Raw genomic sequence first — 72,089 nt, 5'->3', positions numbered from 1 at the left:
TTTTTTTAATTTCTTTTTCTCTCCAAGCATATAAATTTTGATAGGCAAGCTTGAGGATAACCTGAGTTGGGATCCGGGGATCGTGCATCTTTTTTTTTTTCTTCGGTAGGCAAGCTGGGGTTTGGCAAATGCCTACCATTTTTTTTCATGAAGAATGGAAAACCACCCTAGGAATCAAAGACCTAGTCATGCTGGCTAAGCCTGCTGTACTTATGATAATATTTCTGATGGTGTACTGATGGTATAAACCCATGACACACTCCTTGCCCTCAAGGAGTCGGCACGAGCAAGCCTTGCCCATTCTTACAAGGAGCTGACGTCCATGAAAATGGAACCCTGACCACCCGCTTAGTAGCCAAGCCCCTCTCCCATTAGAACAAACCTCCTTGGGGCTCCCCACCGGTTTATTGAATCACCGTAAAATTACAAAAGAATACTATAAAAGAGGGATGGTCCTTCCAGGACTTCCTCATCCTCACTCTAGCCATTTTAGCTAGATTGGGCCCAAGCCCATAGAATTGCAGACTATCGTAAAGGACACACAAGATGGAATTGAAGCCAACATCGTACAGTGGGATCATGGGGAATCCTCCAAGATATATCCCTTTTTCCTTTTGGTGGTGGATGGTTCTATCAGGCTCGAAATGGTGAAGCCCCAATGGGGGTTAGTGTAGTGGGGTGGGGCCTTAGCTGCTAGACGGGCAGTCAAGGATTGATTTTCATGAGTGTCGCCCCTCAGCGCAAGCCAACGCATAGCATCTGACCCAGGGGTAGGCAGGGGCGTAGCTAGGATTCATGTGAGGGGGGGCAAACAGGGGTGTAGAAAAAAAAATTATGTGTGATAGTCGGGGGTTCGGGGGCAGTGCCCCCGAATTTTTTTTTTTGAGATAAAAAAAAATGGCTACAATTATTAATAAAAATCTATTTCATATGGACAAATCAAACTATTTGCTGCAGTAAGGGCTGGGCTAGGACTGGGCTTTTAAATTTTTTTTTTTTTTAACTGTTTGGGGAGGCAGGACTGGGCTACAGCCCAGTCCTGCCCCCCCTAGCTACGCCCCTGGGGGTAGGGGTTGTAGCCTTAGAGTTTTATGCTACCGGCATGGCGACCATAGGTATGGCAGGCTGAGCCAGCACCACCAACTCTTTGTGCCGAATGTGGTTTCTTTGGGTTATAAAAAAAAAAAAAAAGTCGAATTGGTGCCCACAATAAAAATCTTAGACAAATATGACGGAAAAAAAACACAAATATCATTCAACTTTTTGAGTGCATCTACCACATGCATGAGTAGGTGCACTCGGTACATTAACCATCTAAAGTGACACTTGAACCAATCCGGTAAGGCATTACATCTAAATGACTGTAATTAACTGATACAAAACCCTAAAAAGATGGAGCAATATGGGTCCGAAAATACAATACAAAATCATCCAAGTTGGAAGCTTAAAGGCATCAATTGACATAGCCAAAAAGATGGAGTGCAAAAAATAAGGACAAGGAAAAGAAGTCGAGATTGTACATACATACACAAAATGCATATCTCAAGTATATTACACTCGTAGAATGATGGGTTAGATGGCCTCACTCACGCAAACCAAGTTCCAGCTCAAGCTCATCATCCTCTTCAAATAATCTCAAAAGGCGGGCATGCTGCTCCTCTCTCTTCTTCTTCTGCCATTTCTTGAAGAGCAACACGCACAACGCCACAAAGGCTACCAACCCAAAGCATATAAGCAAGACCTTAAGACCGACCCCACCACTGGAAGCATCATGGCCCTTTGGTTTTACCTCATTTTTGGAAGTTGAAGGTTCACCAGCCAGACCTGTACGCAACAAAAATTGCAAGTCTGAAACTAATGTTCATGCTAAATGCAGGTTGCAAATCAAAACTGAATATTAGTCCTCCCCCCCCCCCCCCCACCCACCTACACACAGAGAGAGATCTAAATCTAAATTATATGGCCTGTATGCATAAAAAAAGAAGAAAAAAACACTAAAAACACTGTCCAACAGTGAAGAAAACACAAATGTTACCTGTTCCCTTTTTATCAAAGTAACATGAAGAATGATGAAAGAAAAAGAAAAAACATGTGATTAGTTTTTAACTTAACATGGTTTTTCTCAATCTGATATTTTTTTTTAAGTTACCACCTTTTGGCATGGGTTTTGTGCAAAGGTTTAGGCAAACAAGTGATGAGCAATCCCCAGATCTGAGAAGGGACACAGATCCAAGGAAATTTGCACTGATCTCTCACTCCAACAATTTTTTTTTAAACGATTGTCCCCCTTTCCCATCGTACTGCACAATGCTCCCTTGCCCCTTTTCCCTGCTTCCTTTCCCCTCACAACAGAGGATCTCAGATCCCTGAGCATCTGTATAACATTGTCATGGAGAATCTGACACATGAAAGTGTTTCTAAACACACATTGCTTGTATACCCACACCACACACATGAAAGCAGTGTTGTGAGAGGCGTACGCCTCAGTACCTGAAGCGTACGCCTCAGAGGCGAGGCGCACGCTCAAGGTACTGAGGCATTGCTGTGATGCGCCCCTCATCAACCTCCGACCAGTTGTGACCACCGACCACCGGAGTTGCTGTGCTGCAGCTGCTGCTCAGTCTTCTCCGACCACCGGACGACCGGCATATCCCTCGCTTCCGTACCAGCTGGGCGGGTGGTCCTTCTCTTACTGCCTCCCCTCCCACCGCTTCACTTCCATTCCAGTTGTGAGAGGCGTACGCCTCAGTACCTGAGGCGTACGCCTCAGAGGCGAAGCGCAGGCTCAACGCCTCGCTTCGCCTCATCGCATTTAACAACCTTGCATGAAAGAAGTAAAAGGTGAAGGTGAAAATACTAAAAGAAGAGAAATAGAGAACCACTGAGTGCACAACAGGTAAATGATACATAGACCCATGAAAAATGAGCATCTTAAGTCATCTCATATTCCCTTTTATGGGTAATCTTTGAGCACCAATGTAAGCTAAAAGTTTGAGGCATTGGTCCAGAGACGATTAGTCATTCTAGCTCTTCTTGGACAACTATAATGTGTTTCCAGACATACGAGATCGTGTGACAATTGACAACCCAACCCCGGGGAACTGAAACAAATAACAGAATTTTTGAAGAAACTACTACCACAAAGCAGATTTTGCACAACTAATCAGAGAAACCTGTATACAAAATGCACAAGGACCCAGATTTCACTCTAAGGAACAAAAGGCCTTTCTCCAACCATCCTGATTAAAAAATATGATATCACAACAGTTGCATTTAATAATATAATGAAGGATGCACCTGTTCGTACCTCAAAATTCAAATTATTAGCAAAGTTATGATGAAATATGGCCCATCCAGATAAGTGTGAATCTGAATAGGTGATACAGTGATACTTACCAACACATATCCCATCCAATGCTTGATGAAGAACAGGGAGATTAGATGACTGGACGTTCAAAGGAGACATTACTCATACAGAGCAATCAAAATGAGTTCACGGCAATGAGTGATAGAATTTTTACAGATTAGTAATCGCTGCTGTGACCTGTAACGGTTCCTGCTAGGCTTAGTAGAGGCTTTTGTAAGTTTAGACGTCCATCATGGAAATAAAACTTTCTATGTATTGTTTTGCATGGATCAATTTTGAAAAACGAAACATGCTCTGTTCTAGTTGTTGAGGCTCTCAGAGGCCAAGATGGTATGAGCAAAGCGTGATAACTAATTTAGGCCATTTGAGTACTAGATCAATTGAGATAGAGGCCAATAAATGTATAGATTATGTGCATTTAAGGGCCATTTCAACTAAACTTGATGGTTCTAAAGTAGACTTAGATCATGAACTGATGCACATATCGCTTGTAAAATATATAACATTATTTAACCCTCAAGTTATCAATATCTGAAAATGTTGTCTGACCCAATCTGCTTTGGTTGAGAGTAATACCAGCGCCCCTTGTAATGAAATGGGAAATAAAATGCAAGATAATACCTCTTATGGGCTTAGAAGAACACTATATCAAATAGCACCAAGACCACTTATGGGTCAACACTCAATCACGTACACAGGCCACACAAGGGTCAAGAGCACACAAAAAATATAGGAATTTGTATTACAAAATGCTTGAAAAAACATTAAATTTACAAGAGGGGGAATACCTCCATTTATCCGTAACAAGGGGCCATAGAGCCATTGGGATCCCCCCCAATGGCTAGAAATAGAGCCATTGGGGAGATCCCAACAACTCTATGGACACTTTACACTAATGCCCTTAATGAAAAATAAAATCCCAAGTTTGTAAAAAAATAAATAAAAAGACTGTTGTGCCCCTAATGGTCACAACCTATTGACTTGTAAAAGGACAAAAATACCTCTAATGAGTATTTGTCTATTACAATGAATAAAGCATATATATATATATATATATATACATATCAAACTCACGGTGCCACAACCAAGAGTCCGCTAAGGAGACATTGAAATCTTGGTGATGAAAGTGCTTTGGTGAAGAAGTCCACCAATTGATATTTGGATGGTCCATATGACAATATAATGTTCTTCTTCAAGAATTCTTATCAGACATAATGGCAATCCATTTCGATGTGTTTGGCTTGCTCATAAAAAGTATGATTGTCAAACTGTACTTTTGTTGTCACAACATAATCTTGAGGGTTCTGCTAAGTGAATTTCAAGTCTTTTAGTAATTGCTTCAGCCAAACCAATGCTATAGCTCGGTACTATGCTTATGTAGAGGACAATGACAAATTTTGTTGTTTCTTACATTTTCACGAAATCAACGAATCTCCAACAAAAACATAAAAACCCATAGTTGAGCGATGATCATTCACATCTCCCCCCAATCAGAGTCTCAACATGCAATGACTTCTAATGAGAAAAAAGATGACAAAAATATACCATAACTAATAGTATTTCTAATATATCTAATAATCCTCATTACAACACTCATATGCATTGTATTAGGAGCATGCTAAAATTGACTAGCATAGTGGATAGCATGAACAACATCAGGACGAGTAATAGAAAGAGAAGATAAATCTCCAATCATTTGTCTGTAAGGAGTTGAATCCTTTAGAGGTTCACCATCATCCTTCTTCATCTTGACATTAATGACTTCTAATTATCAACTCGTTTTTCATCTGAAAGTCTCGATCGTTCTATGATCTATGTTGCATACTTAGTTAGTGACAAATAATAACCACGAGGTAAATAAGCTACTTCAATTTCAAGAAAGTATCATAAAAAACCAATATATATCGTATCAAAGTTAGCTTTGAGAACATTTTTGATATGACTAACTCTCTGCTTATCACATCTTGTGATAATCATATCATAATATAGAGAAGTAATATTACTATGTCGGCATTAGAAGACTTAACAAACAATACAATATTAGTATAACAAGATTTAAAGTCAAGTTGTGTCATCGCACTACTGAATCGATCATACCAAACCTTAGGAGCTTGTTTTAGACCATACAAAACCTTGCGTAACCGAAAAACATTTCCATGTGCTATTCCTAATGTTGGTAGGGGTTTCACGTAAACTTCCTCATTAAGGTTACCATTCAAAAAGACATTTTTAACATCCATTTGACAGATAAACCATTTTTTAATCGAGGCTATAGAGATAAGGGTTCTATCAATGGTCATTCGAGCAATATAAGCAAATGTTTCATCATAGTCTATTGCATAATCTTGACTATATCCTTTGGCTACAAGTTTGACTTTATATCTCTTTAATGTCTTGTAACACCCCGATCGGGGAGCTCGAGAGTCCAAGTCCGGTTGGTATTACTTCCCAGAGGGAAAGCATACAGACTTCACACAGATAAAACATGGTTAATTTTTTTTTTTTCTAATAACTCAATTTCTTTCACAAAGTTCATCATTTATAACATGCGAAAATAATGATTATATAAATATTCAATGACGAAAAAGTAAACTAACAAGTACTCTACTGTAAAGTCGGAGTACCCAATCACGTCCTGCCTGCGCTAGTGTGCCTGAAACCTAAAGTTGTAATTATAAAGAAGGTGAGTTTACAACTTAGTAAAGAATATTCATAAGCAATAAATGACTTTAACTTATAATTGTAGTGGGCTCTAAGCCCTTAATCTGAGTTTAATTTTCAACACACCACGTAAGGTTTGTATGTTTTAATTTTCCCCTTTAACTCTCTCAATCAAACACTTACTCACACCACACTATAACACTAAGTCGGCTATATCGGTCGTACTCGTCTATGGGCGTAACAACCTGCGTCCAACACCCTAATTTTACAATGTTGGCCAGACTATAAACCATACACTCGCAATAATCTCCGGATCACCAGGCACTGCAGTGAAACAATAAGGAGGACCCCACTGGTAGCTAGGCGGGAGGTCAGACTCAAACTCAAATTCGGTATGGTTCATGCTACATCCTAACCATAATGACTTTCAACAATCCATGGTTGTCTAGAGTCTCAGATACTGTGTGAATATAACCCTAAGTCATATTTTAAGTTCATTACTTTGAACATTCCTCTTAAGTTCTTATTTCACTCACTCTCCCATGAGTGATATCATGAAATAATCATGACGGATCTCACTCTCAACCTCATAATGACATTAAGGTTCACACTTTGTATCATACTAAACATACAACGAGGTAGAGCCTCTACGTCGTTAAATCACCGACGACCCACTCTCCATGGTGGTTGCACTCTGACCGCGAACCAGATATCCATTTCCATAGGTCACCACTTTCGAGACTTAAGGGGTTATGCATGCTAATCTCAATGTAAAATTCACATGGCATGACTGGATTCAAGAGACTCAAGGTTAATCACAATCTCATCACAATGCATGTTATTTGCAGATTATAACATATGTTATCATAAAAACAATCTCTTTCTAATATGCGTGAAATATCACGACTAATGTGTGCATATAAACATCTCATTGCAATGAATTCATGCATGATCATTTTATACATGTCATACTTACACTCAAGAGCTACATTTCTAATTATGCTAATATACAACATCAATAATAACATGCAACACAATATGATTTGTTTACAACTAAGATTACTTATAATATTCCTTACCTCGAATACGAATATTGTACTTTAATCGCAATCGAATCTCAAGTGACTCTAACAATAGGATCAGATCATCACAGAATCATGTTTATAATACTATGCATAATTTCTTTATATTTTGACAAAATTACTAAAATACCCCTCCCGAGTTGACTCGTCAATCCTCAATTTTGTGCCCTTGATTTGACCAAAACTAGAGGACAAAAATATTTTTCTCTACGATACGAGTTCAACGCACCAAACCTCACTCAATTATGAGTTCGGAGTGCAAAGTTATGCCCATTTTACTTAATTGGATATTGGGTATACCTAGGGGTAATTTGGTCATTTCAACTCTTATGATGAAACCTGACTCATCCTAGGTCAAAACAGGTTCGGTCTGAGTTTAGAATACTAGGTTTACTGAACTTAGTCCCGACCCATCTAGGTATAAAACTATCGTGGTATAAAACTCATGAGTCATACTATGAAACTTTGGGAGAGGGTGATTGAGTATAGGTTGAGGAAGGTTGTCATGATATCGGAGAATCAATTTGGTTTTATGTCTGGAAGATCAACTATGAAAGCTATGCATCTTCTTAGACAACTTATTGAGAGATATAGAGAGATGAACACATATTTGCATATGGTTTTTATTGATTTGGAGAAGGCATACGATAGAGTACCTAGGGATGTTCTCTGATGGACAATGATGAAGAAAGGTGTTTCTCTCAAGTACATTAGTATAATTAAAGATATGTACAAAGGAGTAGTAACCAATGTCCGCACTTGTGGAGGGGTGACAACCAATTTTCCTATAACGGTTGAGTTACATCAAGGATCTGCATTAAGCCCTTTCCTATTTGCTATAGTGATGGATGAGCTTACGAGATTAATTCAAGAAAATATGTCGTGGTATATGTTGTTTGCTGGTGATATTGTTTTGATTGATGAGTCTAGAGATGGGGTTAATGCTATGTTAGAATTATGGAGAGAGACATTGGAAGCAAAAGGGTTTAAGCTGAGTAAGAGTAAGACAGAATATATGGAATGTCGGTTTAGTAAGCAACGTAGTAGTGATGGGAGTGTAGTGAAGCTTGGTGAGCAAGAAATACCGGTGGATGATTGTTTCAAATATTTGGGATCTACCATTCAAAAGTATCGAGAAATTGATAGAGATGTAAATCATAGGATAAAGGTTGGGTGAAAAATGGAAAAGTGCAACTGGAGTGTTGTGCGATCGTAGAATGCCATTGCGGTTGAAGGGAAAGTTTTATAGGACGACTATTAGGCCCGCTTTACTATATGGTACGGAATGTTGGGCTGCCAAGAGACATCATATTCAAAAAATGAGTGTAGCTGAGATGCGTATGCTGAGATGGATGTGTGGAAATACAATAAAAGATAAGATTCGAAACGAGGAGATACGTAAGAAGGTAGACATTGCATCCATTGAAAATAAGATGAGAAAGAATCGTTTACGGTGGTTTGGACATATTCGGCGAAGGCCTGATGATGCTCCAGTTAGAAGGATGGAGAAATGAGAAAATATATTAGTTAAAAGAGGTCGGGGTAGGCCTAAGAAGGCTTGGAAGGAGATGATAGGAAAGGATATGAATGCTTTGAACCTCACCGAGGACATGGCATTGGATAGAAATGATTGGAGGAGAAGAATTCATGTGGAAGACCCAGAATGATTTTCTTTTTTGGTTCATATCGCCGACCCCAATTGTTTTGGGATGAAGGCGTAGTTGTTGTTGTTGTATTGCATCTATTAAAAAATGAAACATATACCAAATGGATGTTAAAAATGCATTCCTAAATGGGGACCTGAATGAATAAGTTTACATGGATGCTCCTCCGGGCATGGATATACTGAAGGGTAAAGTCCTTCGTCTTCCAAAAATACTCTATGGTTTAAAACAAGCCCCAAGGCTTGGTATGATCGATTTAACGAAGTAATGGTTAAAAATTGATTTACTTCATGCTATACTGACATTGCTCTGTTTGTCAAAAAGTCTGATGCAGGAACTGTAATTTTACTACTATATGTTGATAACAAGTGATATCAAGGGCACTGTTATTAAAAATGCGCCTCAAGGCACAAAAAGTGCGCCTCGCCTCAAGGCGAGGGCCTTTGTGCCTTGAGGCGCTGGTATAAAGCGTAAAGGCCTTGAGGCGTACGCCTAAGGGCGAAATGCGCCTCAATGTGAGGCGTATGCGCCTCTTTTTATTGGTCAAATGGGGTCAAAGCCCCCATTTGACCAAAAATTAAATGCTATTAAATCAGGGCCCCGACCCTGCCCTAATTTTTCATTTTGTTTCACAGTCTCTCTCTCGTCTCTCACTCATCTCTCTCTCGCATGCAGTCCCTCACTCGTCTCTCGTAGTGCCTCACTCGCCTCTCTCTCACAGTCCCTCACTCGTCTCCCACTTCTTGTCTCTATGTCTCCCACGGTGGAGCCCACGATCCCATTTTCAATGCCGCTTATGACCTGATGATGATCAAGGATGCCAAGAATCCGGCTGCCATGGATTTTCCGGCGAGGCGAAGCCGAGCAGCAGAGCTCCAGGAAGAAAATGGGCCGGATTCCAGGCCTTCAAAGAAGAAGAGGAAGAAGAAGATCAGGGCTCGTCAGTGTTCTCTTCCCACCAAGCTCTTGAGGGCCACAGAGCCAGCCACAGGAAGACCAAAGAAGAGCTGCTCAATGCAGAAGCTGTGGAGAAGGAGGTCGTTGAACCTCTCTATGAGCTCCCCTCATCGGAATTCGACACCGACGAGCTGCCGGCCCATCAGTGCAAGATCTGTCACAAGTCCTTGTCATCTGGACAGGAGCTCGGTGGGCACAAGCGGTGCCATTGGAACGAAGACAGGGCTGCCGCAACCATCATGTTGGAGACTGCTCAGAGTCGATGCTGCGACTGACAATGCCGTGTTTCTAATTCATGATCCATCTGCTTGAGTTTTTACAGTGTTTCTGGTGCACAAATCTACTGAATATGAATCGGTCCAGACCTGGGGAGCTCGGATTTTGGTGTCTGGTTTCTTTCTTCTAACAGAGTAAAGCAATTTTGGGGTGCCTGGAGAAGGCTTGAGCTTGAAGCAGGAGAAAACAGAGGAAATGTTGGTGTTTCCCTCACTGTTTTTTTTTTTCCTTATTTTTTCTTTTTTTTACTGTTTAGTTCTTTTCATTTTCTCTGTTGTAGCAAAGCACAAGTATGAAGGATAACAATTTGTTTTCTGATCCTGAAAGTCACTGTAAACACCTTTTTTTTATGTACAGTTGTTAGTTCTTATTCCCAGGACTGGCAAGCTTTATTGGTAAATACTGCCAAGTCTTCGGTATTGAATTTCATGGGCCTACAAATGTTAGTTTTCGGGTTTTTACTTTTCTTTTGAAGTGCTACTTTTCCTTGTTGACTGTCTAAATTGCAATTATAAGTCTCTCCCTTCTCGGCCTCCTCCTTCTCGCCGGAAGCAGTCGCGACGCCGGCAGCCCTTGCCAGACCCCAGGTAACCCCGACCCCCTTCATTCTTTTTTCTTCATGTCTGCCTCCCTCTCTTCAATCTCTCCATACGGCAGGTATCAAGGATTAAAGTTGTTTCTGACTGTTACCTTATATGCAATCAAGTTTCTAGGGAATCATTTTTTTTTGTCATTTTTGTGCATGTCCTCTTACAGTTCTGTATTGATGATTTTTTTGTATGCTGCTGCTGCTGTCTATCTAGAAGAGCAGATGGGCGTTAGATGCAATCTGAATACTTGGCTGTAGTTGACATTGCTTTGTTATGCTTTGATTGTAGACACTCTTATTTTTTGGCTGTTTGTTTTTAAGTGCAACTATGTTATTTTTGTTGATACATTCTTTTGATCTCATATATTTGGTTACTTATAATGGATGTGACTTGTAGGAGCAGAAAATGCATCAAATTTTGTGTAGTGTGTAGCTTTTACTCAATAAAGAAGCTTAAAGATGTTCAGGGGGCTGGCTTTATGCCACTGACTTGCACCATTTCAAATATAGCATTACTAAACCGTTTAATATTCTCATTTTACAATAGTTTCCTGACATTCATTTCTGTGCAGATGGTGGTGGTGGCATGGATCCGGATAAAATGAGGCAATGCATGCCACTTGGATATTCAGTAAAGAGCAGGTTAGCAAATACAATTGGGCAATGTGAGCTATTATTTTTTTTGTATTACTCATACTATGCATACTGTTAAAAGAGGAATGTTCTTAGACAACATTTCTGGATGTAGACTACTTATCTATCTGTTATCCAATGGAGCATATAGCATTGACTATCGAGTGATGAACTATTTTCATTTGAAGAATGCTCATATAGAGAGATGCTTACATTTTTTAATATGCATTTTGTTGTTAATGTTAATTTTTTATTGAATAAATGCTCATATTTTATTTCTTAGATACTTACATAGATCAAGTTGTTGCATTAATGTTACTTTTACATGTTAATCTCATATTTTTTCCGTATTTATTTGAGATTTTTTATTTCTTGTTGGTTGTTGCTTCATCAATAAAGCATTTCTTATTTATTTATAATTTTAGATCATTTTTATAATTTTTTTAAGTTAAATTTTTTTTTTAGGCTTACGCCTCGCCTCAGATTTTGGTGGAGCGCCTCGCTACGCCTCAACGCTTTTCACAACACTGATCAAGGGAATCAAAAACATCAAAACCACTTTAAAAGAAAGATTTGAGATGTCAGACTTAGGGTATCTGACATACTTTCTAAGAATAGAGGTTGCCTACTCTCACAGAGGCTATTTTTTGTCTCAAACCAAACTAGCATGTGAGATTCTTGACAGATCAGGCATTACAGACGATAAAATCTGTGAGACTCCTTAAGTCGTGGGATACAAAAGTAAGATTGATGATGGAATACTTTTGGAGGATCCCACTCCCTACCGGCAACTTGTAGGATCATTAATGTATCTTAGTATCACAAGGCTCTGCATCTTACATGTTGTGCATACTGCAAGCCAATTCTAGCATGCCCTTACATCCGTCCACATGAACGTTGTTTTTCGAGTTGTCAGATACATAAAAGGTACAATAAACAAGAAAGTATTTCTTTCCTCATCATCTGAATTAAATTTAATTGCATATACTGATTCTGATTGGGGAGGTGACCCAAATAACCGTCACTCCACCACAGGTTTTGGTATTTTTTTAGGTGAATCCCTGGTCTCATGGAGATGCAAGAAATAGCAGAATGTGTCTCTATCATCTACGGAAGCAGAATATCGAGCCATGGCCTCTACAACCATGGAAATTATATGGATTCATCAATTGCTACAAGACATGGGAATTCAGTTTCAGGGACCCACGAAATTGTGTTGTGATAATAAGAGTGTAATTTATATTGCTAAAAATCACACATTTCATGAACACAAAGCATATAGAGATGGTCTGCCACTATGTTAGAGAAGCATACTTGCAAAAAGTCATAGACCTTCCTTACGTGACCAGTTGGCAGATTTCTTCACTAAGGCGCTCTGATCTCCCAGATTCAACTTTCTTCTCGGCAAACTCTCGGTCATTGCACCCTAAGTTTGAGGGAGGGTGTTAAATTGTATCACTTCTAGTATATATATATATATATCTTCTCCTTTATGTAACCCCCAGGGGTATTGCTATCTTTTACGCATATTTATACTAATGAATATGATTGTAATTATTTTTCATTTCTTTTTCCTTTTTCTTTTTTTTCTTTTCTTTTTTCTTTTTTCCTTTTTGACCAAAGTCAACATTGGAGGGGGCCCAACACTAGACATTGGGCCCCTCCAACGGTTAGATTTCTAACCGTTGGAGGGGCTCCAACGTCTAGTAGGAGCCCCTCCAAGGTCTCCTCTCTATTATAAATAGGGGTGAACCCCTCTCTTAAATGTATTCAATGCTTGGAGCATTGTTCTCCATTGTTCAATAAAGTTTCTTTATATTTTAGTATTTGTGTTCTCTATTTGTACCTTTGTGTACATTTTGTTCAAAGTGTTCTTGTGCCTTTGTGCACATATCACTTTGTGGAAGTGATGCTTATAATGCACATTATCTCTTTGAGATATTTTCACGGAAGGCTCACCGTGAAGGCTCTTTATAGGGCCCTCAGGGTGGGTGAGGATAAACCTCACCTCACCCGTCGATCGTAGGGGGCAAGGTTTATCCTCATCCCCCTTTGCGAAGATGATGGGAAGGTGGTTCCGCAAATAGGGAAACCGTCTTCCACTTATCTCTTTTTTTTTTACCCTCCCCACCCGACAATCTCGTTGGGTGATTTTACATGTCACGTTACTTTTGGTTTTAATCTTATAAACCCATCTAAACCCTATGATTTTCTTTTCTTTGAGTAATGTTTGAATTTTCCAAGTTTTTGCCTTTTCTAAGGCTTCTCATTTATAATTTATGGTTCTAATCCACTCTTGGTGATTCTTAGAGTCATTATAAGAGGATGGTTCTACGTATGAATGGATGACCATTAGACAAGCTCTATACTTGGGTTTAAAGGAATCATAGACACAAATCTACTAAGAGCTTTGAAAATCCTTATGGATTTTCTAATACTAAAGGAATCTATGTCTTGTTTTTTAGAATATCTTTGTAGAACACATGGAGGGTGATCTTCGGTACGTCGAGTATAGGTTTGATCTTCATTATGAGATTGGTCTATGTCATCAAGACCTTCATTCCCATTCTCATGTGTATCATGAGTGTCACTCATACACATCATGAATGTCACCATAATCAACTTCACCATGATTATTAGCAACATAAAAAAAAGAAATAATCACAAAGCTCTTTGATTTTATCTTTATCAAATCCATTTTTGTTTTCAAGAAAAGCATTATTTCTTGAAACATATAGCTTGTCCTTTCTAATTTCATAACATGCATATTCTTTTTGGTTTTCAACGTATCTTAAGAAAATACAAGAAATAGCTTTAGCAAAAAGTTTGTCATTTTTGTTGGTAAGGACAAAGCATTTACAACAAAAAACTTCCTTTTATAATCGGGTAGAATGTTAAATAATTTTGCAATAAGAGAAAAAATTTCAATAATAATTGAAGGTATTGTATTTATCAAATAAACCTCTGTAAGGGCAGCTTTAGCCCAATAAATTTTAAGGACATTTTTTTATATAAGAAGTGTTCTAGTAGTCCCAACAATATGTCTATGCTTCATTTTGGCTAGTCCATTTTATTGAGTATAAGGATAAGATTTTTTATGAACAATTCCATGTAAATCAAGATAATTTTTGAAGTCATTTGATAAAAATTCTCCTCTAGAGTCGGATTTAAATATTTTAATGTTGGCTTTAAATTGAGCTTTTGCATAATAATGAATTTTTTGAAAACAACCAAATACTTTAGATTTGTACTTAAGGAAATATATTCAAGTGTGTCTATTATAATCATATACAAAATTAGCACATTATGATACTCTTCCTTTGGACACAACCCCATACATCCGAATATACTAATTCAAATGATTTTTTAGATATGAAATGATTAAGTCCAAATGGCAAAGATTTCATTTTACCAAGAATACAATCTTGATACACTAAATCATTTTCTTTATAATTTGTAAAAAAATGAAACAAATGTAATTTTGACATACAAGGATGTCGTAGTCTTTTGTGTCAATTTTCTATATCTTTTTTTTTCACAAAATTACAAAAAATATGTTTTGATAATTCAAGATTGTCCATAACATAGAGATCTCCTATTCTATGGCTTCGCCTAATCGGCTTCCCGGACTGGAGATTCTGTATCAAATAATCATTAGACAATAAAAAAATTTGCACCCATGATCCGCAATTTGAAAAACAGATAGGAGATTTATGTTCAATTTTGGTACTATTCTAATATTAGGTACATAAAAAGTTTGATATTTTTGTAAAGTTTCAAAACTTTTGATTTTTAAAGAAGTTTCATCAACAGTTGAAACATAAGAATCATTTGGGTTAATGTGGCATTCAAATAGTACGAACTCACTTGGAGTCATATAAAAAGAAGCTTCAGAATCAAGAATCCAAAAAGATTTACCAGGATCAATACATGTGGGTATGGCCGCACCAGAGAGACAAGAGGCTTGATTTTTGAAAATTGGTTGCAGTGCCTCCATAGTGATGGATGAGTTTACGAGATCAATTCAAGAAAATGTGTCGTGGTGTATGTTGTTTGCTGATGATATTGTTTTGATTAATGAGTCTAAGTTAGAATTATGGAGACAGACATTGGAAGCAAGAGGTTTTAAGTTGAGTAAGAGTAAGACAGAATACATGGAATGTCAGTTTAGTAAGCAACGTAATAGTGATGGGAGTGTAGTGAAGCTTGGTGAGCAAGAAATACCGGTGGATGATTGTTTCAAATATTTGGGATCTACCATTCAAAAGTATCGAGAAATTGATGGAGATGTAAATCATAGGATAAAGGTTGGGTGGAAAATGGAAAAGTGCAACTGGAGTGTTGTGCGATCGTAGAATGCCATTGCGGTTGAAGGGAAAGTTTTATAGGACGACTATTAGGCCCGCTTTACTATATGGTACGGAATGTTGGGCTGCCAAGAGACATCATATTCAAAAAATGAGTGTAGCTGAGATGCGTATGATGAGATGGATGTGTGAAAATACAATAAAAGATAAGATTCGGAACAAGGAGATACGTAAGAAGGTAGGCGTTGCTCCCATTGAAAATAAGATGAGAGAGAATCGTTTACGGTGGTTTGGACATATTCGGCGAAGGCCTAATGATGCTCCAGTTAGAAGGATGGAGAAATGGGAAAATATATTAGTTAAAAGAGGCCGGGGTAAGCCTAGGAAGACATGGATGGAGGTGATAGGAAAGGATATGAATGCTTTAAACCTCATCGAGGACATGGCATTGGATATAAATGATTGGAGGAGAAGGATTCATGTGGAAGACCCAGAATGATTTTCTTTTTTGGTTCATATCGCCGACCCCAATTGTTTTGGGATGAAGGCGTAGTTGTTGTTGTTGTTGGTTGCAGTGCCTCCATGAATTGTGCTAGAGACATTGAGCCAACATTTTCTATACCACTTTCTTCTCTTCTCTTCTCTTCGATCTTTTCTTCTCCTCTTTGGGCAAAAAGGCTTGATGTGACTCGACTCTTTGCAAAAGTACCATATCAATTTACTACCCTTCTTGTATTCATAGTCATTTTTTTCATGATTATTTGAGTTTTTCCCATAATCATTGGAGATCCTTCCAAAGTGAGAGGGCATGTAGGAAAAAAATAAGCAAAAAATCAAAGAAACTATTGAATAATTCATTCATCAACTCTGAAATAAAAGCCTCTACAAGTAGTATTTATAGATAAAGCACAAAACCCTAATTCTAATATGGATCCGAAATACAATCCTATGCTAAATATTTAATTAAATCAAATTAAAAGCATAAAAAAATCAAACAAATCAAAACGGATCCTGGACCGGATTGACCTCCTGTATCACTACTTCATCCACAACTGAAGCCTATAATGGCTGGCAATCTTTAGAGCCATTTATGCTACACCAACCAAGAAACTACCATGACGGGTTAGTTAATTCAAACAAAGGTCACATTCCTAATCTAGAAGTCCAATTCAAAAGTAAAACCAAAATTCATGTCAAATTTTCCCTAAACTATCAAGAAGTCCAAAGTAATATACCCACATATACATATTTATATATTTCTATTAACACACAAAAAAAAATTAACACTTCCAATGCTAACATTATGTTAAAGCAGCCTTCAGGCAATGAAACTGAACAAGATATTACAGCAAAGCTAACATACCTGGTTGAAATTGCCATCAACATGCACCAAGAGTTACTAAAAGCATACATGACTGTACTAAGGTATGCTTATGCAATCACATTCATCTTGCCATTGGATGGCAATTTCATGATGAAGCCGCCATCCCAAAATTCGTATTAAAACCTAATTTCCTCAGCTAAGTTTATTCCATAAGAAATGCAAGAAGAATTGCAGAAAAGAAGCCACCGTTAACAGCACAAAAGGCCCATGAACAAGAATCAACCTTCCTATAGATCCCGTACAGACCATGACACAATTTCTAATCATAAGACACCGTGCAACAAGATATGGCATTTGCAGAAGTGTCCAACTGGCAAAAAATACCAGGCATATAAGCAGTGCTTTCAAATTCAGAGGATATTAGTGCTCTGGCAACTTTATGTTAAATTATATTACTAAATCTTGTAATCTTATATTATATATATATATATCCATTTATATATATAAAAAATATATATATCCTTATTTTAGTCATAGGGGTAGTTTAGTCATTTCCACTGTTTTACGCACATTCATTTTCATGAATGTGATTGTAATTTTTTTTTTCTTTCCTTTTTTTTATTTTTCTTTTATTCTTTACCTTTTTGTACCAAAAGGTACCTTAAGGGGCCCACTCAAATAGACGTTGGGCCCCTCCAACGGTCACATTTGTGACCGTTGGAGGGGCTCCAACGTCTATGAGTGGAGCCCCTCCAAGGCTCCTTTATGATTGTTATAAATAGGGGTTCTCCCCTTGTATCTCCTATGGCTTTGGGTCAAAGCCCAAGTGTTCAATAAAGTTCTTATTCTTTTCTTAAGTGCATTTGTGAGATTGATTGGATTGTGCTTTTGTGCACAAGTGTTCTTAGTGTGCATGTGTGCACTTATCTTTCATCAAGAACATTGGGTCTTGATCATAGTATCTTGTTGAAGATACTTTTACATGGTATCAGAGCAAGGTTGAAGAAATAAGATCGAGTGGACTCTCACATTTTTTGGTGCCTCAAAAAACGTGCCCTCAAATTTTTGGCGTTTGGCGTAGATTCTCTTATTCAACCAATATTTTGGAGGCCTCCTCTATCAAGAAAAATCTAAAATGCGCTTGTGGTATGTAACTTTTTTCCTTATTTCTCCTCTCGAATGGGTGAAAAAGACTCCCATTTCTCTCGGTTTCAAACTTAATGGCTCCAATTATCACGTATGGGCCAGAAACATGGAGGCTCATATTAAAGGAAAATGGCTTGTGGGTTATGTCCAAGGCTCAATTCCGGAACCGAAGCCTAAAATCACTTTGATGGAGAGAGAAGAAATAAAGATCCTTGAAGGAGAAGAAAGAGCCAAGGCGCTTGAAGACTATAGCAAGAAGCATGAAAAATGGAAGATGAGGAACTTTAAAATTCTCTCATGGATTTTCTCATCCGTTGAGACAAGAATTAATGCCAACATTATAAAGTTCAAGAAAGCCTCTCAAGCATGGGAATACCTTGAAAAATGTACACTTCAAGGGACTTGTCTCACAAATATTACCTTCAAAAAAGGGCCTTGACCCTTCAACAAAACAAAATGACTATAAGAGAGTATTTCGCATAGTTATCTTCCATTTGGGATGAGCTTACCATGCTTGAGCCCAAATGGAACGGAGAGGCTATTGAGCTTGGGTATAAACAATTAGAAGAAGATCGCTTTTTTAATTTTTTGAATGGGCTTAGGCCCGAATTTGAACAAATTCGGTCTTCTCTTCTATCCACTTTCACTTTCCCCTCTATTGAAGATGTTATTACTAAACTAAGTGGGGAAGAGATTCGTATGGGTATAAGTAAGAATAACCCAAGTGTTCTAGCAACACCTTCCAATAATGAAGAAAATGAAGGTGTTAATGTCGTCTCAAGACCGGGGAGCAACTTAAGGACCTATCCTCACTTCAAGAATCAAAACCAAAGTTCAAGTGGTCAAGGTGAAAAGAGGGATTATAGCAAGCTTGTGTGCCACTTTTGTAAGAAACCGGGCACATCAAGCCGATTTGCCCAAAGTGAAAGAAGTTGCTAGCTATGGCTACCACATCCCAACCTCAAAAGGAAGAATACTCATCATCTTCAAATGAAGCTCTCTCACTACAACAAATTGTAGATGCACTTCAACTGCTTATCAAGAGAGCTATTTCCGGAGCCGCTATGTCAATCTCTTTTCCTCCTAGTAAGACCTCGTGGCTTTTAGATTCGGGTGCTTCATTTCACATGTCTCCAAGTATTAGTTCTTTTTCCGAATACTCAAACAGTCTTTTTCCATCATTTGTTTCAACCGCGGACGGAACACCTCTTGAAGTAAAAGGAATTGAAAATTTTGAAAAACAAGGGTTCTTTATTCCAAAAATTAGATTTATACCCAAATTAAATTTAAATTTGCTTTTCGTTTCTCAACTCTCAGATCATGTGTGTGATATAAAATTTTCTTCTAACAAATGTTAGATACATGATCGGCGATCCTAGAGGTTGATTGGGGAAGGCTCTAGGAAAGGCGATCTATACTATGTCGATTCCCTTCAAATTCCAAAAAATTTGTTTTATAATGTTGTCCAACAAAAGGATATTAATGTATGGCACAAGAGACTTTGACATCCAAATGTTGTAAAAAAAATTCATTTACCTTTTGTTAAAAATCTATGTAAAAGTGATTTCACTTGTAACGATTGTATTCTTGGAAAAATGAAAAAATTACCCTTTTGTCAAAGATCTATGTTTACAACAAGACCTTTTGAAATTGTCCATTCAGATGTATGGGGACCAACACCTGTTTTATCAAAAGGAGGTTTTGCATATTATGTCATTTTTGTTGACGACTACACGAGATATTGTTGGATATTTTTTTTAAACACAAATATGAAGTTTTTTTGACTTTTAAAACCTATCATATGATGATTAAAAATCAATTTAATGGAAACCTAAAAATTTTTAGAACTGACTCTGGTGGAGAATACCTTTCAAGTGAATTAAAAAATTATCTTGAAAGTCATGATATCCTCCACCAAAGATCTTGTCCGAAGACCCCTCAACAAAATGGACTAGCCGAAAGAAAGCATAAACACATAATAGAGACAACTCAAACTCTACTTATTTCTTAAAATATTCCAAAAAGGTTTTTGGGCCAAAGCTGTCTTAGCGTCTGTCTATCTGATAAATCAACTACCTTCTAAAAATTTGAACAATATCTCGCCTTTTGAAATGTTGTATACCAAAGAACCTGACTATCTTTCATCAATAAAGTTCTTATTCTTTTCTTAAGTGCATTTGTGAGATTGATTGGATTGTGCTTTTGTGCACAAGTGTTCTAAGTATTCTTAATGTGCATGTGTGCACTTATCTTTCATCAAGAACATTGGGTCTTGATCATAGTATCTTGTTGAAGATACTTTCACACTTTACACAAGGAAGAGTGTTTTTTTGCGGGGTGATAGCAGAAAAGTTGACAGATGAAACATCCTTACCATTACTCTGCATAGCCGTAAACGAGATTTTCACCTCATATGGCTCCATGTTCAATTATTTTGAAGCAATTAGGTTTCTTTTGCTCATTCAAGAATCGCCTCCCTTCTTCCACTCCTTCCCAAAGGATAACTAGCATCAATTCAGTCAAATGGTGGTCGGTTTAGCAAAATTTCTAGCACACAAGGTGATACATTGCATGGAACAACAACAAAAACAATATAATTGTCATTGCAACCACCATGAATCTGCCTATTGTTGAAATCCGACTAATTAGATCCAAAACTTCGTCTGAATAATCCAAACCACAAATGCCAAAGTTTTCTCATAAGGAATTGATTTTACACAATAAAGCATGCTACAACCCTCAAATATTCCCTAAATCTGTGAAATATAACCCTAACACATACCGGAATTGTTCACCCTATCACCATTTCCACTCATGCACATCGAACCAATGGAGGAAAAAATCAGCACCCAAACTTCCAAACGAGATCCAACAATTGACCAACTCAAAATAAACCAAAATTACATCAAGAAATCGACGCTAAAGAACAAAAGAATACATCACCTACAGATCTAGATTTCACATGGAAGAAAAAATCCCACTAAAATTAATCAAAAATTACAAAAATTTAACCCCCGACCCCCACCCCCAAAAGGAAAAGAAAAGACAGAAGTTACCTCCCAGAAATTGCAGACAGAACACGAACAAGAAGAAGAACAAAATTCGCGACGAACGTTGCCCTAATCTTCGAGTCATTTCTTCTATAGATGATGAGAGAATCGAGAAAAAATAAGGAAAAAATTAGAAAAACAAACAAGAAATTCAATCTTGAACAAATTTTTAAGAGCGAGGAAACATAAATTCCTCTTTTCCTTCCGCCCTCGATCGGATCTCCGCCATAAATACGCTCTCAAGAACACCAAAGAGAGACGTCGCCTTCTCTTTGCTTTTTCCTGCTATTTTCTTTTTTCCTTGGGAATTTTTGAAGAAAGAAAATAAAGGATGAAAGGTCTTATAAGCCGCTGCCCACCCAATTTTTCGTTCATCAAGTCCCTGATTCAAATGGTTCGGATCTGATTTGGATATTGGTATTCAGTCTATCCGGGCCCAACATTGGGTATTTCGTATTCGATGGTGAGATGTCACAGGGACACGACATTTTGGCTACGTGCGCAGTGAGCCCATTGACACGAGCTTACACGTATTCTTGAGCAGTGACACGTACGACATTATTTTAACATTTTAAATAATATTTTATTACATTTTAATTTTATTTCAAAAAAAACTTTTTAATGTTAAAATATTTAAAATTAGTTTTTATTGTTAAAAAATGCAAAATTCCGTGTGACAGATTAACTAATTAATAATTGTCTTGGGCTTATGTTAGGCATGGGTTTGAGTCGGTCTTGTTGAGACTTCACAGGTCCCTTATTCGACTTGGGCTGGCCCAATATCTACTCCTAGTCAGACAGGATGTTCAGTCTTAGGCAGGATTATTATTATTATTATTATTATTATTATTATTATTATTATTATTATTATTAATATTAAAGAAAACCCTCACCAAGAACGTAGTTACTTGCAGGTTTGGAAGCAAGAAAAACTTTCATAGGAAAAAAAAACTTATGAAATTTTTTGATACGATAACTTTTTTAAATGAAAATTTTTGCTTGTTTGTGTAGCATGATAAATAAAAGAGTGAAAATGTGAAAAAATGAGAGGAAGAAAAGGCCGACTCCCTCTTAAACAAAGAGAGGGAGTTGAAAATGGTAGTGGGCAGGAAGAAGATAAAAGATGAAAAGCTCTTATTATGGCAACCCCATGAAGTGTGGTGGATGGATGTTTGCTCTTTTGCAAAAAAAAAAAAAAAAAAAAATATTGTAAAAATTCTACCACCCAAAATCAAATTAAAAAAAAAAATCTATCAAATGATTGAAAAAGTTGCCACTTTTTCTTTTTTACTTGCATTTTTTCGTACTTTCAAACAAGTCATTAGTGGGCATGTTTTCCCTGTAAAACTCTAGTTTTTATATGCCCCAACTATAATAAAGTGCAGTGTTGTGAGAGGCGTAAGCCTCAGTACTTGAAACGTACCCCTCACAGGCAAGGCGCACACTAAAGGTACTGAGGCGCACACTCCGCACCTGAAGTGCTGCCTCCTCAAAGGGGATTTTGAGATTTTCTTTTTTTAACAGTCATGGTCAGGTAAAAAATGATGAAGATATCAAGCATTAAATTCAATCCATTAACATCCCTACAAAAATGCTACATATTTTTACGATATTTTAGATATACCACGGATACTTGAAAGTCTCACGTTGTGAGAGGCATACGCCTCAGTACCTGAGGCGTACGCCTCAGAGGTGAAGCGCAGGCTCAACGCCTCGCTCGCCTCATCGCATTTAACAACCTTGATAAAGTGAAGGCAGCCCCCATGCGCCAGCAGATTCAATCCTGGGTCTTCAACTTGATACTAAGGATGCACAATGAGCGGAGCTAGCTCAGGCTTGACCTGTTTAAGCTTAACTCGAGCTGGTTCTAGAAAGTAAATGAGTTAAGTTTGTACACAGGTCCGGGCTCGATCTACATAAACAAACCAAGCTTCATCAAGCCACTAAACTCATAAAGCTCAAAAAACTAGATTAAGCTCATAAAAATAATATATATAAACTATATTTGCAAGAGTACGAACAAAAGTTGGTGCTTTTCTAACATGCCGGCTTAAGACTTTTCTTGAAAAGGTCACGGTATCAAATCTGCTGCCAATATAACTTTTCACCTTTTACAATAACCTTTGTGTTTTTAGAATATGTATTATTTGTTCATCATAATAGTAAAAAAAATAAATAACCAGCTTGGCCTAACGGTGAGGCTTTTATACACATTTTGGAGAGGTTGGGGATTAAACCCAACATTCTTCAAGCTCGCCGAGTCTGGACAAGTCTGTTTCAGCTCGACTCCGAGCTTGAGCTGAGCTTAAACAAAGGTATTTTTGAGTGAGCCGAGCCGAGTTTGAACAGCCTAAGCTCGGCTCATGTGCACACCTGCTTGACACCCGAGACGACTCTGACCACGTGGGTAACCACCGCAGTTAACTCAAAACCGAGGATCTGATTTAGCACGGAGGACCTCGAGGTTTAGATCTCCAATAGCCCTCAAAGTACACGGATCTTTGACTAGGTGTGGATCAAATGAAAGGTGGTGGGAAAGGGCGAGTCGGGCCAAAGATCCATGGACCTCAGGTACACAGTTATGTGCTCCATGTATTTCAAATTACTTTAGACATGAGATCCGATGCAATCAAACACATCGTAAATGTATCCGAGCATGAAATTGCAGTAACTAGCGTTGTCAACTGGTCGGGTTTTGTTCAACTCCATCTTACACGATTCTGTTTTGTTGGATTTGGTGAGCTAAAACGATGTCCAATTATATCCAGATGCAGTTAGATTTTTTGCTACTGAATCCCAAAAAAATCAGATTTGATGGATATATGAATCCAATAACATGTAAAAAAAACTACCCAGATATGGTATGAGCTTTTCACCATCCAAATATGAATCTGAATTCGAACCCATCTAGCCAGATCTGCTATTGACCACACCCAACCCGACTCTTTACATCCCTATCAGTAACTCAAATAAATGGAACCCAAGTTCTAAAGCTCTCAGAAGCCCTCAACATGAAATTTAGCATTACCAACTAGTGTCACAAAGATACCCGGACACTAGGACACATGACACGGGTTTGACTTGCAATTTCATAAATTTGATAAAAATTGAGACATTAAGACATGAAATATTTTAAAATTTTAATTTAATAGTAAAAAATATATCTTTATTACAAAGTATAAAAAGTATTAAAACATTATTAAAATATTAAAATAATGCCCATATGTGCAGTGTACGTGTCTTGTCCGCTCGTATCACCAAGGACACATCCAAGATAGTCTTTCGCTGTGTCATGGTTGCTAACAAGGAGAACTGGTTGGTATAAACCAATGTTGTCAGTATCGGTATGGCCTTGAATCGTTTGGCCAACTATTCAGCCGTATCGAACGGTACTCAAGTGAATCGTTTTGTATCGGCCAAAAAAACATTATATAGCAATCATAACGTGACATGTGTTGAAATCATTAAAATAATATTTTAAAATATTAAAAAATTAAGTTTTAGTATTTTTATATTTATTAAAAAATAGCCGATTCATGGGTGATGTGTATTGATTTTCTGCTGCTAGATATGTATCGGTCTTTAAGCACCGATACTGACAACATTGGTATAAACCAAAGACTTGGTTTGAAGTCGACATTTTGGGTGTTGTTATTTTTGCAAATCTGAGGGGTTCCACAGTGCCATTTTGTTAGGAATTTCTTAAATAAATACAATTTTTGATGTTTGAATATTTAGAAAAATTTGAATGAGTCTTAAAAATGATATAAATAAGAGGAAAAAAAAAAAGACAAAACTCATCAAACTGTTAAGATACTGTTTGGATGACTCCCAAAACCAAGCTTTTAAACGGTCTAAACCGTTTGGATGCCACAATACATGGTGCTATATAGGGGTGGCAATCGGGTCTGGTTGGCGGGTTGGCGGGTCGGGTTGGCGGGTTGGCGTGTCAGCATACCTCAACCCGAACCCGACCCGTTTATTAAATGGGTCGGCTGTGGCAAACACGAACCCGACCCGTTTAATAAACGGGTAACCCGACACGACCCGCCAAGCCATTTAATAAATGGGTTGGGTCGGGTAAACAGGTTTTCAGGTTGGCGGGTCGGGTTGGCGGGTCGGGTTGGCAGGTAGGCAGGTTGGCGGGTTGATGGATCGGGTTGGCAGGTAGGCAGGTTGGCGGGTCGGGTTGGCGGGTTGACGGGTCGGGTTGGCGGGTTGGGAGCCGGGTTGGCGGGTCGACCCACCCGCCTAACCCGTTTATTAAACGGGTTGGCGGGTTGGCATACCCCCAACCCGAACCCGACCTGTTTAATAAACGGGTTACACGGGTCGACCCGTTTATTAAACGGATTGGCTTAAGCCCAACCCGAACCCGCCTAAGAGGCGGGTTGGCGGGTCGTGTCAGAAATTGCCACCCCTAGTGCTATATGATGGCACAAAATTTGTGTATTAAGCACCTGATCGCCCTCCATCGGGTCTTGGATCCTACAAATGACAGGCCCTATCCCCAAGATGGTGATTAGGTGCATAAGGCACACATTTTTGTGCCATCATTTTGCCCTTGTCAGGTTTGTGACAAACCCCCACTGCTGTTTTTTCATTTATCTGGGTTTATCTGGGGGTACTGTTCGACATGAGGGGTTACCGTCCAAACCATTTTTCGGCCATCAAGTGGTTGAAAATCGAATATATATATTTGTAAATCCATGGTTGTTGTGCCATTTTTCGGTCAACCACCAATTGTTTTTTGGTCTGTGTCAGACCAGAAAATGGCTACCAAGTTTTTTTTTTTTTTCAGTTTTAAGACATTAGGTTATTTTCTACCTCTAGCCAAAAAAGAATGGTTGAGATAAGTGTTATATATTAATTAGTTTTATAGTTATTTTTTATATGTTAATCTCATATTTTTTAACTTTTATAAATTAATCTCATATTTTTTAGTACTTATTTCAGATTTCTTATAGGTTGTTGCTTTATAGGATACTATATTTTTCAGTTATATAATTAGTTTTTTAGTTATGTAATCAGTTTTTTAGTTACTTTTATATGTTAATCTCATATTTTTTAGTACTTGTTTCAGATTTTTTATTTCTTATTGGTTATTACTTCATCAATAAAATATGTATTTATTTATTTGTATTTTATAAATCTTTATATATAATATATATATATATATATTTAAGTTTTCAAATTTTTTTTTTTGAGGCTTACACTTCACCTCAGTTTAAGGTCTTAATTTTTTGGATGTTTTGTTTTTTTTAAAGGTTTTTAAGGACCAAAAACCTGAATTGGTCACAAAACACGTTAAAAACTTGGTCAGGTTTGCTAAACACCAGGTTTTGCCCCGTCAGCCAAGCAGGCCTAAACTATTTATTAGGAACACTCAAACGTTTTGCTTATTATGGTTAAACACCTTTGTTTTTTTGTTTCAAGGAGGGGTTCATCATTCGTTTAACCGTTGTTTAGCCAAGTAAAATGGTTAACATTTCCAACAGTATTTTTTTTATGTTGATGAAAAAGAAAGAGGAACCAAAAGAAACAACAAAAAAATAATTTTATATTTTAAGCAGGCAATTTGAACTGCGTCGCAAGCGGTTAAAAGTAATAATAAAAACTTTGGGAGTCTTTAAAAATAACCGGAAAGTTAGCCGTTTTTTTTGTAATTTATTCATAAATAGGTAAATCTCTCTCTCTGAAAGATGGGGTATACAGAGAGAGATGGAGGTGGAAGAAGGGGAGGAAAAGGACATGGCTGCACGACCACCACAACCACTCTTGTCTCCCTACCGGATGGGTAACTTCTCCCTTTCTCACAGGTAAGTTTAGTACTAGCCACACCTGGTTTAATTTTTTTTATTTTTTTTAAAATTTCCTATGCTGACTTGTTGAGAATGATGTGCATGTCGCTATCTTTTCCAGAAGTAAAAATTGGTTTGTTGGTAATGTGAGTCAAGCTTAAACCAATGGTTAAGTGTCATTTTTATGAGGTTTTGGAGCCCCAACTTCTTGTTATTCATGCTATATTTATGGTTGATCAGGTAGTCATTGCTTTTGGAATTAGTTGCAGAATAAGAGGGTTTGAAGAGATTCTGTGTGGTTTCAAGTCTGCTGATTTGTAGTGGTTATTTCATTTTGTATAATGGGTTTTCAGTTTTTAACTGTGTTCTTTAATGAAAAAACTGAATTGATGAAATATTTTGAAAAAAAAAGAAAAACCATAGGTTGGGTGTGAGATATTTGTTATTACCGTCCATTTCATGATGAATGATCAAAATCAGGCGTTGTAAGAGGTGGTTGAGTCAAGAGTCTCAGTTGATGATTTCTTTCCATGGCTGAAACTTGTGCAGGAGAACTTCTTGACTAATTTTGTTTGTTTGTTTAGCCTGGTTACTGCATTTTTTTACCATTCATAAACTGCTTAAGTTTACTCTCAAAAGTAACATTTTAATCTTAAAACTTGATCCATACAATGGGAATTCACCAAAGAGTACAAATTGCTGCCATTGAATTCATTAATGGATATCTAGATATCAATCGATCCTGAAAGCAAAGACACTTCAAAAGAGGACAAATTGAAAAATCAAACAATCTGAAAAATCCACAGAAAACATGACATGCATCTTTTTTTTTTCTTTGTGTTAAACCTGAAAATGGTGAAACATGCAGGTAGGGTTTGTGAATGAACTGAACTGGCTGCTCAAGCTCAACCAGTTTAAGGGTTATGGCAAACTCGAGATTCATTGATGGATCCCAAGCTTAGCTTGAGCTTGGTTCTACGCATGTCAAAACCGGGAAAAAATTTGAAAGTTTAAGAGTTTATCAGTAGTTGATTGAAGAGAGGTCACAAGATTTGAACCTAGAACTTCCTGGATTGTTGCCAACCTCTTACCCAGATGCCCATTCCTGATACTGTTCTTTTTAAAGGTTTTCATAGTCCACCAAGCTCCAAGCAGGCTTGTGCTGCTCTAGTCATCAGCTTGAGGGGGGTTCTGGTATAGATGTTATGCATACTTGTCTAGTAATGTAGCTAAGGCCTAGGCCTAGTCATGACAACTTATCTTCAACATCAGAAACAGCTAATCATGAAACTTTATCTGGACAATCATTACTCCTTGATCTCAGTCTACGAAATTCTGCACTTCATACTATGGGTACTTTGAAATGCCCAGTATGAGTATGTTGACCCTGGCAGGTATGCACGCTAGTGCTGGGCGCTTTTGGGTACTGCCATGTATAACCACAGTATATGACATGTTTTACATTGTTTTCTTCTGTTATATGTCTTATATGTTTTAGTGGATCTCTTCATTTATTATTATGTGTGTGTGTGTGTGTGTGTGTGTGAAAAACACACAACCCAAAGGTGCTCACACATCCTTCTGTTGAAAAACAGTCATTTTGTCAGCCATATCTGTGTCATGCCAGATACGAGCACCATAACGTGACAAAAATTTTGTACAAGAGGCTGACTTCGTTCAACCTTGCTTTACTGTTTGAATAGTATATAAATCATATTTGATTATCCATTCACACTTCCTAGGATAGTGCATCAACCTACTGTATTCTGATTGATAAACAATGGTTAAAAACTCTACATAATGATGCATGTAAGCTATGAGGGTTATGATCTCGGTCTGCGTAAAATCCAATTTCAAGGTCCTTTAATGTCAAGGGTTTCAGTTTTTCTTTCTCTTAAATTCTTCCAAATAATGCAGGTGTACTGCACTTCTGTAACTGTGTGATACACAGTAGATGTTATGATGCCCCGTTGGTCCGTTACTTACTGTGTTGACAAGCATAAAGAATATTGGCATCTGAGTTCTTCTTTCAAGAACCCCTTTCCAACATGTTAGGGATGTTCATTATCTAAGAACTAGTAAGACTGTAATGTTCTCATCACCAGTTGGTGTTATCAAATTGTATTCTTATTCGTTTACCATCTTTTTTTCTCAAAACATATAGTATGATCAGCATCCTGTAGTGGCTCTTGATAGACAGGGAGTACTGATGCTTGATGAATAGTGTGAACATTTTTATAAATTAATGATAGATATAAATTTATTCATCATTTTTGTGGCGAATTAAAGTTTTTTTTATCCTATAAGATCACATAGTAAGTTCTCCTTTTCTTGTTTATTCACTGTATGTGCAAAGAAATATACAGTTCTGTGGTTGCAGAAGTTGCAAATCCTGTCATACTGCATCTTGCTTTTGCTTTTGTTTGATAAAATCTTTTTTCTGGTCCAATCATCATGAGTGAAGAAAATTATCATACTTTGTGTCAGGGTAGTACTGGCGCCAATGACCAGACAGAGATCTTACAACAATATTCCTCAGCCTCATGCTATCTTGTACTACTCCCAAAGAACTACTCAAGGTGGTCTTCTATTAACTGAAGCCACAGAGGTCTCTCGCACTGTTCAAGTGTACTATCTCTACTTCTCCTCCTTATACATTTTCACTTCATGTTAATCCATGAATATTATGATTTTTAGTCAGGGGATTGTTTCTAAGCTATTGTTATTGAATATCAATCAATTGTGTTTATGTGAAGATACCCACATACACCTGGAATATGGTCACAAGAACAAAAAGATGCTTGGATACCGATTGTCAATGCTGTTCATGATAGAGGTGGTATCTTCTTTTGTCAGATTTGGCATGTCGGAGGAGTTTCTAGTGGTGGTATAATCCTCTCTCTCTCTCTCTCTTGTAAACATTCGGTATTAAATAATAAATATAAAAAAGATCTTTAAAAAACGGCATGTTCATTTTTTCACATTTCACAGTAGTTTAACGAAAAAAGTTTGTTTTTGCCAAGTTTCAGATTTTCCATGTTCTGAAATGTGCTGAGAAATTCAAGCTATGATACACAGATGTTCCATTTTGATTCCCGTTCCTCATCCCTTATATGTAAGTCATATTGAAAATTTCCAAAAAAAATGGCTGTATCCCTGTGTCAACCGCTGTATCCATGTGACATAGATTCCAAGAAAGGGAAAACTTTTAAATAACCTAAACAAATTGCTCTACTAGTGTTGGCCCAACCCCCAACCCCCAACCCTCATGGTGAGAGTGCAGGTTTTGACCTTTTATACTTCCAGAATCCATGCTATATGACATACTTGTTCTTTGATATCTGCAATGTTATTTTAATACTAAAATACTGACCCCCCTTAAATCCAAGTGTCACTTTCAGATCACTAATTACATTTTCGAATGGCAGAGGAGGTTCTTTGATTTGCACAAAAAGTGATGACAAGCATCATTGTAAGATTTTCTGCAACTAATTTCATGAGACCTTTCTTCTGGAACAAATTTTTGAAATGCGTCTTGTCTCGGTGCTTAGACATGTCTAAACTCTATTTTTTTGAAAGGCAAGCTGGGGTTAGGCAGACCCCTACCAGAAACAACAGCCGCCCCATGTGGCAGAGGGATTCGATCCTGGGCCTTCAGCTTGACACAGGACCCTGCTTACCAACAGCAACTGTTTGAAAAGGCAATTGTTTTCCTCAGTTGATTCATTTTGGGCAGAACTGTAGGAGAAGCTCCTGCTCTTTTATTTTTCATAAATCCTGTCACATGGATATGGCTGCAACTTACTGTAATAATGGTTTCATCAGGAATATGATATACAACTAAAAATGGAGAAAGGAAATAAATTCCATTTCCAGTCAGTGCTACATAAGTTATAACCAAGCACAACTTTTAACCCACTTGATTGTTGGCCCTTGCTTCTCTTTGTACAGATATTGTACTTAACAATTTTTCATTTCAGAAAATTCACCATGTTAGAAAAGATCCACTGGTCTTCCCTTTCCTTTCTCTCAAAATAACAATTTCTTGCTAAGAACTTCAAGGAGCTTAAGCTGCCGCATATTTTTGGTATCAGATGAATGGTGACCTGTCAGGTCACAGAGTAATCCTGAACCTCAGCCTACTTGGTGTGCTAAAAGGTTTCTTCTTCAAAATCTGATTGCTCATCAATCTCCCAACCTTCATCTTTTTTGTCTTGTACATTTCTATCACATACCTTCCAAATTCATGCTCACTGGAGAAATGCTTATTGCTTACAGGTTTTGAACCCAATGGTGATGCAGAAATTTCTTCATCTTATCAGTTAGCGGCAGAAGAAACTCTTATTCAGCATTTTAGAAGTGCTGCGAGGCATGCTATTGAGGCTGGTGAGAGCTGTTTAGGATATCCTCTTGTATCTCCTTTATCTTTCTTGGGTGTTTGAGAAAGGAACATCTAAGAATTCTTCCAACATTAAGGCTCTGTCTGGGAGCCTTGAATCAGAGGTTTGTTGCAGTTTCCTCAATGCTCCTCTGCTGTTTGGGAGCAGTGGTGTTGCCAAAACACTGCATTGAGAATGGAGTTGGCAGCCCCAACATCACATTTCAACACCATTCACATGAGGATGTTTTTGGAAATTCCATTCTCAACACCACATTTTGGCAACACATCAAAATGGTTTCCATCTCAATGCAAGACTCCCAAATAGAGCCTAATTGTTGAGGTCATGATCCATTGAAACACTGTAATAGGTGCACAATCTTATGATGAAGAGACCATTATCTACTAACCACCAATATTGTCTATCTTAATGCTGCCTGAGTTCAACCTGATTCACCTTACAGATCGGCTGCAAACTACAAACATAGACTAACTCTTGGATCACTTCATACTATGACTTGAGTTGTATATGTCTGCTCATCTACATTTTCAAGCTGATGTACCTTCACATATATACACAGATTCACAGAACCACATGCACAACTGAAAAAGGAATGTGGAAAATATTTTTTTTGGTTCACATGTATCATATTTGCATTTTCTTGATATTGTCCATGGACATCTACAGGCTTTGATGGAGTTGAGATTCATGGTGCCCATGGTTACCTGTTAGAACTGTTGTTGAAGGACAGTGTCAATGACCAGATGAATGAGGATGGGGGCAAACTAAAAAATGGTTGCTGCTTTGCACTTAAAATAGTTGAAGCTGTTGTCCAGGAAATTGGAGCAGATAGAGTTGGCATTAGGCTCTCACCATTTGCAACTTATGCAGGGGCAAGTATCTCAAATCCTGAAGCCTATGGGCTTTATATGGCGGAAGAACTAAACAAGTATGGCATTCTCTATGCACACTTTGTGGAACCAAGTCCTGACAACAGAACGGGACCTCCACACAGTTTGCTTCCATTTAGGAAAGTCTTTAAAGGGACTTTTATTGCTTGTGGAGGTTACAGCAAAGAAGATGGTAACAAAGCAGTTGCTGAAGGATATACAAATCTGGTGGCTTTTGGTAAATATTTCTTGGCTAACCCAGATCTTCCTAAGAGATTTGAGCTAGATGCTCCTCTCAACAGATACAACAGAGACACGTTCTACATACAGGACCCAGTTATTGGATACACTGATTATCCATTCCTAGATTCACTTGAAGCATAAGCTCTTCTGCCACTTTGCTTCATCATATAAATTTCCTTTGGTGACTGGGCTGTTTCATGAGTAAAGCTTGTCAACCACCTTAGATATGTTGAATCTTAGTAGCTTGAACCTTTGTCTGACTTAAACATGATCCTTGTGTCAGTATCCTTATGCCTTTCAACTGAAAGCTCGATTTTCCTTTTATTCATCCTTCAGATTTTCTGGGCTTATCAATGTTGAGCTGCAGTTTATCTGTACTGAAGAGAGCCATTGTAGGTCTGCTGAGAATGTTCCACAAGTTGGTGGAGTTCAACTTTGTCAATAATCCTATGATGCGATTCTTACTTGTTTTATGGGATCTATTCTGTCTGTAAAGCTTTTCTATATCTTGTTGTTTCCACTAGCTTTATAATATTTCTGTTACAGTTACATCTTGGTAATGTATAATTCAGCTGAACACGTAAATGTTGGTATTAATATTTGATATGGTTGCTGCTAAAAACTATACTGTCTAGAATTGTATTATATGAAAGTTTGAATTATAGTTTCCGGCTACCAAAGGCATCTCTTCCATAAAAAAGTAGCTAGCCTCACTTGGCGTCTATGTAACACGGACTCTTCTAACAGATACAAACATGGTTCCCCACATACATTTCAATTAAGATGTAAACTTGGGCATTGAGCAGTGACCAAAGTTCAGGAAAACGAACAACATTGGAAGCATAGGCCAGCAGCATGGGCAGTGAGCGCAACCAACTCTCAGTCAACTTGAACCGATGATATAACTGAGCCAATCTAGAAATGATTCCACAACTATGTTACTGATTTCTATCCTTCACTAATCCCTGAATTCCTACTTATTACAGACCTGGAAGCAATCCACTGGGAGTTTGATTTTGAAGTCATCTTTGTTGTCAAAGTAGAATAATGAGTCTGGATGGGGTGCAATCACATGGTACAAAATTTGTGCATTAAGCACTTGATCGTCCTCCATCAGGCCTTGGGCCCCACAACTGACAACCTTGTTCCATGGTGATCAGGTGCTTAATGCACAAATATTTGTGCAATTATATTGCATCTTTTTACATAGAATAATCATGAGGGGAGAAAGCTATAATGAGTCTGGATCGCGTGCAATCGGCACAAAATTTGTGCATTAAGCACTGATCGCCTCCTATCATGCCTTGGCCCCCACAACTGGCAGGCCCTGTCCCAAAGATGGAGGGTGATCAGGTGCTTAATGCACAAATATTTGTGCAATCATTTGCACATGATCTTTTCACAGCTATAATACCTTCATTGATTAGCATGTCACGATGACAACACATGAATATCGTGTTCCAGCCACCTCCACACACGTGGGGAAATTGCTTGCCACTCGTAGAGGTTAGAAGTTCTGACTGATATGAGCAGACCCCTATGGCTGTAGCAAACATTACCATTATGGTCCCAACAAATTATATTAAGACCTTGTCTATTTTAGGCAGAATCATGCACAAAATGACCAATATTGTCTTTTGACCTTTGAATATGATAAAAATGGCCAGAGTCAACCACCCTAGAATAACGTGTGGGTGTATGGTATTTTATTTTGGGTGCCAAATGTGAGCAGTCAAGTTGTTTGGTGTCTATAAAAGCATCATCCTCATAAGGTTTAGAGGAAAGAAGCGGAGGAGGAGGTCATGGCCTCAGCATCAGCACCACAGCCCCTCTTGACTCCATACAAGATGGGAAAGTCTTCACTCTCTCACAGGTTATTTTTTTTTTATTTGGCACCCTTATTTGAAAAATGCTATATCCTTTCTTTTTGTTTTTTGTTTTGTTTTTTTATTAAAAAGTAGTCTGTTATGCCACCCGTAAACACAAAAATTACCTGCATGTTCCTAACTGTGGAAGTTGGACAAAAAGACGAAGGACCAACTAGGGATGACAGTGGAGGGTGGGGTGCGGGACAAGATCTTTACCCCCGCCCTGACTCAAAATTTTGCCCTCCATCCCCATCTCCATTCTCGCATGGGTTTTGATTTTAACCTCCATCCCCGGTTCATTCCCCGTTTTATGTCATCCATCCCTGATCCAAACGGGGCGAGGCAAGACGGAGCTCTATTTTCCCGATCCTTCTGCCATTGCCGCCTTCCCTTGTTAGAAGAAGGGGAAAGGAGATGAGATAAATAGGAGCTCACACGGCTAGTTAGAGGAAGGAGAGAAGACCGATTTGAGAAAAGGGTTTTATGTTAGGCTTATATATATATATATATATAACTTTTCTTAACGAGGATCGCGAACGGGACGGGGTGGGGTGAGGGCAAGAGTAAGTTTATTTCTGCCTTCATCCCAGCATGGATTTTGATTTTACCCTCCATCCGCGATCCATTCCCTGTTTCATGTCTTCCATCCCCGGTCCAAATGGGGCAAGGCAGGGCGGGGCCCTGTTTTCTCCCCGTCCACTGCCATCCCTAGGGCCAACATTTTGAAGCATAGATGATGGGTTTGTTGCCCATGAATGGGGGTGTCAATGGGTCAGGCCCAACCCATACCAAACCTTATAGAGTTGGGGTTTGATAATAAATGGGAAGGTCCATTTAGAATTTGGGTCAGACTTGAAAGGCCCAATTAGTATATAGAGCCGGGTATGGTTTGTGAAATTTCATACCAAACCGAGAACTGACCTGAGTTTCAACTAAGAACTGTTAATTTTCAATTAAAAAAATAACAAAAATATTATTTTAATGAGTATGGATCAGGTCTGGTTCATGTAATCCTTATAGGATCTAGGTATGGTTTCTCTTATGATAAATTCGATTGAACCCAGATCCATACCCGATACCATCATCTCAAATAAGGCATGGGTCTGAAGCAAACCCGACCCGTCGACTCTATGAACCATGAATTACAAAGTTGTTGGCCTTTCCCATCCTAGCATTGAAGAGGACTCACCTCTAAGGACATATTTGACATTTTCAGTATATATATATATATATATATATATATATATATATATATATATATATATATATATATATATATATATATATATAGAGAGAGAGAGAGAGAGAGAGAGAGAGAGAGAGAGAGAGAGAGAGAGAGAGATTGTTTCTCCGGTCCTTTCGTCAGTGTCGCTTTCCGCCATTGTTGCCTTTTGTCATTAGAGAAAGAAGAGGAGAGAAATGAGAGCTCACCCAACTCGTTAAAGGAAAGAGAAGAAGAAAAAATCAGATATTCGAAAAAAGGTTTTATGTTAGGGTTAAATATATATATATATAAGGTAACTAAAATATGTTTACCAGCCAAATATGTTTTCTGGTATAAACTAGGATTTTCATAGGTTTTTTACTTTTTTTTGAAAATTTCACGTATTGATGTGATCTAGATGCTTGGTCTTATAGAAATAAACTCTTGGATAATCCAATTACGATGTATAAGACAAATCTTTTAAGGGTTGAAAATCAATGGCTTAGAATTTTCATAAATATTCAAGTATAAAAAATCACATTTCTTGATTTGATTAGGATGATCCAACTGTCAATTATTACCAAATGGACCACACCAAGTGCATCTACAAGGTTAGATTTGCAAAAAAAACTATGAAAATCTTGATTCATACCAGAAAACATATTTGGTTGGTAAACATATTTCAGATTCCCTATATATATATATATATATATATATATATATATATATATAGAGAGAGAGAGAGAGAGAGAGAGAGAGAGAGAGAGAGAGAGAGAGATCCCTACTCGACCTTGTACCCGATGTTTTTTTTTTTTTGAAATTTTGACCTTACATATGTTTTCTGGATGATCAATTCACTAGGAATCAACTCTTATATCATGCATTTTGGATGAACTACATTTTTTTTGAGCCTCGAAAGTTTAAAAAAATTGTAGACTGTTGATTTTAGAACCTTATAAAAACCTATCCACACATCGGAATCAAATTATCCAAGACCAGTTCCTATGAAAACAAGCACTTAAAACACATGCAAGTTTTGAATTTTGAAAAAACACCATTTTTTAAAAAAAAAACCATATAGTACGGGTCGGGCATGGATGAAATCAGGTAGCTTCCCATTTTCATATATATATATATAAGATTTTATAATATGTATAAGAGTATAATAATAATATCTTTAACAGGGATCAGGATGGGGCAAGGCCAGGCAGGGTGGGGACAAGAGTAAGCCCATCCCATGGATTTTGATTTTAACCTTCATCCTCAGTCCATTCTCCATTTCTTGTCCGCCATCTTTGGTTCAAATGGAAAAAGGTGGGGAGAGGCCCAATTTTCCCAGCCACCCTTCATGAAGATGAACATCAAGCACTTCAAGTTTTGGATGAATTTCAGCCATCCATTTTCAATCTATTGAATGCAATGTGTGGCTGCACTTGATCACCCTTCATTTTCTGTTGTACAGCATATCAGAGTAGGGAATGGTGATCAGGTGCAGCGGCACATTTCATTTCTGCAATGTGATTGCACCTGACCCCAACACAGGTTTCTATAAAGAAGCTTGTACAGTCTGGCACCGAGATTGCCCTTTACCACCCAATTATGGAGTCCGGATCGGGTGCAATCACTGGCACAAAATTTGTGCATTAAGCCCCAGATAGCTCTCTATCAAGCCTTGGGCCCCGCCCCACGACTGATAGGCCCTGTTCTCAAGATGGAGGGTGATCAGGTGCTTATGGTGAAATGTAAAATCTTCTTTAATTCAAAAAAATCAGGAAAAAAAAATTATATCTACAGTGATTCAGATCTATCAGGCATATTCAGCCAGTTACAACTGAGTCGGGCCTCGATGGGCCCATTCTGCAAGGGGGCTGAATCATTCCCCATAAATCAAAAAATGGTGATTCGATTCGAATATTGGATTCAATTTTGACATTGGTCTGGACAGTTTAAGACAGATACAAAAAGTTTAAGCCGATTCAAGCTTATTTATGCACAAGTAGTCGACTAATCTTACACTTTTTTGCTTTTCTTTAAGACTTTACATTATATGCAGATGCAGTGACCTACTTGACAACAAATAAAAGAAGACATATAGCCTATACATTCTAGTCTTGCAAACACTAAACGGCATTAGCTCCTACGCCACTGATCTTGTAAAATTTTAATAGGAAATTTCAAGATAATTATCTAGGAAATGAGTTTACATCTCTCAAGCTAGTGATAAGTAATCGCCTAGTTCCTTTAGCTTCAAGGACACTAAGCAACATCCACCTCCTGACCATTCAATTTTAAGTTCCAATGGGCAAATACCCTTAGGCTAAAAATATGATGTTCTAAATAAGCAGCAATAAGGGAAAATCTCAGTCAACAATTGTATTTCAAATTACAACAACAACTACGCCTTCATCCCAAAACAATTGGGGTCGGGGATATGAACCAAAAAAAGAAAATCATTTTGGGACTTCCACATGAATCCTTCTCCTCCAATCATTTCTATCCAACGCCATGTCCTTGGTGAGGTTCAAAGCATTCATATCCTTTCCTATCATCTCCATCCAAGTCTTCTTAGGCCTACCCCGACCTCTTTTAACTAATATATTTTTCCATTTCTCCATCCTTCTAACTAGAGCATCATTAGGCCTTCGCCGAATATGTCCAAACCACCGTAAACGATTCTCTCTCATCTTATTTTCAATGGGTGCAACACCTACCTTCTTACATATCTCCTCATTCCGAATCTTATCTTTTATTGTATTTCCACACATCCATCTAAGGATACACATCTCAGCTACACTCATTTTTTGAATATGATGTCTCTTGGCAGCCCAACATTCCGTACCATATAGTAAAGTGGGCCTAATCATGTGTTAAATGTGGGGGAGATTTTGTGGTAGGTGTTTGCTGAATGTGGGGAAGATTTTGTTGAATGTGTTGAAAAAAAACTACTGTAGTGGTATTTATTATCCTTGTAATTTGAAATACAATTAGCATAGACAAACTGGAAAGCTACACCAGTTCTTAAGGATTGAATATTAATAATATGTTTAAATTATTCATAAATGGGTTCTTATACAATGTCAGCCAATGCCTTTCTTATGATAATTATGCAATGTTAATGTTATGTTTAACAACTGACATAACCTGTCTAAAACAAATATATATCATGCAGTATATGAGCATGACTTTGTCATCCTTGTGCACTAACTCATATATTCATTTATTTATTGCTTTCTTTTACAAAGGTTGCATGTCCAAAGAAATGACAAGGATTTTATGAATTTCAGGGTGGTATTAGCACCATTGACAAGACAAAGATCCTATGGGAATGTACCCCAACCTCATGCAATCTTGTACTACTCCCAAAGGACCACCAAAGGAGGTTTTCTTATAAGTGAAGCCACATGTATCTCAGAAACTGCCCGAGGGTAGTAGCTTCAACTCTTTTTTTTTTTTTTTTGAATTTTACTCGGAGAAACTATCCCAGGATCATAGACCTAGTCACGCTGGCTCTGCCTGCCATACTTACCGCCGTCCTGGCAGTGTAAAACTTTGAAGATAGAATCTTCAACTCATTGTTGCTCCCCTTTTTGCTTTTCTTGTTTCGATTCTCTTCAGATTTTTAGTGCTGAATAATGCTATGATGATCATTGACTGGATTGATTGTTAACTAATTTTCTTAATAATCAATCACTTGGTGTTTATTGAAGATACCCTGATACACCTGGAATTTGGACACAAGAACAAGTTGAGGCGTGGAAGTCAATTGTTAATGCGGTTCATGAGAAGGGTGGCCTATTTTTTTGCCAGATTTGGCACACTGGAAGAGTTTCTAATTATGGTATGTTTTTGAATAATTTCCTCTCTTCCTGTGTGTGGTTCTGAAGGTAAACTCACAGTCTCTTTCCGCGTCACTCATGTGTATGTGCGTGTGTGCATTATGGTGCTTAAACCACAACAGGCAGCATCTTGTTGTGGTACACTCTTGCACAAATCCACTAATGAAAAACAGAAAATAACCTGTTTTTTACATGCTCAACATGGCTTGGCCTTTATTTCCATGTCCTAATCTTTGAGTTTAACATTCAAGATATTTCTAAAAGATTGAACTCTTTGTCCAGCATAACCATTCATTCTTACACTGCCCTTATAGGCCTGGCAAACTATATGATGATGATGATGACATGGTTGGACTGGAAACTGGTACTGCACTAAGTTTGGCTCATGTTTCGGCCTTAAGAGTGTGAACTGACTGTTCTACTTGAATGGTCCTGCTTGGAACAACATGATTTATGTTCTCACTAGAACACCAAAAAGATTTGCTAGCCTTCATTTCTGTTGGCAAAGATCTGCTTTTCTGCTAAATGAGTCGACCAAATAAAATCCGAAGTGATTCTTGTTTTTGCATATTCAGATTCTAAATAGAATTTTAATACATTTTTTTTTGGATAATACAAGGAACCCCCCCCCCCCCCCTCCTTCCAAATCACCAACTGTACATTGGCTGCCCTATGGTTGGTAAACCATTTATGATTTAACTGAACTCTTGCCTAAATGACCTGCATCCTACAAAGTCAATTCAGCTACTTTCTGAAATAAAATCACAATCTTGGTCCAGCTTGAACCCACTTTGGAATGACCTGATAGTTGCCTTTTTCAATAGTGAATCTAACTTTACAGATATGATCCACATGGTCTGTTTGGTGGGAGATCGAATCACTGGAATCTGGTGTATTATACAGAAAATCAAAGGTCGTATTACCAAATTTTCACATCTGCAGGGTCAGATTGAGCCAAAATAACTTGCACCTACGAGTTTCAATTCAATGACACCGTATGTACATCTGCACTAAAGTCTCTATATATATAAGGAAAATATTTCCTACTAATCAAGGTAAAGAACTAATGAGCTAAAAATCATAGGTGCAAGTTGTTTCGACTCAATCTAACCACAATGTGTTCAACATGGTTTGTTTGCTAATGATCAATCCTTGGAATTTGCCCTTCTGATGTAAAAATATGATATTTTGATTTATGAAATTTTGGCACATTGTGGGCTGTTAGATTTGTGGACCCCTTTAAAAACGTAATTACTTGTCATAATCACATGATTCAAAACAAGTTTCCTACTAAACAAACCATGTAGATCACATGGGTAACATTTGATGTACAAAAAATTGAAAGTTTTTGAAGAAAAAAGTGATTTTTACTAGTTTCTTGCCTTCATTAGTAGCCAATATTTACCCATATATGTACACATATATATAATGTAAGTTGTCTCAAGTCCTACAAATTGTCCTTTCAAAGTTCAAGATTTACTGGAAAATGCATATTGCTTACAGGATACCAGCCTAATGGGCAAGCTCCAATCTCATCTACCGACAAGCCAGTGAAATCCAAGCTAGGAGGTAATGAAGGGGACGAGCCCGACTACTCTCCACCTCGCCGGTTAAAGACAGAAGAAATTCCTGAAGTTGTTAATCAGTTCAGACTTGCTGCCAGGAAAGCTATGGAGGCTGGTAAGTCTACTAAGACATCTATTCTAATTTTTGACCTTTTGTTTCTCATTTCTGGTAGTTCTGGTGAAAGAGACCTATAATTAATGCCAAGTTTTGAGCTCAAAAGTTCATCCTGTGCATCAGTAATGCACAACAACAAAGGCAAAATGCTGCATGATAATCTAGTAGCTGCAAGTATATATTGTTCATCTATGAGCCATCAGCAATACACCAGTTGATTCTAAATTGTCACAAATGTACAATGGATGGCCCATTCATGTGGACCCGGCTGATCGAAAGATTGGACAACTTTTTTCCCCTGCAAAAACGACTGTTAGCAGCGGTTTCAACCAATTCTAATGACCAAACCACCGATAAGAGTCATATTCAAGAAGTCTAACGACACACGACGGTCCACATGCTGTTCGACGTAATGATAGGGTGCTCCAGGAGCACTTAAACCCACCTAGCAGACACCATGGGTGTAGACCGGAGGCTGGATCAGGTGCAATCACATTGCACGAACAATGTGCCTCTGCACTTGATCGCCCTCCATCTGTTGTTGGGCCCCACTCTGGTAGGCTGTACAACAGCAGATGGAGGGTGATCAGGTGCAGCAGCACATTACGTTTGTGCAATGTGATTGCACCTGATCCCAATTCGAGTTAGATTGCATCTTCTAAGCCCGACTTCGTAGATGTATGTATTCAGCATAGTTTGCTTCATAGAAACGATACCTCTTAGATCATGTTTATTGGACGTAAAACCTCTATTTTTCAACTTATGAAAATTTATACATAGGCCATTGTGTATATATTTGATGATTTTTAAAAAACTACATGCATGTCACTTCACATGCTTCAAAACTTATTTTCAACTAAGAAATATATAGATATTATCAGTAGGATTTAATTCTCTCTCTCTCTGTCTCTTTATATATATATAGTAATGCTCCTGTGCTCCAGGAGTACCTACTCCCACCTACTAGAAATCATAATTGTAGGTTGCATCTCTTATCAATCATACCTTATAGATGTATTCAATAAAGTTTATTTGATAGAAATCATGCTTTGGATCCTGTTTTTAGACATAAAAATAGGATTTTTTAAATCATGAAATTTTGATACATTGTAAGCCGTTGATTTTTAAAGGTCTTAAAAGACCTACTTATATGCTATAATCATATGATTCAAAATTTGTTTTCTACTAAATAATGCTTGTAGATCATATCTATAGGGTTTGATCAACAAAAAAAAAATTCAACAAATTTGAAAATCTAAAGATTTTATTAGGTGAAAGTAGGTACTTTGGGAGTACCCTATCATTACTAATATATATATATATATATATATATATATATATATATATATATATATATATATATATATATATATATATATATATATATATATATATATATATATATTAAGTTGGTTAAGTTTAGTTTGTTAGTTAGTTGCAAGTTAGTTACTTTTAAACTCTTTTCTTTATTTGTTACTAACCTTGGTTTTTAGGACTTGTGTTTTGTAGTTGTGTTTTGTTTTTGTGTTTTGCAGGGAGCGTTGGACGTGCGAGAGAGCCCTTTTCGTTTTCTCAAGCCCTCAAAAGTGTCCTCAAAGACCAAAAAGTGTTTAACCTAGTTACCCAAAGGGTACACGGAGGGAAGGACAAAGGGAAGCAAAGCAATTCAAATGGACACAAGGACTCAGAGCATTAAAGACCTTTCTTTGTCTTAGATTATGGTTTATTTTATTAATTGGGTTTGTAATAAAACTATTTAATTAGGGCAACACTCTTAGTTATTTTACTTAATTAATTTTTTATTTTTCAAGGCAATAAAGAGTAGTATAGATGGTGTGTTGGATACAAAGCATTTTCCGTTTCTTGAGATCGACCCAGACTTCACCATTCGTGCGAGCCATTTTTTATATTTTTGGTGTCTGGCTTTCACTTGATTTTAATTAAAAATATTATTTTAAAGAGCATTTTCATAAAGCTCACACCAGTGACCCAGCTCAGAATGCATTGACCCAAAAAGAGGTGGGTTTGAATGTCTCTTCTTACTTTTAAAACCATTTTTTTTACTTTTCAAAACACCTCAATCTATATAATAATTTCAAAAACCCTACCTTGGTCAAAGCCTAATCAAAGTGCATGAGACAAATATGAGTCTCACGTAGTTGACCTGGTTAGTCAACGAAGGTTGGAACGACTATGTCCTTCAGGGTCAAAAATACCCCTAAAAGACTGAAATTACTCGAATTGCCTCAAAAACTTGCCGAGGGTGTTCCAAAGTCAATTGATTTTGACAAAATAAAAGTCAAAATTCATCAAAATTTCATTGTGAATCCATTCTCGGCTTTGGAAATAGGGTTTTCCAGATCTAAGCATTCAAATTTATTTTTGAAAGAAAATTTCTCAACAATTAAGGTTTTTACACTAACAATGAATTCAATCCAAATCAACTTTTAAAGTTGATTTTTGGTAGTCAGATTCAGTTATGTAATGTTTAGTCGGATTAAGATTCAGTTTCAACAATCTCTCATCCGACTCCGAATTCAAATATGAGTTCGATTAAAGCATATCTGATTTGTCAGATTTGGTAATGCCCACATCGTACCCGTTGACATCTCTTCACTTAGGCAAGGGTTCCTCGTCATTAAAAATAAAATGACATATCATGCTTCTTGTATACTTAACCACATCACCAAAACACTAAAAAAAAAGTATATCAATAGTAGAACTGGACTACTGTCGTTAAAGTTTATCCTATATGAGTATCTTTTTGTCTAGTGGATTTCATAACTTCGTTTGTAATTATTATTAAGGAAGAAAAGCTCGATCTTTGCATGTCAGCTGACCATTACAGATAGTGAAGGGGATGACCTTGCAATCGAGGTTAGGTTGACGTGTCAACAGGTCGGGTTTGGTTTGGACCCAGGTGATACCAGACTTAGACCCAGTTTTTGGGTATAATATCTGGTCTGGAAGTGGGTCTAATCGGGTTTGGACCAAGGTCTAAGCAGGTCCATTATAAGAAAAACCATACCCAGACCTGATAAAAACTACATGAACCAAACCCGGACCATACCCAATAAAACCATATTTTTTATTATTTTTACATTGAAAAATTGTGGGTCTTAATTAGAACTCGGATCAAGTCAGAGTCTAGTATAAAATTTCACAAACTATATCCGAGTCCATGCTGGTCCGGACCTGGGTCTTAATCGAGTCTTATTATTTATCACTATACCCATACCCTATAGGGTTTGGTTCGGGTCGGGTCAGGGTAAACCCGATCCATTGACACCCCTAATAGAGATGTAGCCCAGGGTGAGCTGACCGAGCAATACCGGGTAGGCATGTGGTACAGCAGCCCCCCCTTTTAAATAAGAGAGCAGATCAGGTGCAATATGATTTCACACTTTTGATGTGCTGCTGCACCTGGTCACCCTTCAAATGCTATTGCGCCCCACAGCAGATCACTAAGTGGCTTTCCCTGGTTGGGTAGAATGCAACCATTTTCAAGGTCAAGTGATTGAAGTTCAGCACTTTGGTGCATCCTTCACGTCTAATTTGAAATACTGTTTTCTTGGTAATTGTGAATCAGGGTCGGGTGCAATCGCATTGCACAAATTTTGTGCATTAAGCACCTGATCACTAGGGGTGTCAATCGGGCCGGGTTGGCGGGTCGTGTCGGCAGGTTGGCGGGTCAGCATACCTCAACACGAACCCGACCCGTTTATTAAACGGGTCGGCTGTGGCAAACACGAACCCGACCCATTTATTAAACGGGTAACCCGACACGACCCGGTTAACCCGTTTAATAAACGAGTTGGGTCGGGTAAACAGGTTGGCGGGTTAGCGGGCAGGTTGGTGGGTCGGGTTCGGGTAAACAGGTTGACCTGCCCGCCTAACCCGTTTATTAAACGGGTCAGCTGGGTTGGCATACCCCTAACACGAACCCGACCCGTTTAATAAACGGGTTAGGCGGGTCAACCCATTTATTAAATGGGTTAGTTTAAGCCAAACCCGAACCCGCCTAAGAGGCGGGTTGGCGGGTCGTGTCATGTTTTGCCACCCCTACTGATCGCCCTCCCACGAGAGGGTGGTGTATGTTCCCCGTGGAACACGAGGCCGCGTGTTCGGGGGTTCGAATGAGTGCCATGTTCGCACTCATTCGTCAGTTTGGGTGTGTACGAAAGAATATTGCGGATCCCAAGATATTCCTCCGTACATAACTCCCGAATGAGTGCCAACGTGGCACTCATTCGGACCCGCAAACACGCGGCCCCGTGTTCGCGGGGGGAACATACAACCTGCTCGCCCCTCCCACAGGCTTTGGGCTCCTCAACTAACAGGCCTGTCCCCAAAGTGCTTAACGCACAAATATTTGTACAATCATATTGCACCTGATATTTTCAAGTAATTGATGCCCTGTGGATCTTGGAGAGAATGATGGGATGTAAACGGATCGATTCAGGTCGGATATGATCAAAACTAGATTCGACTAATCGTATATTAGCTAAATATAATCACATTTGGATAAGATTCAGACTTGGACAGTGAAAAGCTCACAAAATCATGGTTTTTCATATGTAATAAGAGTCTGATATCCCTCAGATTCCATAGTAAGAAATCAAAACCATATCCGCATTTGATTATAATATATGGTTTTGGGTTACAAAATCCGGCCAAACAGGGTCAAATTCAATATAATATCGAATAAAATAAGATCCATTGACATCGACCGAAAAAATTTGTGGGACCCATCTAGAACGTAAGCAATACAGTCAGTGATTTTGATGCCGTTAATCGCATGGATGAATGACATCAAAGGTACACCTGATAGATTACTGTGAGGGTATCCCTGACCCGATCTGCTCTCTGAACTATGTGCAGGCATTTTTCACTTCATGATTTTAGAAATGTATGGATTTTCGTCATTCTGATGTTTATTTTTAAATATTTAGCATTTGTTGTGTGCACTGGTGCACACGTTCGTGCATTGCAATTTGCAAGTGCACGTTACTAGTATTAATGAAGGGTGTCAATGGGTTCCGGATCCGACCCATACCAAACCGTACAATGCCAGGGTTTGGTGATAAATAAGAAATTTGGGTCTGATTAATATATGGAGCCAGGCCTGATTCGAGTTCTGACTAAGATCGGTAAATTTTCAATATAGAAAAGATCAAAATATTATTTTACCGAGTATGGTGCGAGTCTGATTCATATAATCCTTATAAGATCCGAGTATGATTTCTCTCATGGTGAATTCGATTAGACCGGAGTCTGAACTGGGTACCTTAATCTCAAATCGGGTCCGAGTCTGGTTCTACCCGAGTACGATCGAAACCTGACCCGTTGACATCCCTACTATTAATAAATGCTCATATGTTGTAGAACAGGGATCAGGTCTAATGTGATTCCACAGGAAAACGTGTCACACATTTTTACTGTCAACACGTGTTGGATTTAGACCATGGATCAGAAATGTTGCACGTGATTTGGGCAATGAGGGTTAGAAATGTTGTCCAATGGCATGCATTGTAGGGCCCACCAACACGTGCAGACAATAAGGTGGGGCCCTTCTGTAGAGAAAGGTTCAGATCAAGGGTATCCCTGACAGTATCACTGTCAAGGGCCATGAACGGCATCCAACGGTGGTGGTTATGGTTCAAATGGACGGCATCTAGAACACAAAGGTTGACTGAGAACAAGAGGTAAAACTAGGGGTGGCAAAACCTGACACGACCCGCCAACCCGCCTCTTAGGAGGGTTCGGGTTTGGAAAAAATGAACCCGTGTAATAAACGGGTTGACCCGCCTAACCCGTTTATTAAACGGGTCGGGTTCGTGTTAGGGGTATGCCAACCCGGCTGACCCGTTTAATAAATGGGTTAGGCGGGTGGGTCAACCCGCCAACCCGTCTGCCCGACCCGCAAACCTGAGAACCCGTTTACCCGACCCAACCCATTTATTAAATAGGTTGGTGGGTCGTGTCGGGTACTTACCCGTTTATTAAACGGGCCGGGTTCGTGTTTGCCATAGCCAACCCGTTTAATAAACGGGTCGGGTTGAGGTATGCTGACCCGCCAACCCGACACGATTACCACCCCAAGGTAAAACCATGGTCGTTGCACCTGATACATGCTTTTAAGGGATCAGAAAATAGAAACGTGTTATTCATTGCCACTATGACAAACCCCATGTGGTAATACTTAGCACTAGAAGCTAACCGCATGCAGTTTTTGAATTATATATATATATATATATATATATAATAGAGAGAGAGAGAGACCCAAAAGTTCTTTTATTTGGGGTGACCCAAACAAAAAAATGTTGAGTATCAAGCTAGGCGAGCCAAATCAGGAATAAGATATTTCATTTTTTATGGAAGTTCTAATTTTTTTTTAGGTATGTTTGGAGCAGCCAGGTAAGGGCTCTAATGGAAGTTTCAAATTCTTGGAGAAACTCACGCCCCTGGTCCTAAGGTAAGTCCGTTTTTCTCTCTCTCTATATATATTATAATTAAAATATGTAAATAAGTCAAATATGTGAACCGGTATATATGCATTAACACTACAAGAAAATTGTTAATTAGGGACAAAAATTTACGATGGATTTTTTTCGTCGTAAATTTGTGACAGATTATCTAGAGAAAACTATTTGTCGCTAACATTCGAATGATTTGTGGAATTAGCAATGAAAAAAATTCTGTCATGAATTCATCGCGGATTAACGACGAATTAACGATGAAAAAACTTTCATCGCTAATCCGCGACGAATTAGCGACGACAATTTTTTGTCGCTAATTCTCAATACAAGAAAAATATTTTAGTGACGGATTTAGTGAAAGATTTTTTTTCGTCGTTAATCCGTCGCTAATTAACGACGGAAAAAATCTCTCACTAAATTCGTCGCTAATTTTTTATTTAAACCGACCCATCTAAAGCGCGAAATTTTTCCTCTCTCTCCGTTCGAAATTTAAACCGACCTCACTGCCGCTCGATTTAAATCGACTTCTTCGTGGAATGGGCGACGAAGTTCGAACAACTTCTTCGTGGAGGGCACAAAGCAGTTTGTTGCGGCTAGGTTGATGCCATCGTCGATGAGGTCATTGACGCTACAAAGGTTCTTTCGGTGGTCATTTTCTCGTCCGTCATCGGTGAAGCATATCAAGGCATCCCTGGAGTGGCAGGGGAAAGGGAAGCAGAAGCGAAAGGGCTGATATTGGAGGACGGCGACGAGGCAGAGCGGTCGTTGGACAAAAGTTTCACAGAGGACGACAGGGCTGATTTTAGAGGACGGCGATGCCGGAGAGCACATCGGTTCTGTGCAGAGCATGTCGGAGAGCACGCCGGTTTGCTCGAGTCTAAGACCCTGTGCAACGCCTGTCGGGTGCGATACAAGTCCGGCCTATTGATGTCAGAATACCGCCTGACAGGGAGCATTTTTTTTTTTTTAAATTTAGCGACGGATAATGTCCATTGCAAAACCAAATTTGTGCTTATTTAGCAACGGACTAGCGACAGATCATGACCGTCGCTAATCTGTCGCAAATTAGCGACAGAAGTAACGAAAAATAAGTTTTGTCGTTAATTCGCGACCAAAAATTTGTGATAGACGATATCCATTGTTAATCCGTCGCTAAACAATTTAGCGATGGATTAATGATGGATATCGTCCGTCGCTAATCCACAATTTTCTTGTAGTGTAAGCTTTTCGTAGGTTTTTTTTCCCTAAAATTTTACTGTACAAATGTGATCTAGACTCATGGTTTTATAGAAACGGATTCTTGGATCATTTTATTACGATGCATAAAAAAGATCTTTTAAGACTTGAAAATCAATGACTCAGAATTTTCATAAATATACAATTATAAAAAATCATATTTTTTGATCCGATTATGATGATTCAATAGTCAATTCCAAACAAATGAACTACACAGAATGCATCTGAAGGGCTACATTTGCAAAAAAACTATGAAACTCTTGGTTCATACCAGTTTATATATTTTGCTAGTTTACATATTCCAGTTTCTCATATATATATATATATATATATATATATATATATATATATATATATATATATATATATATATATATATATATATATATATATATATATATATATATATATAAAGAGAGAGAAAGAGAGAATCATCCCTCTCTTAGGTAGTCTCTTACTCATGATCGATGAAAGGTGTTCAACCAGGGTTAAGCTACAACTTATTTGAAAATATCTCTCTTAAACAGTGGTGCTAATCTAGGTTAAGCCTGTGTTAGTACTCATAGGGCTAAGAAGTAAAACCCTAAGTGTATGCACAGTAATTTAGTCATAACATGCATCATTTAAGAAGAAAATTTAAATAAAAAATTAAAGTTAAAGTCAATCATGCATGAAAAATCCACAGTTGTGCATTGGTAAGTACATGCATTATTTACTTGCTCATGCATAAAATTTATTATTTATTTTTAAAATTTATTCTTGTTATAAAATTATGATGTTATGTATATTTGAAATGAATATTTTTTTGAATTAATGTGTTAATTCATTCAAGTATGTTTCATGTATATTGGTGTTAGTTTACCTGTGTTGGGTTAGTACTTTCTATTGAGACTCAATGAGTCTAACCTCAAAATTTAAATGAAGGTATCAAGTGAGGATGCCTAACGATGGCAGGATGTGGCATTGGGTCAAGAGCGAATCTTTTTCATTTTTTGAGGATTTGTGTTGGAATTGATACTAAGTTTAACTCTGATGTTATTTTCAACTTATGAGACTAAATTAAATTATTCATGTGATTAATAAATTTAATTTAATTCGGTGTATGGTTTAATAGATGTGTAACCCACTCAATTTCTTTAACTGATTTTGGTCGTAAATGATTTTTTTATTAATATTTTTAAAATGTGTTAAACTTTTGATTTTTGAGTTAAAATTTTGGGACGTTATATGATGGAGTGATTGTAAAGGTCAAACAAGCATATACAAGGTCATGACTACTAAAGACCTTTTTTTTAACATTTTTTTTGTCGTTGATCGCACACTCAATTAGAGGCGAACATTGATCTAACCTACTTATCCGATGATGGGTCGTTCGACATTACCCCCTTATATATGCATAAATATTGAGTACTAATGAAGCTAAGAAACTAATGAGTAGAAATCACTATTTTCTTCAAAAATTTCTAATATTTTGTAGATCAAATGTTACTAATGTGATTTAAGTAATTTGTTTAGTAAAAAATTTGTTTTGAGTCATGTGATTATGAAAAGTAATTAGGTTTTTAAAGGGGTACACAAATCAGTAACATGCCAAAATTTCATAATTCAAAAGATCACATTTTTTTACATGAGAAAAGCATGATATGAGGCTTGATCCTTAGCAAACAAACCATGTTGAACACATCTATGTGGTTTGATTGAGTCGATACAACTTGCAACTATGATTTCTAGTTCATTAGTTTCTTACCATCATTAGTAGTAAATATTTTCCCCTATATATATATACTAGAATATGTTAATTGAAAATATCTAAAATAAATTATGAACTAGGTATTTTCAACACTTTTTGCAAATCCATCCCTGAAGTTGCATGCATTCAACGTAGTACATTTGGTAGGAATCGATCGTTAGATCATGTATTTTTGATAAAAAAATGTGATTTTTAGAAGTTTAAATATTTACAAAAAATTTAAGCCATTGTTCTTTAAGCCTTAAAAGATCCTTCTTATGCATTATAATTGGATGAACAAAGAGTCTATTTTTATAAACCAAGCATCTAGATCAACACTGAAATATAAAGCTCATGAAAATCTTGATTCATACTTTACTTAACACACACATATATATATATATATATATATATATATATATATATATATATATATATATATATATATATATATATATATATATATATATATATATATATATATATTACCACCATAGCTTATAGTGGTATACACTTGATTTACATAATTAGATCTAAGCCCGAAAAGGTAAATCTAATTGTTGAATCATGTTTAGCTTACTCTATTTAGTATTGTCATGTGTTACAATTGACTCAAATATGACATTTTATGCTGTTTTTAAATCATCTTTATTTTCATGAATTATGAGTATCACCGTTTCAAAAATAGAATCTTATGGTGTATTAAACTGTTTTTTTTTAAAAGTCAAGCTGGGGTTAGGCAGACCTCCACCGGTTACACAACATACCATTGGGTTTTGAACTTGCAACATCCCAACACATGTTGATGTTCACTAACAGCCCTTACCAAACAAACAGAGCCCCCCTCCCCTCTTGGTCTATGATGTATTAAACATGATAAAACCTTTTAACATATTAAATAAATTATGCTAAATACATTGGTTAGATTTTACCATTTGGCGGCTAGATCTATGCAAACAAGAGTGTCCACAGCCATACGGTGTCATGAAGACCACCGTATTTTTTTTTTGTGAGAATATACCATGGTTGTGTAATATCGTTGTTATGGTGGCACATGATTAATAGCCGTTGGACCAAGAAAGATCCAACGGCAGTTGTGACTTTCTCATCAAGTTGGCCAGCATAGGAACTTGATAATGACGATAAGGGCCGGCTCGTAAAATGGGAGAAGCCCAAGGTGGACAAATGTTTTTTTTTTTGAAAGGCAAGCTGGGTTTAGGCAGACCCCGACCCGTTATTATTCAATTGTATCACTGGGGTTTTGAACTTGCAACATCCCACCACACACAGACGTGCACTGTGACAGCTCCTACCAACCACGCAGAGCCCCTGTTGGTAAGGTGGACAAATGGTGTGTCCAGCTGTCTGCCTTTAATAATTTTGTCATCCACTATTTTTCTGTCTTTTGCCTCCATGAGACGTGGTCCTGTGTTCAGGCCGGACACTTTTATAAGTGTTCTGCTCAAACCACTGGATCTGCTCCCCATAGATGGTGCTCTAACAACCATTCAAATCCCAGTTGAACATTCTGCCCAGAAGACTGGATCTGCTTCTCATATCAGATGCTATAACAACCAATCAAATGGCACGGTCTATCGGCTCCCCTTAATTGTGCAGAACACTCGTATACATATTCTGCCCAGAGCATCAGATCTACTTCCCCATAGTAGGTGCTCTACCAATCACTAACAACCAATCAAACGACGTTGTCTATTATTGGCTCCACCTAATTGTGCACAACACTGACTACCCTTCTTTTCATATGAGGTGCCCCCCAGCTGGCCAGAAATTAATGACCCTAAATTTATGTCACTGAGATTCTTCAATTTACCCTCGTGTCGTGTCCCTTTGAATACTATTCATAATAAAAAAATTGCACAAAAATGATGTGTCATGTGTCCCTGTGACATAGCCCTAAACAAGGGTATCTTAGAGCAAAAATCCTTTCAAAAGAAGCAACAAATCTGTCTTGTTTCTATTTGAAGCAGCAATCTGAACAAGGGAAAATTTTAGGAGATTGTGAATCTGCAAATGAGCTTAGAACAAGATTGGAAGGATGAGCATGCACACACTACTCACATTAATTAGTTGGGAACTTGCTAGTTGCTCCATCTTCTCTAGCACCTCTAGCTCTTTTTTGAAAATGAATTCACCCGATAACAAGCCATTTTAGGATTGATATGGTGGTACTGAATCATTAAGACTCATGATGGTACACACTTGATCAAGACTAGATTTTTGAGTACGGATTGGGTTCAAACACGGGTCTACCACAAGAGAAACCATACCTGGATTCGATAACAACTACATGAACCACACTCGGACCATACCCACTCAAATAATATTTTTTATCATTTTTACATTGAAAAATTAATTACAGGTCTTCATTTGAAACTCAGGTCGGGTACTGGTCCTGGTATAAAATTTCCCAAACTATACCGGGGTTCATGTATTAATCTGACCTTCAGGTCTGGACCCAGGTCTTCTTATTTGTCACCATATCCGAACTTTATATATAGGGTTAATTTGGTCTGGATCAGGTCCCAGTAAACCAGACCCGTTGACACGAGAGCAGATCATGTCAAAAGCTGGGTGAGATTGCTAATCTCACCCCGGGTTGACAACTACAAACTCCACCCCCTCTGTGGGTCCCACTTGTAGGGGTGTGTGGGTTTGAAGTTATGAGAGAGAGAGATTGGCCAGAGCCATATCACCATGTACCATCGTGTTCTCTTTGGGCAGTAAAAAAACAAGCACACTAACGCGTGAAAAATATTCAATCAATGTGTATCTGCGTTGGCTTCTCTTGTGCCATCCAAAATATCTAAAAATACCCTCAAATGTGGTAGCAACATTAAAAAATGAAGGAGCGATATGGTAGTTATTTAAGCACCTCGAGTGACCATTTAGGTAGACTGTGAGCTATAAAACGTGTCCAAGCCCCCTCTTTCTTTGCATCAAGTATTTGTAAAGAAAAGGAAGAGTCGTTGAGAAAAGGAGAGAGAGAGAGAGAGAGAGAGAGAGAGAGAGAGAGAGAGAGAGAGCGGCCATGGCTACACCAGCTGCACCATCACAACCCCTCTTGACTCCACCAGCTGCACCATCAGAACCCCTCTTGACTCCACACCAGACGGGAAAATTCTCAGAGAGAGAGGGAGCGAAAATAGTTTCCCCAGCTGCACCATCACAACCCCTCTTGATTCCATCAGCTGCACCATCAGAACCCCTCTTGACTCCACACCAGAAGGGAAAATTCTCAGAGAGAGAGGGAGAGAAAATGGTTTCCCCAGTGGCACCATCACAACCACTCTCCACTCCACACCAGATGGGAAAATTCTCACTCTCTCACAGGTCAGTTTCGTAATTTTGACACTGTTTTTTTGGTTATCTTTTGCTTGCACTTGTAGCTTTGGATGCTCATCTTCAGAGCCATACCTGTGTTTTATGGGGCCTGAGGCAGAGGAAAAAAATAGGCCCCCTATTAATAGTAAGAGTTTGGGGGCAGCGCCTCCGATTTTTTTTAAAGAATCAAAATAACAATAAAATTTGCATTCAACCTTTTCTAAACAAATGGGGAGCTCCGGCCTTAAAAATGGGCCCCTAAATTTTTTTTGGGCCCAGGGGCCCAAGCCTCATTGGCCTCTTGACAGGTCCGGCTCTGCTCATCTTTAATGTAAGACTCCACAACGAGCCGAGATAGGCTCAGGCTCCACTCGTTTAATTTCGGATCAAACTCATCTGAAAATTTTAGTGGGCAGGGCTTGAACAATAATTTAGGCTCGTTTAAGTTCTGCTCAAACTCATCTGAAAAATTTAATGAGCCGAGTTTGAACAGTGATGTAGGATCAACATAACTGAACGAGCCAAGCTTGAACAAGCAGTCGAGCTCAGTGAAGCTCGATTCATATGGGTATGTCATGCCTTTTAATAAATGTATTATTTCAATTCATAAGAATAAATTAAAACAAGTTCTTACGCTAATGGGTAAGACGAGCTTTCACGTGAGGGATCTGGGATCGAATCCTAGCATGTCTTTATCTATTACAAAACCTTTTTTTTTAAATAAAAATGATCAGCTCTAGCCGATCACATACACGTGTTTTTCAAGATCAGCGTTAATTATTTCGAGCCGAGCTTGATCAGGGAGCCAGCTCCTGCTTGAGCCGATCAAGTACATGTGTTTTTCAAGATCGGTGTGATTTCGAGCCGAGCTTGAACATATACTTTTTGAGGAGCTGAGCTCAAACCTCGGCTCGGACCCAACTCGTGTTTAGCCTTACTTTTATTCTACTTAAAATGGACCAAGACTTTTTATTTTAAACACCACAATGGAATTTTCTGATTAGAACAAACCAAATTTCGCTGGTGGATGGTCGTGTCTTCAACCTGGAGTTTTATCTTGCAGAAAGACGGGGGCTCATTAAGTGATCCGGTTCTCGATGAGGGTTCTTTCATCATAAAAAAAAAACAAATCCAACAAGGAGTTTTCTCACTCAAGCGAGCCAGTTAGGAAAATATTACCAGGGAGTGGGAGTTAAAACATTTTAAGCTTTTAACAACAAAACCATAATGAGATTTTTCCATTTTGGGGCTACGCCAACACAAAACCCTTCTGTCACCGGCCGTACATTGATAAGCTTCCGATTAGTTAAACCTTTGAAGTCACCCCTTGCCCACGAGAGCAGATCAAGTCATCTGCCAAATAACTTTAAGAAAGTGATTTAGCATCCTCACCGTGCACAAATTGCATAAATCCACGGGCTCTCAGTGGGGTGAATCAATGGACGGTGAGGATGTCAAATCACCTTCTTAAAATGATTTGCCGGATCACCTGTGACCACGGGATGGTCACTGTGGGTTTCTCACTCGTAACATCCTGTCAACTTGGTGACATTGATAAGCAGCTAATAAGGACCCTCTTTGTGGGCAATGAGAGAGAAAACTTTCCATTTCCTGGCAGCACCATTATCTTAGGTTTGCTTAATATGTGAAAAAAATCGTTTCACGTGAAAACTGGCTATTTTGTGTTTTTTTTTTTTGTTTTCTGAATCCAGTATTACCACATGTATTTTGTATTCGGATACAACCTTACCTCCTTGGATCTGATTCTAATCCAGTTTGGAATTCGGATTCAGATCCAGCCCACATCCGACCCTTTTGCACTCCTACTCGTAGGCACTGATTCATATTTTTATAGTTTCTTTTGCAATGGCTGAATATGCAAAGAAATGACATATACATATTATGAATTTCAGGGTGGTATTGGCACCATTGTCCAGGGTAAGGTCCTACGGGCATGTGCCCCAGCCTCATGCAATCTTGTACTACTCCCAAAGAACCACTAAGGGTGGCCTTCTAATAACTGAAGCCACATGCACCTCAGAGACTGCCGTAGGGTAGAAGCTTTTTCAACTCATTGTTGCTCCTCTTTTTTGCTTACCTTGTTTTGATTCTCTTCAGATTTCTAGCGCTGAATAATGATGCTATGATGGTCATTCACTGGATTGATTGTTAACTAATTTCCTTAAATCATCAAACACTTGGTGTTCATTGAAGATACCCAGACACACCTGGAATTTGGACAAAAGAGCAAGTGGAGGCATGGAAGCCAATTGTTAATGCTGTTCATGAGAAGGGTGGTGTATTTTTCTGCCAGCTTTGGCATGTTGGAAGAGTTGCTGGTGTTGGTATGGCCTTAAGTTCTTCCCCTCTTCCTCTGTCTGCATGTGTGCCTGCGCGCGGGCGTGCACATTATGTACTTAAGCACAATGGGCAACTTGGGGTGGACATCGGGCCGGGCGGGCTGGCCCGATTCTTCCTGTGTGTGTGTGCACGTGCACATTATGTACTTGAGCACAATGGGAAACTTTGGGTGGACATCGGGCAGATTGGGGCCCAGCAGGCCCGACACTTCTTGAGGCCTGAGCCTAGCCCAACCATGTTGCAATCGGGCCCGGATTGGGCTGGGCCCTTTAAGCCCGACACAATTAGTCTGGCTTGTGGGGCCCTATGCATTTTGCACATGGGCCTGGCCCGATTAGGGCCGGATATATAATTGCGCTGGGACCGACCGGACTTTATTCAGGCCTAGGCAGAAAAGTGCAGCCTCAGCCCCACCGGATTGAGACTGGGTACCCAAAGCCCGATGTGTTCTGGCTCCTGCAAAGTCAATTCAGCCATGTTCTGAAATGAAATCACATTCTTGGTCCGGCTTAAACCCACATGAAATGACCTGATAGTTTCCTTGTGTTTCCAATATTAAGCCTAGAGTTACTGGAAGCTTCTACATAGGTGGGAAGCATGCTTTCCGGAATCTAGATTGGGAAGTATGATACTTCTTGCTAAGAAGGCTTGATGCTTTTCTTATACTCTTCACATATTTTGTTCATGTGTTTATATGTTTGCTCGTGCTTCTTTTTTCATGTTTTTTATGTGTTTTCTGCTTCCGCCACCAGTATCATTTCATTCTTCCACTTATTAGTCTGACAACCTTGATTAAACCAATTGCTCCAAGCTTTTCATGAATATATTTTGCTTTTATTGCCCTTTCAAAGTTCAGACTTCTGCAAAATGCTTATTGCTTACAGGATACCCGCCTAATGGGCAACCTCCAATCTCGTCTACCGACAAGCAATTGAAACACACTAACCCACTGGATGAGGAAGAGTATTCTCCACCTCGTCGGCTAAAGACAGAAGAAATTCCTGAAGTTGTTAATGAGTTCAGGCTTGCTGCCATGAATGCTGTTGAGGCTGGTAAGTCTCCTAAGGCATGCTTTCTGATTTTTGACCTTTTACTGTTTCTCCTTTCTGTTAATGCTGTTGAAAGAGACGCTATACAATGCCAAGATTGAGCTCCAAAATTTATCCAAGCACAATAGAAAGAAAGGCAAATTACTGCATTATAATCCACTAACTGCAAATGTACACTGTATTTTTATGAGCTATAAGCAATCCACTGTTTGATTTGTTGTAAATGTCACAAATGTATATTTGATAATATATTTGTGTGGACCCAGTTGCGAACCAACCAGCACCATCCGATCAAAAGATTGGACGGTTCTTCTCCTCCCCCCCCCCCCCCCTCCGCGCTATCGTATCCAAAAGTTATTTTTATGAAATCAAACGCCCCAATGTGTTTTGGCATAGTGGGATGGGACCTAGGCCGCTAGGCAGGTGGTTTATGTTCAATTAAATCCCATGTGTGTCACCCCTTGCGCAAGCCAAACATGGTGACTCCACGGAGTTTTATGCCTTATGGGTGTTTTCTCCATGTAAATATTAAAAAAAGACATGCGATCATCCACTTTCTGTTTGCAGGAATGATTGTCCATGTGAGTCTCTCTCTCTCTCTCCACACATGTGTGTGTGAAGAAATGTGAACTGATCATAAATCAAATAAATACATTGCAGGCTTTGATGGAGTTGAGATCCATAGTGCCAATGGTTACTTGCCGGAACAGTTCATGAAAGACAGCATCAATGACCGGACAGATGAGTATGGAGGCAGTCTTGAGAACCGTTGCCGTTTTATACTGGAAATAGTTGAAGCAGTTTGCCAAGAAATTGGAGCAGATAGAGTTGGCATAAGGCTTTCACCTTTTGGAGATTTTGCAGATTCTGCTGATTCGGATCCAGAAGCTCTTGGGCTTTACATGATTGAAGCATTGAACAAGTACCAAATTCTCTACGTGCATGTACTGGAACCAAGGATGTTCAATCTTGAAGAGATAAAGAAAACTCCTTACAGTTTGCTTCCTTTGAGGAAAGCCTTCAGAGGGACTTTCATTGTTGCTGGAGGGTACAATAAAGAAGAAGGTAACAGAGCAGTTGCTGAAGGGGATACAGATTTAGTTGCCTTTGGTAGATATTTCTTGGCGAACCCAGACTTGCCCAAGAGGTTTGAGCTTGATGCACCTCTCAATAAATACAACAGATCAACCTTCTACACATCAGACCCAGTTATTGGGTATACTGATTATCCATTCCTAGACTCAATTCAAGCCTAAGACTCCATACTGTGTACTGATCAAATAAAGTTCCATTGGAGGATGGTCAACCCGCTTCTATGTTAAGAATTAGTAGCATGATCCTTCTGGCATAATCCTTGCTACCACTTCCTATGGATTTCTTTCACCTTTCAATCTAAAATTAAAGTGTTTGGTTCTCTGTGTGCCAGTCCTACAGATATGACTGGGCTCTAGAATGCTGTATGCACAACAGTAGTCTATGCATCTCAAGAGAGCTGATCAAGTATTGTGAGACGTGAGTTTCTGATCCAGGGGTACAACCCAGGTTAAAGAGATCTATTTGGATTCAATTTAGTTTGAGTTTTTTATTTAGGATTGAATCTTTTAATGTAATGGATTCATCTCAGATCCAAAATAAACCTAGGGTTTATCATGTTTTCTTATAAATATTGTAGGGGATTTCTGAGTTAGAGTTGATGGATTGAATATTGTTGTTTTCTTTGAATTTTATGCAGTTTTTTCTTATTTTCCTCCTTTCTTTTGGTTTTCGTATGTAGTAGAGAGTTTCTCACGAATCGAATCTTTCTGTTCGCATCAGTTTCTCATGAAATGGAGGAAAAGCTTTTAGTGGCCAATGAAAGTTTTGTTTCTTAGAAGATGAGAGAAATGTTGTGCTCTATTTTTTATTTTCTTGTTGTTGACGTTTATATATTAACGAGTAGCAGAAGTTTTTTCCTTGCCCATTACATGAAATAGCTTCCTGTATTTTGTTGCAGAATGTTTGTGGTATTGAAATCTGATAAATATGTTCAAAGTCACAAAGATACGTGAGTTGAAATTTTTTTTTTTTCGAAAAAATAGATACGATAACTTGGGGTTTTTAAAACTTTAAATATAACACTATTTTAATATATAAAATATATTTTCATAATGCCCATAGTGTTAGAATCATGTTATAATCTGTATTTTCTTTGAATTTATAACCCAAAGAAACGAGAGGGTGGTGTATGTTCGCCCCCGATGATTCACTGAATCCCACGTCTGTGTTCGGGGGGGGACCGCTCTTTGGGAACCCCCGAACATGAGATGGAGCTACCGGCCCTGTTGGGGGGGGGGGGCATATAACCTGCTTCGCAAAGAAACTGCACCCGACACGAAGACCTGATCGTGCTGGCTAAGCCTGTCATACCTAAGGTCATCGTGCCAGCAGAATAAAACTCCGAAGCAATGACACCTGCCCCCGGGGCTTATGCTATGGCGCAGAGGGGTGACGCCCATGGGCATGGGACCTTGACTGCTGCCCGTCTAGCAGCCAAGGCCCCATCCCCCTACGCCAACCACCTTGGGACTATTATAATCCGTAATTAGATGTGTGGTTTTGGCTTTCCCAAATCTTACCAAATGGAGTCGAATTCAATAGGATATCGGATAAAATCAGTTCCATTGACATCCCTATATATTATATATGAAGGAAGATGGAGTATTGCATAGACTACAAAGAGCGGATCAGGTCAGGGTTACCCCTGATGAACCAGGGGTCCTGCTGATGTCGTTCATCGTTGTAATGAACGGCATTAGAAACACTTATATTTTAGCTTTGTTTTAAGCCGTTCATCTCGATTCTTTAGATGCCAATCATATACGCCATATATGGCTCTGAAAAATGTGGGACCCATCTAGAACGTAAGCAATACAGTCATGGTTTTTTATGCCGTTAATCTTATGGATGAATGACATCAAAGCTATGTCAAAGGGACACACCATTTTGGTGGCGTCCCTCGTGACACAAACAGACACGCTCTGACATATGGACACCGACAGAGACACGCATGGTGACATATTTTAATATTATAAGTGTTATTTTAGTATAAAATTCATTTTTAATATTAAAATGAAAGAAAATATTTTTATTGATTAAAAAATAAAAAAATCCGTGTCCTCATGTCCTATTCTTCAAAAAATCTTCAAACTTTTTGGGCCGAATCCGTATCACGTATCGTCGTGTCCACGTGTTTTTGTGACAGCATCAAAGGCACCCCTGATCGGATCGGCGCTTTGTTGTTGTTGGTGTAGGCATTTTTCACTTTATGATTTTATAACTCTATGGATCTTCATCATACTGTGCTTATTTTTTGGATATTTAGGGAGTGTTTTGTTTCATGTTATTTTCATACGAAACAATTTTATTTCATATGAAAATGAGCATTTTCTGAGTGGAGGGGGGGGGGGGGGGGGTGCAACAAACACGCTGAAGCTTGGGATTTGGTGGGGCCTGCGGTCAATGAGAAGCCAAAATACTGTTGATTGTGGGTTTCATATAAAATCCGTTCGGGAACAAATTTCCCACCATCTTTTCTGTCATTGGGCTCTTTTCCTAAATGCAAAAACCTACTTTTTTCTCACGTGAAACCCATTGACTTTGTCACTCCCTCTTCAAAATGAAACCTCATAATAAGTGCACAATGTCACTTTATGCATGTGGGGCTCAATTTACATTGTGAGTAAACAAGATTGTTTCTTATGAAAATTATTTCATAAGATTCTACAATCATGTGAAACTAGGGGTGTCAATGGGTCGGGTTTGACCTTGACCCGACCTGTACCAAATCCTATAAGGCTATAGGGTTAGGGTTTGGTAATAAATAAGGTCTCTAGGTCAGATTCGAAGGGTCTGATTAATAGCCAGGACTGGGGCCTCCCGAAACAGTTAAAATTTTATTTTATTTTTTTAAAAGCCCAGTCCTAGCCCAGCCCTGATTCCATATGAAATAGATTTTTATCCATTTTTGTAGCCCAGCCCAGTCCTAGCCCAGCCCTGACTGCAGCAAATAGTTTGATTTGATCATATGAAATAGATTTTTATTAATAATTGTAGCCATTTTTTATTTTATCTCAAAAAAAAAAATTTCGGGGGCACTGCCCCCGAATCCCCGACTATCGCACAAATAATTTTTTTTTGCTACACCCCTGTTTGCTCCCCCCTCACATGAATCCTAGCTACGCCCATAGACGAATATGGTTTGTGAAATTTCATACCAGACTCGAGCCTGAACCGCATCAAACCCTATAGGGTCAGGGTTTGGTGATAAATAAGGTCAGATTATAATTTGGGTCCAACCCAAAGGGTCTGTTTAATATATGGAGCCAGATATGGTTTGTGAAATTTTATACCTGACCCAAACCCGACCTGAGTTCCGGTTAAGATCCACAATTTTTCAATGTAAAAAAAATAAAAAATATGATTTTACCTGTCAAGGATTCAAGTATGGCTTTTCTTATAGTAGGTTTTATTGGACCCGAGTCTAGACCCGGTACCTATCTGAAATAAGGTCTGGATCTAATTTCACGTGAGTCCGAACCAGCCCCGATCCATTGAAACGCCTACGTGAAATACAAATTTCACGAGATTTACGCATGCTTCTCTTCCTCGCGCATGAAACAAAAAAACTACGCTCGTGCGATCACGTGTTATGGAGCAGGGATAAGGTGAAATGTGGTTTCACAGGAAAACGTGCCACACACTTTTGGCTATTCAGCACGTGTTCGATTTGGGCAATGGAATAGAAATGTGGATCACAAGGTTATAACTTGCGAAAAAAGAAAGCAACTTGGCTATGCCGTTGGCTCTTAGTGTACCGTCCAAAATATCTAAAATACCCTTAAACGTGGTTGCAACATTTGCGTATAAGCCAAGGGACGGTATGGTTATTTAAGCACCTCAAGTGACCATTTAGGTAGACTGTGAGTTATAAAATGTGTCCAAGCCCCTCTTCTTTGCATAAAGTATGCGCTTATAGAAAAGGAGTCATTCAGAAAACAAGAGAGAGAGGCGATGGCTACACCAGCTGCACCATCAGAACCCCTCTTGACTCCACACCAGAAGGGAAAATTCTCAGAGAGAGAGGGAGAGAAAATGGTTTCCCCAGTGGCACCATCACAACCACTCTTGACTCCACACCAGATGGGAAAATTCTCACTCTCTCACAGGTCAGTTTCGTAATTTTGAGACTCTTAATTTGCTTTTTTCTTTCTTTCTTTTTTTCTGTTTTCTTTGTCATTTTTTGCTTGTAGTTTGGATGATGATATTTTATGCATCCAATTAAGAAAGGAATTAAATAACCTCCATGTATAGCAAATTTGGTAGAAGATAAAGACTGTTTGGAAACTGACAGATGGGATAAGGTTATGCATTTGGGAGATTCAGAAGTGAGGCTATATATATCTTCTCTTTATATTTGCACTAAAGAGTGAATTTTGGTAGCTACCACATCTATCTTAATGGTGGTAACTATCAAATCTACGATTTGGCTTTCCAAATGCATAAACTCCCTCGGACATTCGGTTTCCAAACAAACTTGGGATTTCGTGAAAGAACTCATCACATCTTCGATTCCTTATAAAAATATCCGGTTGATTAAAATGAAAGTTTCATGTTTGGTAACCTCTCATGAGATTAAGAATTTCATGCACATGAAAACATGAATCTCATTTGCAACCAAACATCAGAAAATGGAAATGAGAAATGGAATGTGCATGATTTGAAATCACATTTGAAGTGAATATCATGTTATTTTAAATCACAACGTGGAATATGTGATTTGAAAACACGACTCCAAATTGCATGTGATTCTATCTTCCACATGTGATTTGGAATCACATGAGATGCAACCAAACATGCATGCCCATATTTTTTTCTTAGTCATGTATTAGAACAAAAAGCTGCCAAATCAGCCTTTTTGTTTTTTAGCACATACTAATTCTTTTGATCAAAACAGCCCACTCTGGTAAGGGTGACTTGTGAATGTCACCAAGTTGACGGGATGTCACAAGTTCGAAACCCACAGGTGGCATCCCTTGCCACAAGGTCGAAGCTGGGTGTACTCCGGTCCTCGGTGGGCAGGAGGGACCTCAAGGGTTTTACCAACCGGAGGCCAGCCAATGTGCAGTGGGTGATGGTGTTTTTTTGTTCATTGGATTATACAAAAAAAAAAGGTGCATGCGCAAGGAAATGACATACATTTTTATGAATTTCAGGATGGTATTGGCACCATTGACCAGAATAAGGTCCTATGGGAATGTGCCCCAGCCTCATGCAATCTTGTACTACTCCCAAAGAACCACTAAGGGTGGCCTTCTAATAACTGAAGCCACATGCGTCTCAGAGACTGCCCGAGGGTAGAAGCTTCAACTCATTGTTGCTCCTCTTTTGCTTACCTTGTTTTGATTCTCTTCAGATTTCTAGTGCTGAATAATGCTATGATCATCATTCACTGGATTGATTGTTAACTAACCTTAATCATCAAACTCTTGGTGTTTATTGAAGATACCCTGACACACCTGGAATTTGGACACAAGAGCAAGTAGAGGCATGGAAGCCAATTGTTAATGCAGTTCATGAGAAGGGTGGTGTATTTTTCTGCCAGATTTGGCATGTTGGAAGAATTTCTAGTTATGGTATGTTCTTAAATTCTTCCCTTCTTCCTGTGTGAGTGTGTGTGTACTTCAGCACAATGGGCAACACCTTATTGTGGTCTCCTGCATAGATCCAATCATGAGAAGCAGAGAATTTCCTTCTGAACATGCCCAACATGGGTTGCTTACTATGCCATGTCCTAATGTTTAACATTCAGGTGATTTCTAAGGATTGAAATCTGTCTAGTACTGACCATTGATTCTTACAATGCCCTTATAGGCCCTGGTGAAATATATTTTGATGATAAAATATAGAATGCTGAAAATTTCTATACTATTCGATCTAGCTTCTGGGGATTGATATATCATGACAAGGTATTGTGGTTTAGTATCATAGTTACCAGAGTGGGAAGAAATATATAAAATCATAATCTGGAGGTAGGGACAACAAGTTTTAATTGAATTTGAGGTGCAGTGCTCCCAAACCCAATGCCTTGGGACTCCACCAAGCGTCTTTGCCAGGTAAACTTGGTTATGGATGGGTCCTGATAACTTTACATATGTTTTATCCAGGACTTATGATTTCCAGAAACATGACCCAAATTTTCCATATCCCCAATCAATCAAGACACCTGTGTCTTAAGGAGTGATTTTCAAGAACAAGAATTTTGACTCCTCATTGGCTCTTGTTTGTTTAGAAATCGGGTTGCGTCCCACTTATGAAGTACCTTTCTTGGGAATCATGATTCCCAATGTTTGCTAGGTGCTCCCAATGTTTTATTTCAGTTAGAACAAATCCAACTACCTTTCTGCCAGGTCAGTCAACTAAATGGATTTGAGCAATTCTTCTTTATGCATATTTACATTCTGAATTGAACGATAATTTCTGGCTTGGCCTGACTAAGAAGTTCAGCAACATCCTCAAATCAGATAGTTTGTACCAAACCTGCTAGTTTTATCAGAAGTTGGCCCTTGAAAGAAAAACAGCACTGCCAACTTAAAGCATCGTGATCTTCCTTGTTTCTTCTTCAAACAAAGAGTTTTGATCCCTCACCTTTTCAAAAGTTATTTAATTTATTCAAGGAGCATTTCCTGAATAAAACATTTATAGTCAAATTGAAATCTTGCCAAAATGACCTGGCTCCTGCAAAGTCAATTCAACCATGTTCTGAAATGAAATGACATTCTTGGTCCGGCTTGCGCCCACATGGAATGATCTCATAGTTTCCTTGTGTCTTCAATATTAAACCAACTATTAAATGCATGACCTAATTTTTTACTACGCTCTCCGAGTTTTCATGTATGTATATATATATATATATATATATATATATATATATATATATATATATATATATATATATATATATATATATATATATATATATATATATATATATATATATATATTATTGCCCTTTCAAAATTCAGACTTCTGGAAAATGCTTATGGCTTACAGGATACCAGCCTAATGGGCAAGCTCCAATCTCATCTACCGACAAGGGATTGAAATCCATTAACCCACTGGACGGGAAAGAGTACTCTCCACCTCGTCGGCTAAAGACAGAAGAAATTCCTGAAGTTATTAATCAGTTCAGACTTGCTGCCAGGAATGCTATGGAGGCTGGTAAGTCTCCTCAGGCATCCTTTCTGATTTTTGACCTTTTACAGTTTCTCCTCTCTGTTAGTGCTGGTGTAAGAGATGTTATAGAATGCCAAGTTTAAGGTCCAAATTTTATCCAGGCACATTATAAAGAACAGAAAATTACTGCATGATAATCTACTAACTGCAAATATACATTGTTCTTTATGAGCTATCAGCAGTCCACTGTTTGATTCATTGTAAATGTCACAAATATATACTTGATAATCTATTTGTGTGAACTCAGCTGCGAACCAACCAGCACCATGCAATCAAAAGATTAGACAGTTTCTTCCGACCACAAAATGCCACTACTAAAGACCATACTGCCTCCAAAAGTTGTTTTTATGAAATCAAATGACATGCGATCCTCCACATTCTGTTCGCAGGAATGAGGGTTCATGCTAGCCCTCTCTCTCTCTCTCTCTCTCTCTATCTATCTATCTATCTATATATATAAATGTCACATGGGTGCGGGGTGCGGCACTTTCAAAAAACTTGGGTGCGGGGATGTGGCAAAAATATAAAAAATTATATATATATATATAAAGTCCAAAAGTTGGACATAAAGGTCAGGTTGACTGCACCGGGTGCCGCACCAGCGTCGCGTCGACGCGGGTGCTGCACCTAGTTGGCCAAGTCCCTGTGACATAGTATATATATATATGTGTGTGTGCGTTTGTGTGTGTGTGTGTGTAGAAATGTGCACTGATCATTGAGCAAATAAATACACTGCAGGCTTTGATGGAGTTGAGATCCATGGTGCCCATGGTTACCTACCGGAACAGTTTATGAAAGACAGCATCAATGACCGGACAGATGAGTATGGAGGCAGTCTTGAGAACCGGTGCCGTTTTGTACTGGAATTAGTTGAAGCAGTTTGCCAAGAAGTTGGAGCAGATAGAGTTGGCATAAGGCTTTCACCTTTTGCAGATTATGCAGAATCTGGTGACTCGAATCCAGAAGCTCTCGGGCTTTACATGATGGAAGCTTTAAACAAGTACCAAATTCTCTATGCACATGTAGTGGAACCAAGGATGGTCGTTCCTGATGAGAAAACAGAAACTAAGCACAGTTTGCTTCCATTGAGGAAAGCCTTCAGAGGGACTTTCATTGTTGCTGGAGGGTATGACAAGGAAGATGGTAACAAAGCAGTCGGTGAAGGGTCCACAGATTTAGTCGCTTTTGGTAGATACTTCATTTCTAATCCAGACTTGCCTAAGAGATTCGAGCTTGATGCACCTCTTAATAAGTACAACAGGTTAACCTTCTATTTTCCAGATCCAGTTGTTGGATACACTGATTATCCATTCTTAGATTCTATTCATCCCTAGACTCCGGGTTGTATGTTAATCTAATAAAGTTTGGTTGGATGTGAGGTTTTTGCATATTGAAGATTAGTAGCATGATCCTTATGGCATAAACCTTTCTACCACTTCCTATGGATTTCTTGCAACTTCCAATCTAAAATTGTAGTGTTTGTTTCCCTATGTGCCCGTTCTACAGATAGACTAGGTCCCCATCATATTATATGCAGAGAAGTAGACTATGTATGTCAAGTAAGCTGATCAGGTATTATGAGATGCAGGCTTTTTCACGAGGTGGATGGAAAGATTTAAGTAGGCAATGAATTTTGCTTGAAGATGAGGGAAATGTGATGTTCCGTATTCTTTATTTTCTTTCCTGACCCATTTCTTGCAATAGCTTTCTGATAGTGCTGTTACAGAATTTTCGTGGTACAGCAGTCTGCTATATTAAGTCATGCTTTCTGCATGCTAAACCACATTGCCAAACATTCATCCTATATGGAATCTTTTTTCTAGTCGTTTAATAAATATCTTTTCTTGTTAAATATTTGCACATCTGTGACCAAGTTGGCACAAATTCACAAAGTCTGCTTTTAGGTCATTTCTTACGCTAACCCGAGGTTAGTGCTTACAGCAGATTTTTTGGTAAAAAGGAAAAGCTCACACCTTTACATATCAGCGGATTGTTGCAGATTATTTTTCCATAGACGAAGGGCAAGGTCTTTATAATTCAAATGAGTAAATTTCAGTTCTTTGTGCGTTCCTTATATGTAATTGAAGTACTTTTTGTTAGTAATGTAAGTGATGCTTTATGGATGCTGTAAGAAATGACCTAGAGGGTGAGGGAGTATTTTATGGATCGTCATGTTCTGGAAAGATTGAAGCTCCTGTGTGGTTGTTAAGCATCGATCATTCACACCCAAATGCTTCATCTCCAGAAGCAGTTCTGCCCTCTTAGCTTTTCTTCAGTCATGGTTAGCCGTGTTTTAAGCACTACTAGGGAGGTTCAATAGGTACTCTGCACAGATTTTCACCCAGAAAAGAAAAAGAAAAAATGCTAATATTCAGATGGTTGTAACAAACTCGCCTTGGTTTAAAGAAAAAGTGCCATAGAGTTCATTTGCTTCACTGAATCTGCTTAAACAAATTATGTTGCCAACAATATTATCTAAACTTGAGAAATAAACTAGGTTTCTCCGTCTAAACTCTTTTTAGTAATGAAAATGTTCAAATTCTTTTCACTTCTGGCTGCCCAATCCATAAATTCTTGCGTGAAAGTGTAGAGAAGCTAGTTTTCTTGCTGAAATTTCTGTTTGGATCGGTAAAAAATTATTTTGTGAACACATTATTTACATTGTTAAGATAAAACGAATTAAGTGAGATCATGTCAGTGACAATGGTGATGCTTTAGAATGAATTGTTATTTGGAGGTCTTCTCAACATTATAAGTGGAAACAGAGTTGGTGCACCTTGTAAAACATGAGTTTGGTTATTTGTTTCACTAAAAAATGTCACTTCATGTAACACTCTGAACAGGCACTTTGGGAGTCAGGGTTTGTGGGTATCACTTTTCAAAGAAAAATACCAAAGTAGTGCACCAAAAATATGGCACCATTTTTTTTTTAAATAAACATTATCATTTGAATTCAAATAAAGCAAATCTCACAAAAACCATAAACTAACAACGTTCTAACACCAAGTCTTGTTTCTCAAGTTACCTGGAACCTATAGTTGTAATAATTAAAGGGGCAAGCGTACAACTCAGTAAGAAATAAATTATAAGAAGAAATAAACTCAAATTACAACTATAGTGAGCTCTAAGCTCCTAGTCTTATTTTATTTTTTTATCACACATGTTTGTATCTTTTAATTTCTCTCAGTTTCTCACTCGATTATCACAAGTTAGCATCATCTCAATACTAACTATTATCTATTTCGGCTATATCGGTAATAACGTACTATGGGTGTAGCAACCCGTATAGAATACCTCAATTCTACGATATTGACCAGATTATGAACCACTCTCATTCAGTGTATTGTAGTGTAGGACCCCCGATAGCGAGTCATCAAGTCAGAAGTCTAGAGCTATACCTACCCCAGGGGTTTTATACTTCATGCTACATCTTAATATACTCTAGAGTCCTAAATTCTCTTGGTGAAACCCTAAAGTTTTCTAGGATATATGCATCTCATGCATTCACATGAATTCTCACTTGAGTTCATTTTCACTGTCTTCCAACAATGTTCTCAAGAGACATTCTCATTAAAGTATTTTCAAGGGACAAGTCCTAATGTTTTGAGGTTCACCATTTTTTTAAGCATCTAGAGATGTAGTCTCTATACATCTATAAATCTTGATGACCCCAACAGTGGTGGCTCGATCGATGATGGCCATCAGAAAACCATTTCCACTATTTTCTCCAGTGATTTATGGGGTTCTAAGTATGTTATAGTATTTCAAGTACAATAACACTTTTGTAACTATTATGGGACTCAAATCTCATCTCAAGAACTCTGTTCCCATGCATGTATTTATAAGTTCTTCACAACTCAAGTATGCATTTCATCTAACATACAATAATTTAATACATGCAACTCATACTGAAATATCATATATACATGAAATCATTTATGTCATTCAAGACTAATTCACATGCATTAAGTCTCTAATCACAAGAAAATTGTATTTCTATCATGTAGTTGAAAACTCAATAGAATTTAACTATGATCTTAAGCAAACATGATTTCATGTGGTCTAAATTACAAATGCGTCAGCATACAATGTTTTATTAACTAAAATACTTATAATTTCCCTTACCTCGAATGCGAACGTTGCACTCTAGTTGTAGTTAAGTCTGACGTAGCTCTAATAATAGAGTATAATCTTCACACAAGCATACTTATATTAATAAACAAACATTATATATAATCAAAATTACTAAAATATCCTTCTTAAGGTGGTCTATCAGACCCCAATTTTTATGCCATTAGTTTGATCAAAACCATGACATGAACCCAACACATCAAACTTCATTCAATTCTGAGTTCGGGGTGCAAAGTTATGCTCATTTACTTAATTGAATATTAGGTTATACACAAGGGTAGTTTGATCATTTCAACTCTTTGCAATTTGACCTGAATCAGTTTAAACCAAACCGAGTTTGGTATTAGTTTAAAACACTAGGAGGGTTTACCTCTCCTGGCGGCGACGCTCCAACGATGGCGGTTCTCCTTTAATCTCTCTCTCAAACTCTCTCTCTTGCAGTTGGTGGAGCAAGGGCTCACTGTGAGAGCTATTTATAATGCCCTCATAATAGGTGAGGATTAATGAAGGGTGAAGTTTATCCTCATCCCTTACCATCGAGAGGGGAAAGCAGTTCCTCAATTTGGAGAACCTTTTTTCTTTTACTTATCTTTTCCACCTGACTGTGTGTTGGGTGAGTTTTACACTTCACTACTTGACTTGTTGGTTTTCAATAAATGTGCATGCACACACGCGAGGGGGCGGGGCATAGGGGCGTGTTTTTTTTTTTTATATATATTTACATGGAAAAACCACCCCAAGACCTGTCTGTTGTACTTATGGTCATTGTTCTGTCAGCATAGAACTCAATGGGATTACTCCTTGCCCCAAGGAGTCTCCACACTTTGGGTGTAGAAGCATAGAGGTGTGGTTTGTGGTTTGTTTTTGGAGGTGTGAATTTTTTATATTGTGTATGTAATCTACCAATTAAGTCTAAAGGCTTTAGAATTGATGCTTAAAAGCATTATCTAGCATCTCTTCCTCCTAAAGAAAGTAAAATGTCCTTTCTTCCCAAAACATTTTTGTTTAGTCATTTTTGGAGCGGAATGGATCATTTTTTATCTATTTAGAACTTAAGGAAACTTGATGATAGTTTGGGTAAATAGGTTGGTTTTTTTATCTTTCTAATTATATTTAGGGATGACAAGCATGGGTTGGGGTTCAATGCCCGGGAGGGTATCTGTACAGTTGAGCTTGGTATATATTACCTTTCATATTCAGTTAGTTGTATGGGTTGGATTTGGTTTTGAGTTTTTACATCTGAATCTGAATATATATCCCATTTATATTCAAATTGATTTACATAAATTGCACCTAATTACTTCAATAGAAAATTGAATCCTGGTATGGTAATATGCAAGCTTATTTCACAAGATATATAGATGTGCATGTTTGCTCTAAGATTGTTTGCATAGATTGCTAACTCCTATTCTAGCCAACATAAAAGCTATAAACAAATCAGACTCATCAATATTAAGCAAAGCATTTATGCAGATGCATACATGCGTGCATACAATAGAAGATCTTCATAAGGCTGCTGATTGTTGTTCACCACATTGCACATTGTCCAAAATCAGAGGTTTCGCTAGGTAACATGATGCTTCATACACGATACATGCATGAGCATGTCTGATTCAAGACCCTACCCTATAACTTGGAGTCAACTGCAAGTTAATTGGTATTATTTAATTAAATCCCACAATCAGATCTAGAATTTATGATATTAATGTATCCTTTAAAGGAAAAATAAACACTATGTTTAAACATCATGCAAAATGATATTCGAACCACCCCCTCAAGATTTGTTGCATAATCTATTCTTTTCACAATATTCAAATCATGTTCCTTATCCACACTTTACAATCTAAACCATCATCAAAGGAACAAAAGAACAGAAGAAATATGCCACAATTTTGGACGAGTAGAGGAATTGGTTTGTACTTAAAAATCCTTATGTGATAACTTCTGTACAAGTTCAAAAGTGTCCATTTTCGTAGTATATAGACTTCTGCAGAAGTTTAGGAAGTTGGTCATTTAAAGAATTATTATAACATGCTCACCATTGTCATTGTACTTGTTATTCTATATATCTTGACAATTTTCACCAATTTCTTGTTATCATTCTTCTTCTTCCTTTGCCTTTGATTGAGAACTTGACTTTTGCTTTTTTTTTCCTGTACTGTCATCTTAATTTTCTTTCCGCTTTGGTAATCTATCTATCAAAAGCACACACTTTTGTTTGTATCAGTATGCAGACCAAACTACATGAATACTAGCTCCGTTGAGGAGAGTATAATCATAGTCTTGATTGTATAAGAGAAGAGGAAAATATTATCTATCAGACCTAGGTCTAGACTCTTGAACATTATCTATAATTGACTGATCTTAACACAACTGGTTGATTTGTACAAGAGAAGATGAAGACGTTATCTACAGGCTGAGCAATCTCCTCGAGATAAGAAATAAAAGGAAAATATGAAAATCTTGAAGATTTGAATTTCATCACTACTCACTACTGATCTTTTTTCCTCTATTTGATTTAATGTTGTAACTAT

The 72,089-nt window shown here is 38.1% G+C and overlaps 4 protein-coding genes and 1 long non-coding RNA gene across 6 annotated transcripts; 4 read left to right on the top strand and 1 right to left on the bottom strand.

Annotated features, from left to right (window-relative positions):
* Window positions 1-1,234: 1,234 nt before the first annotated feature.
* On the bottom strand, window positions 1,235-21,342 carry LOC149847515 (uncharacterized). The gene is made up of 2 exons (XR_016430387.1): window positions 21,063-21,342; window positions 1,235-1,824 (listed from the first exon to the last, which is right to left on the bottom strand). It is a non-coding gene; the product is annotated as an uncharacterized LOC149847515 (long non-coding RNA).
* A 5,423-nt stretch (window positions 21,343-26,765) lies between these two features.
* On the top strand, window positions 26,766-32,991 carry LOC149847514 (putative 12-oxophytodienoate reductase 11). The gene is made up of 5 exons (XM_089997072.1): window positions 26,766-26,875; window positions 29,345-29,485; window positions 29,614-29,744; window positions 31,136-31,243; window positions 31,924-32,991. Exons 1-5 carry the CDS (start codon window positions 26,778-26,780, stop codon window positions 32,508-32,510), a joined length of 1,065 nt encoding a protein of 354 aa, XP_089853198.1. The 5' UTR covers window positions 26,766-26,777; the 3' UTR covers window positions 32,511-32,991.
* A 1,123-nt stretch (window positions 32,992-34,114) lies between these two features.
* LOC149847513 (12-oxophytodienoate reductase 2-like) lies at window positions 34,115-42,736 on the top strand. Of its 2 annotated transcripts, none has more exons than XM_089997069.1 (5): window positions 34,115-34,242; window positions 38,726-38,866; window positions 39,149-39,279; window positions 40,781-40,957; window positions 42,493-42,736. In XM_089997069.1, exons 1-5 carry the CDS (start codon window positions 34,172-34,174, stop codon window positions 42,651-42,653), a joined length of 681 nt encoding a protein of 226 aa, XP_089853195.1. In that variant the 5' UTR covers window positions 34,115-34,171; the 3' UTR covers window positions 42,654-42,736. The 2 variants fall into 2 exon arrangements, with proteins under 2 accessions (XP_089853195.1, XP_089853197.1); XM_089997071.1 differs by having other exon boundaries at window positions 42,467-42,668.
* Window positions 42,737-53,309: 10,573 nt separating this feature from the next.
* LOC149847512 (putative 12-oxophytodienoate reductase 11) lies at window positions 53,310-59,026 on the top strand. The gene is made up of 5 exons (XM_089997068.1): window positions 53,310-53,752; window positions 55,657-55,797; window positions 55,958-56,088; window positions 56,989-57,156; window positions 57,814-59,026. Exons 1-5 carry the CDS (start codon window positions 53,451-53,453, stop codon window positions 58,407-58,409), a joined length of 1,338 nt encoding a protein of 445 aa, XP_089853194.1. The 5' UTR covers window positions 53,310-53,450; the 3' UTR covers window positions 58,410-59,026.
* A 4,352-nt stretch (window positions 59,027-63,378) lies between these two features.
* On the top strand, window positions 63,379-66,848 carry LOC149847511 (putative 12-oxophytodienoate reductase 11). The gene is made up of 4 exons (XM_089997067.1): window positions 63,379-63,545; window positions 63,694-63,824; window positions 65,242-65,409; window positions 66,163-66,848. The coding sequence occupies exons 1-4, from the start codon at window positions 63,379-63,381 to the stop codon at window positions 66,756-66,758; spliced, it is 1,062 nt and encodes a 353-aa protein (XP_089853193.1). The 3' UTR covers window positions 66,759-66,848.
* Window positions 66,849-72,089: the final 5,241 nt, after the last annotated feature.

This window comes from Nuphar pumila, chromosome 2 (assembly GCF_984573655.1).
Source record: "Nuphar pumila chromosome 2, dmNupPumi1.hap1.1, whole genome shotgun sequence".
In the NCBI taxonomy this organism is placed as follows: domain Eukaryota; kingdom Viridiplantae; phylum Streptophyta; class Magnoliopsida; order Nymphaeales; family Nymphaeaceae; genus Nuphar; species Nuphar pumila.
The sequence above is the reverse complement of the archived record's forward strand: the minus strand, read 5'-3'. Positions and strand labels throughout refer to the sequence as shown.

What these genes read in the sequence shown, in the direction of transcription:
- LOC149847514 (XM_089997072.1), top strand. Translation starts at nt 26,778, where the DNA reads ATGGAGGTGGAAGAAGGGGAGGAAAAGGACATGGCTGCACGACCACCA. An exon ending in CGGAGGAGTTTCTAGTGGTG is followed by an intron (nt 29,745 to 31,135) that starts GTATAATCCTCT and finishes TATTGCTTACAG; the next exon opens with GTTTTGAACCCAATGGTGAT. An exon ending in GAGGCATGCTATTGAGGCTG is followed by an intron (nt 31,244 to 31,923) that starts GTGAGAGCTGTT and finishes GGACATCTACAG; the next exon opens with GCTTTGATGGAGTTGAGATT.
- LOC149847513 (XM_089997069.1), top strand. Translation starts at nt 34,172, where the DNA reads ATGGCCTCAGCATCAGCACCACAGCCCCTCTTGACTCCATACAAGATG. An exon ending in AAGTCTTCACTCTCTCACAG is followed by an intron (nt 34,243 to 38,725) that starts GTTATTTTTTTT and finishes TATGAATTTCAG; the next exon opens with GGTGGTATTAGCACCATTGA. An exon ending in CAGGAAAGCTATGGAGGCTG is followed by an intron (nt 40,958 to 42,492) that starts GTAAGTCTACTA and finishes TGTGTTTTGCAG; the next exon opens with GGAGCGTTGGACGTGCGAGA.
- LOC149847512 (XM_089997068.1), top strand. Translation starts at nt 53,451, where the DNA reads ATGGCTACACCAGCTGCACCATCACAACCCCTCTTGACTCCACCAGCT. An exon ending in AAATTCTCACTCTCTCACAG is followed by an intron (nt 53,753 to 55,656) that starts GTCAGTTTCGTA and finishes TATGAATTTCAG; the next exon opens with GGTGGTATTGGCACCATTGT. An exon ending in CATGAATGCTGTTGAGGCTG is followed by an intron (nt 57,157 to 57,813) that starts GTAAGTCTCCTA and finishes AATACATTGCAG; the next exon opens with GCTTTGATGGAGTTGAGATC.
- LOC149847511 (XM_089997067.1), top strand. Translation starts at nt 63,379, where the DNA reads ATGACATACATTTTTATGAATTTCAGGATGGTATTGGCACCATTGACC. An exon ending in TGGAAGAATTTCTAGTTATG is followed by an intron (nt 63,825 to 65,241) that starts GTATGTTCTTAA and finishes TATGGCTTACAG; the next exon opens with GATACCAGCCTAATGGGCAA. An exon ending in CAGGAATGCTATGGAGGCTG is followed by an intron (nt 65,410 to 66,162) that starts GTAAGTCTCCTC and finishes AATACACTGCAG; the next exon opens with GCTTTGATGGAGTTGAGATC.